The 65,565-nt window shown below is 22.7% G+C and overlaps 10 protein-coding genes and 1 non-coding gene across 11 annotated transcripts in view; 4 read left to right on the top strand and 7 right to left on the bottom strand.

Annotated features, from left to right (window-relative positions):
- Positions 1 to 4,029, bottom strand: part of LOC128963368 (uncharacterized) — a 47,268-nt gene extending 43,239 nt beyond the window's left edge. Inside the window, exon 1 of the mRNA XM_054309871.1 lies at positions 4,010 to 4,029. Coding sequence (XP_054165846.1) covers positions 4,010 to 4,029 — 20 coding nt within the window. The remainder of the gene's footprint in view (positions 1 to 4,009) is intronic.
- Positions 4,030 to 7,457: 3,428 nt separating this feature from the next.
- Trnai-uau (transfer RNA isoleucine (anticodon UAU)) lies at positions 7,458 to 7,566 on the bottom strand. Its single transcript has 2 exons — positions 7,529 to 7,566; positions 7,458 to 7,493 (listed from the first exon to the last, which is right to left on the bottom strand). It is a non-coding gene; the product is annotated as a tRNA-Ile (tRNA).
- Positions 7,567 to 8,704: 1,138 nt separating this feature from the next.
- Positions 8,705 to 10,584, bottom strand: LOC128963482 (uncharacterized). The gene is made up of 4 exons (XM_054309993.1): positions 10,054 to 10,584; positions 9,466 to 9,994; positions 8,975 to 9,392; positions 8,705 to 8,887 (listed from the first exon to the last, which is right to left on the bottom strand). Exons 1-3 carry the CDS (start codon positions 10,411 to 10,413, stop codon positions 9,064 to 9,066), a joined length of 1,218 nt encoding a protein of 405 aa, XP_054165968.1. The 5' UTR covers positions 10,414 to 10,584; the 3' UTR covers positions 8,705 to 8,887; positions 8,975 to 9,063.
- A 1,021-nt stretch (positions 10,585 to 11,605) lies between these two features.
- Positions 11,606 to 12,907, bottom strand: LOC128963366 (alpha-(1,6)-fucosyltransferase-like). The gene has a single exon (XM_054309870.1). The coding sequence runs from the start codon at positions 12,905 to 12,907 to the stop codon at positions 11,606 to 11,608; it is 1,302 nt and encodes a 433-aa protein (XP_054165845.1).
- Positions 12,908 to 15,174: 2,267 nt separating this feature from the next.
- On the top strand, positions 15,175 to 16,115 carry LOC128963365 (uncharacterized). Its single transcript, XM_054309869.1, has 4 exons — positions 15,175 to 15,427; positions 15,504 to 15,563; positions 15,634 to 15,828; positions 15,934 to 16,115. The coding sequence occupies exons 1-4, from the start codon at positions 15,250 to 15,252 to the stop codon at positions 16,113 to 16,115; spliced, it is 615 nt and encodes a 204-aa protein (XP_054165844.1). The 5' UTR covers positions 15,175 to 15,249.
- A 286-nt stretch (positions 16,116 to 16,401) lies between these two features.
- LOC128963364 (alpha-(1,6)-fucosyltransferase-like) lies at positions 16,402 to 18,545 on the bottom strand. The gene is made up of 3 exons (XM_054309868.1): positions 18,408 to 18,545; positions 16,466 to 17,551; positions 16,402 to 16,407 (listed from the first exon to the last, which is right to left on the bottom strand). Exons 1-3 carry the CDS (start codon positions 18,543 to 18,545, stop codon positions 16,402 to 16,404), a joined length of 1,230 nt encoding a protein of 409 aa, XP_054165843.1.
- Positions 18,546 to 29,104: 10,559 nt separating this feature from the next.
- LOC128963363 (uncharacterized) lies at positions 29,105 to 30,057 on the bottom strand. Its single transcript, XM_054309867.1, has 2 exons — positions 29,870 to 30,057; positions 29,105 to 29,242 (listed from the first exon to the last, which is right to left on the bottom strand). The coding sequence occupies exons 1-2, from the start codon at positions 30,032 to 30,034 to the stop codon at positions 29,105 to 29,107; spliced, it is 303 nt and encodes a 100-aa protein (XP_054165842.1). The 5' UTR covers positions 30,035 to 30,057.
- Positions 30,058 to 32,197: 2,140 nt separating this feature from the next.
- Positions 32,198 to 33,574, top strand: LOC128963492 (uncharacterized). Its single transcript, XM_054310005.1, has 2 exons — positions 32,198 to 32,546; positions 33,375 to 33,574. The coding sequence occupies exons 1-2, from the start codon at positions 32,382 to 32,384 to the stop codon at positions 33,504 to 33,506; spliced, it is 297 nt and encodes a 98-aa protein (XP_054165980.1). The 5' UTR covers positions 32,198 to 32,381; the 3' UTR covers positions 33,507 to 33,574.
- Positions 33,575 to 50,718: 17,144 nt separating this feature from the next.
- LOC128963362 (reversion-inducing cysteine-rich protein with Kazal motifs-like) lies at positions 50,719 to 54,860 on the top strand. The gene is made up of 9 exons (XM_054309865.1): positions 50,719 to 50,831; positions 51,506 to 51,829; positions 52,092 to 52,462; positions 52,526 to 52,830; positions 52,905 to 53,151; positions 53,220 to 53,411; positions 53,477 to 53,663; positions 53,737 to 54,321; positions 54,855 to 54,860. The coding sequence occupies exons 1-9, from the start codon at positions 50,751 to 50,753 to the stop codon at positions 54,858 to 54,860; spliced, it is 2,298 nt and encodes a 765-aa protein (XP_054165840.1). The 5' UTR covers positions 50,719 to 50,750.
- A 1,073-nt stretch (positions 54,861 to 55,933) lies between these two features.
- LOC128963477 (RCC1 and BTB domain-containing protein 2-like) lies at positions 55,934 to 58,526 on the top strand. The gene is made up of 2 exons (XM_054309986.1): positions 55,934 to 56,051; positions 56,632 to 58,526. The coding sequence occupies exons 1-2, from the start codon at positions 56,031 to 56,033 to the stop codon at positions 58,390 to 58,392; spliced, it is 1,782 nt and encodes a 593-aa protein (XP_054165961.1). The 5' UTR covers positions 55,934 to 56,030; the 3' UTR covers positions 58,393 to 58,526.
- Positions 58,527 to 58,632: 106 nt separating this feature from the next.
- LOC128963361 (procathepsin L-like) lies at positions 58,633 to 59,571 on the bottom strand. Its single transcript, XM_054309864.1, has 3 exons — positions 59,545 to 59,571; positions 59,124 to 59,471; positions 58,633 to 59,067 (listed from the first exon to the last, which is right to left on the bottom strand). The coding sequence occupies exons 1-3, from the start codon at positions 59,569 to 59,571 to the stop codon at positions 58,633 to 58,635; spliced, it is 810 nt and encodes a 269-aa protein (XP_054165839.1).
- Between the last annotated feature and the right edge of the window lie 5,994 nt (positions 59,572 to 65,565).

Here is a 65,565-nt window from a genome sequence, read left to right as displayed (position 1 = left end):
ATGTATTAAAAGAATGTATTTCTAGTAAATATTTATAGCACTTTACTTTTATTAAATTTATTAATGATAATTTAATGCCAAAATAAATTAATAAATGTATACACTGTATACTGTACAGTAATCATTGAATAAATAAATTTTACATAAAATAAATAAATTATAAGATATTGCTACCAAAAAATGTATTAATAAAAAATTTTTGATTCATAATATAATATAATAGTGACACATAATTTCTTAGAATAGTATAGTAATAATATACTGAACCTTAAACTATTAATATTATACTAAAACTTAAAGAAATACTTTTTGTATTTTTAATTTAAGTAAGAGTTAGCAAACATTATATTTACGTTTACATTACTATTACATTACTATACATTAATGGGCACAACAATAACAACTTTATTACAAAATAAAATGTATTTTAATTTTTTCTGTTTTTTAAAAATGCTATTAGGATTATAGCATACAATTGCATTAAGTGAGTGTTGTTTTAAGACATACTATATATACATTTATATTTATAGCTATTTTAAATACATAGGTTCTCTGTGTATACAGTAAACAACAATATATATACTAAACAAATATATATATAAGATATAGACTATAGTATACTAAATGTATGCAATAATAATTCAATGAGTTTTGAAATGCCCGCAGAAATATGACTGAAGGGAGAGATATAATAAAAATTCACTGAATATATATATATGTATTTATAGTATATGATGTGTATATATATAATAGTATATACTGTATATAAAATTTGATATATAACCTATAATAATATAAAAAGATGTCGAGAAAAATAAAAAACTTTATATAATAGTAGTAATATAGGAAACATGATATAAATTGATATATAAATAAAAGTCTAGTATTTATACTACTGTACAACACTATATCAACACACACAAAGAGAGAGAGAGAGAGAGAGAGAGAGAGAGAGAGAGAGAGAGAGAGAGAGAGAGAGAGAGAGAGCATTAAATGTAAGACAAAAAATGATGAAAAATGACTAAAATTTTGTTTTGTTGGACTACTATTAGACTCAACATTGAATTGAGTGTTGCTTTAAAAAAAATTAAATTTCCCGAAAGAGTGTTTCCCTGCATGACGTGTGTGTCTATGTTTTATAATATTGATTAATGCAACCAACGCACAGACAATTTAATGGACAGTCGTCTCAAAATACACAACACATTCACTATATATATACGACAACTCAGTGGTGGGTCAAACAAAAACTGGTTGGACAATCATAATTGATTACCAAATAGAGATAAATGTAATTATTAATAAATATACCGTATATAGTATATATACTATAGGTATTGACAAAATAATAATATTTGTTTCATTTGTTTACTTTAGTTTAGTTATATTATTGACGATTGGGTCACAAAACATATGATGGACTTGTAATTTCTTAATGCAAAAAAATTAGTAAAAAATATTAATGTATTACAATACATAAAAATCCGCTAAAATAAAACATGTTTTCTGTATTTTTTAAAATGTAATATTTGACTGAAAAACAGGAAATTAAGAAAACGACTGTATTTGTAGTTTAGACTCTTATATACACACAATATATTTTGTGTTTACATTTTAGTCTAACTTTAAAATTGCAATATATTTTGTTGTACAGTATATCATAGCAAATGCAAACTTGTATTATATTATAAATATATATATAGATATAACAAAGTTATTTTGTTTTTATAATTAAAATAATATGTTTTAATATAATATATTATATTACTGAAAGAAATATAACTAAATTATTTAATAAATCAATGTTATTTCTAAAAAACATATACTGTATATTACTTTTTTAAAAACATTTTTTAATATATTTCTAAAAAGTAAATATTTTTCTTTTAAAAAGACAAACATATTTAAAATTATATAATAATAAAAATATGAGATATAACTGATATTATTTATAGCAATATTTATATAATACTTTTGTAAATTTAATATAATTTCTAAGAGGTATAACGTTGAATATGTTTTTTATATTTTACTTATCTTTCATCTCTTATTGTTTACACGCATAAAACGCTTATATTAAATTCAATGGATTCAATCGCATAGTATTTATTATAATGTAAAAAATAAAGTAATGTTTGCTGTACTCAAACACATCAGAAATTGAAATTTATAGCACTTTCACAGTATATGTTATGTTTTGTGTTTCTATTATACCTACTGTACGTATAGTATATTTCATACTTATAAATATCCAATAGACTAGTGATAGTAGTGAGTATACAATAGCAAAATGTTTTGCGACAATATAATACTATTCAAATATAAACTAAAACTTTATTTTTAATCAACGATTCATTGTTTTGATAAATATTAAATTAACACACTATCATATATTAATAAATATATTTTATTCAATTATTATTATTGATATTATTATTACTAGAATAAAGTACAAAAGTAAATATTATTGATAAATTTTATTCAATATAATTTTATTAATATATTTATATTTATAATATCGTTAAAAACATATATATATATTATTAAAAATTTAATATTATAACATAATTATTGATAATTGATTGCAGTATACAAATCCTATTATTTTATAAATTATTTTTAACATAAATTATAATATTTTTGATAACAAAATACTTAAAATATTACGTGATTTAATGTAAATTTATGTGATTATATTAAATTTATTCAATACTATGTGCGAACGTAAAGTGGTTAACAAATGTTTATAAAGCTCATCAATTATTAATTTTACTGTTATTATTATTATTACTAAATATACAAATTTTTTGTTTATTTTATTTTTAATGTAGTAATAATATAATTTTTATATAATTATTAATTCATTAATAATATGCATATAATATAATTTATTCGTGATATTCATTTTAAAATTATAAAACAAAATATAAACATTTTTAGTTATGGGAATTATGGTAAAACTAAATAATTTTTAAAATAATTTATTTATACTTTAATTTTTAAAGTGCTGAATACAAAATACTGTACAATTGAAATGATAGATAGGATGGGAAATATTATTATAATATACTTAAATTGTTAAGGACTATGATATGGAAAGTAATCGTCAAATGTAAAAGACTTAACACAATAAAAACATTAATAATAGAAAACAAAAACCAATTTATTATGATTTCTAAGTAATGTTATTCCAGTTTTTTGGGTAATAATATCATTTTTGTGAGTCTGAGATCGGATTATGGGTCAATAAAATATTATATTACAATAAAAACAATAATAATTTAGTAAAATATATTTTTGCATTTTATTATTATTATTATATTTATGTACTTTATATATAAATTTATATATCAATAGATATAAAAACACAGTATAGATTTTATAAACTGTGAGTCCAGTATATATATAAAAATGTATTGAAAAGATTATTTTTAAACAACATAGTATTAGTGATGTAAATATTTTTATAATATATAAATTGAATGAAACTACAGTACAATACAGAATCATACAATAACTTATGTAACATAAGTCTTATGATAAAACATAGAGTTGAACACCAGTAGTGCTATAGTTATAAGATTGTCATAAAATCATTCACAAAATAATTTAAACAATTTTTAAAGAATTGTCTGTCTATTAAAATATCGTTAAAATTATTTTTGTTAATTTTTATAAATCTTATAATCAAAAAATTACAATAAATTAATAAATTGTTTTTTAAAATATAAAAAATATACATATATTTATCATATAAAATCATGTTAATACTATATATTTCTAATTTATTTTTTTACTGAATAATTATTTTATATACTTAATTACAAAACTTAATTAATTTTCTTTAATCTTTATTGTAAGAAAAAATGCAATAAATAAAAAAATTATTATTTAAAAAGTAACAGTCATTAAATGGGGTAATCATTAAATGCATAAAATTGTTATTTTTCTAAATCCGTTGTAAATTATAAGACTTTACATTATAAGAGAATTTTTTTAGTACACAAACTGTTTCGACAATTCTTTCATTTTTTTCTGTGCTTTGCTTTAGTTTTCTAATTTTATAAGCAATTCCTTATGGATTTGGAATATTCAGCGCACCGTTAGGTTTGAAAGTAATAGACAGTTAGGGCTATAAATTGAGAAATAAAAATAAAAATAGAGAGCAATAGAAAAAAGAAAGAAAGAGAGAGAGAGAGAGTCAATAAAGATAATTTAATTTACCTTAATTGTATGCTATTTGCAGTCTATCTATATATTATTATTATGTAATTTATATTATTTCCACAGTTTACTATTGAAAATTGAATATATTATAAATATATTCTAAAAATTATAATATTTCTAAAATCACAAATGAATTTAATAAAAATATTTTAAACACATTAAATTTACAAATAAATTATTTAATTAATTAGTTTATTACAAGTTAACATCGAATAAATTTATAACAAACATTTTATACTAAAAATAGTCAATTTATATAATTTATTAGATATATTACTTAAACTCAATAAAATTTCTATATATATAAACCGGAATATATTTTTAAACTATATATAAGAAAAAATTTTAGTTTAAAATATTCAATCAGTTTAAGTGCATTTCTCTGCTTTTTATATTTTTTGTGTTGTAATGCATTTTGTATGTAATTTTATTAGTTTCATTGTGAGATTTTTACTCAATCCCATTGACAATCATTATAATTTATTTATAAAAATATGGTTATTTTAAAATTTTTATTTTTTTAAAAAAGAAATTAACTTTTCTATCTCTCTAAATGTTTATTGATTATATGACAATTTGAATAATTACCAATAATTTATTATAGGATTAAATTAAACTAAATAATAATTTAGTTGTTGCTACAAAATAATTTCTATTATTATTATTATTTTATTTTAATGTCATACATTACAATGAAATATACAATTTATTATACTAAACATATTAGAGGCAATATTATTATTATGAAAATATTGTATAATAATTTCAAATACACTGAATATATAACTAATTTGTGCCAAAAATATTAATGTTTTGTTTGTTATGTTTCCGAAACTAATTTTCGTATTTAATGAGTTTACTATAAAGTATATATCACACTGTTTTTCCTCAATCATTACATAACTACACATTTTTCTATACATTTTAATATAACAATAAATATTCTCTGTCTTATAAATAACATTAATATTTGAGTTTCAATCATAAATTATGACAATAATTGCTTTTACAACAAAATTAATAGTAAATGTTGCAAATATATGTACTGTATGTTATGTAATATTTAAATTATATCTAATAATAATTATTATTATCATTGTCATTATCGTTTTTCCATATGAATATTAAAATAGTCTTGATAAATACTGTATCATAGAGTTATTATAACTAATTATAGATATTTGTAATATTTTTTTAAAATATGAATTAATTATTGCTTTATTATTAAAAATAAAATAATTACAATAATATACATACTGTACTATAAATATACAATATATTAATACAGTATGATGTTTGAAATCTGGACAAAAACCACAAATTATTTTAAAGACCAAAAATAAAGGCAATAATAATATTTTTAAAGTTGAAGTTCAAATTCAATATATTATATGTACAGCAAATGTGATGTTTGCATGCAATCAGTGGTGAACTACTGGTTTTGCAAACAACAACCAAACAAAACATATTTTAGAAAATGAGTTCAAATCTACAGTAAATTCTTAAGAGAACTCTTACATTATGTTTAGTTTTTTTGTGGAGAAAATCTTATATATTTTTGTTGTTTTATTATTTGATTTCAAAATTTAATGCTTGTGTTAAAGTTTTGAACCATTTATCGATCGATTGGTACACAAAACACACACATTGTTAGACAAACAACAGTACACTTAACGGCAAATGATATAATACGGTCTCTAAAACATCATCGATCTCTTGATTGCTTTAAATTATATTTTACTTTTTGAAAAAATAGTTTGAAAGAGAGAGAGAGAGAGAGAGAGAGAGAGAGAGAGAGAGAGAGAGAGAGCATTTGTGGTAATGTATGTAATCAAATAAGACATTAATTCAATAGACAAGACATATGATTTTATTTAATTTCTACATTCACTTGCCTTACAATATATCGTGTCATCTAAATTTAGGGTTTGATTTCAATTTGAAAACTCAATCATTAATAAAATATTTTTTTGAAAAAGTGTTGGTTAAGAAAAAAGGTGTGTTTCAAACGCAACAAATTTATTCCGTATTTTGTATCAAATATCAATACCTATTATTATTATTATTATATTATTTTTAATTATTTTATAACAAATTTAATAATTTAATTCTTATAAATTATCATACCGGTATATTATCCATTTTATATAATTGAAATAATATAATTTACATTAAATTAATTGTAAGTTAATTGAATTTAATATTACTGTATTAAAAAATTATTATCGAAAGTCACAAAAAAATTAATTAATAATAATATTATTATAATGAAACCATTGCACCGATTTTTGCAGCTATTCTAAGACATGATTGAAGAAATTCATCCAAATTGTCGTGAAGTGTACGCGAATTAAACAAAACAGAAATATTAAGATTATTGTCGACTCTGTTCTTCAATTGATTGATCCCATCGATCAACTCTTTAGACATTGAAGAACTGAGACAATCTTTTTTATCTTGAATTGTCATCAAAGTAGTGGATATTTTGTCCAAATGTTTGCGTAATTCTGCTTTGGTTAACAATAGGGTGTGTTTTTTGATATCCCGGGTATAATCAATGGCCCAGATCAATTTGTAATTCAATAAATTCCAGTCTATATTCACGGCTGGTATGCATTTCACTGTTAATAGTTTTTCAGATTTATTTAAATCTACAATAATTATAGTAAATATATATTGATTTAATAATTATAGAGATAAATAAGTTTTATAATTTAAATATACTAACTAGACACATTATTGGTCATGGGTGTACTACTGGGCTCAGTTAGTTGTTCATTGCAATCAATTATATCAATTATGATAACAATAATTAAGACAATACACATCAATTTATTAATAAATAATTTAAATATCATTTTTTTCTATATTTTAATTTCAGGTATATTTCAGATTAATTTTCCACTAAATATAATCAAAATGTCGAACACAAGTGTTTTGTAATTTAAATAATTCTGTAAAAACTAATTACATTTAAAAAAAATTAATTACATTATTAGATGAGTCGATAACCTCATATTACCGGCAATTAAAAAAACTAATGCATTATACAGTAAACACTAAACAGTATATGAATAGATTTGCACTTAAATATTCCAATAGTGTTAGTTTGTTTTGCAAATAATATACCAACTTTTTAATCATGCAATATGTCATATAAATGTATTTTTGCATATTTTTTTAAAAATTTGATTAATTATTGTATAAATATAAGTTGAGCATAAATGTAGTTCCCCAGGTGAGGCTCGAACTCACAACCCCGGCATTACTCAGCTATTAATGCACACATAAAGCACTGTCTTATAAGTACCGTGCGCTAACCAATTGCGCCACTGGGGAATTTTATAAATAGACATTCTTATAATGCAACTGTCCTAATTGCTGAATCAGCCAAATAGCAAAAAAATAGATAGTGGGTGTTATCGCAGTTTTATAATGTATAGACTATTATTTAAAAAAAACATTCAATAAATATGTAGTTACTGTATATAATTTATTATTATTATTATCTATAAGTAAACAATAATATATTTTTAATAATCGATTTATGAGTAAACCTAAATCAATATCTAAATTTTTTTAAACAAAAAATATTATAGACAAACAACCAATAGTTTTATATTTATTGAAATCAATAAATTGTATCAATAATTATTAAAATTGTTGTTCATTAATAAGTCTAGAACTTCTCCCCTCTCGATATCATTTCTCACAACTACTTTGTTAATCACTATTTAATAAATTTACTTTTTTTCAATTAGCCATTGATTTTTACAATACATTACGATTATTGTGTTTGTAAATTACTTCGACAGCTATTATTTATTACCGGTAAATAAAAAACTATATACTTTAGATACTTATGCATATTTTACTAATAATCAAGAAAACTTTGTATACAAAATTAACCCATAAGTCAATAACCCATATTTTAAATTTAAAATACAATAATATATATAAAAATGAGATTCATTAAAAAAAATTACAAAATTATGTGTAAAATACAGTAAAATATAATATAAAATCATACAATAAACCAATGTTGTATACTAAGAAAGATACAATTATTTGTATGTAATATGTTTAAATGTTTACAAATATTATGAATTATCTAGATATTAAACAATATAATATATAAATAATTATTGAATTTAATCAAAATATAAGATAAAATTAATTTGTTTGTCATATATTATGACAATAAATACAAAAAATTGTCAAAACTTTTCTAAAATCAACGTTTCAATCAATTAATTCATTCAATTAATAAATATCTAACGCCTACCACTTAATAGAATATAATTTTATATACTTAAGTAAAACAAAATTATCTAAACATAATTAAATTATAAGAATATAATAAAAACAAATATAAATTTGATAAAAATAAATCGTATTATATTAATGTGTAACAAATCAATAAAATGGGATAAAATATGCTATTTTGGTCATTTTGAACCCTATATATTGTTTTTATATCATGATTTGTCGTCCAATAAATGATAGACTAGTTATAAATTGTATGTTTGAGTATTGATTTGAGATTTCGAGTAAAAATATTGTGTAAAATAATAATAATATTGAAAACAATAATTGTTAAATTGCTTTCAAAAAATAAACACTTATTGTGGTCATGTATAGTGTGCTTCACAGCTAAACCCTATTTTTAAAATGAGATTATATTAATTAATAAATCATAAAATTAAATTAAAAATATTGTGATCCAAATAATTATAAAAAATAATACCTAAACCTAATGATAATATAATGGATGACAATAAAACTCAAATAATATTAAACTAAACAAATCTTTGAACTCTAAAACTTTACAATTACTTAACGTCCGGACATCAACACAACTGAGTAGTAGAGAGCCATCATAGCGGACACACCGGCAGCTAAATAATATGACTGCCGGAGTACACGATTGGTTACACGTCTTGTAAGTGTACGGTCATTGACTCCCGATTTATTGTGAGTCGAGTCGGGATCAATCTTTTGTCGCTTTGGCGCCGGTTCTGATGCCGGTGTCGACTGTATATTATTAACAGATGACAGATCGTCTTCTGACAATAACATGTCTTCTTCATCACTTTCGGTCCAAATGTCGAACTCATAGGTATCGACTACACCATTGGTGGTAATATCCGAATCGCTGAAAGATTCTGTAATTATTATTATTTAACAAAATTAGTTGCAATGCTATTAATAGGAATTTAATGTTAAAAATTATCAAACCATCAAACGATCGCTTTTTTGTAGCTTTTATTTTAACCTTAGCTTCGCTCAACTCGTGGTCCTCTTTCTCCCCGTTAACTGATCGGCGAGTATTGATACCGATGTAAACCATTATGGGATAATCGGGATGTGCGGCCACACTATGTGCGTACAGTTCCTCTTTGTTGGTATCCATATATGGACAGTATAGGCATTGATGGGCGTTCAGTTCGCTATTCAATCTCTTATACCGATACTTATGATAGAAGTAGTCAACATCGGGAACCTCTGTTTCGGCCAATTGAGTGCATTCAAGTATTTTGCATTCTTTGATGACACTCTTGTCGTCGCCATTAACGCTAACCTTGTGTTCATCTCCATTAAGCTGTGGCTGCTCTTCATTGTTAATATTAGTAGCAATGGTTTCCTCAAAATTGCGTGAATGAACTGATTGCTGATGAATGACAATATGGTCCGCAGTTATCGATCGGTAAAGACATAAATTGCACTGAAATAGACGGTAACAGTGCTCCGATCGGATGTGCTCTACCTGTGTGTCAATATTTAAGTCATTAATTTAGTTAATTAAAATGTGGTTGTGTTTAGTACCAGATCTTCGTGCAGGAAGTAGTTCTTGGAGTCGGATCCCGAAATAGGACTACAGTATAGACAGAAAAGCTTGTGGTCGTTGTGTTTGTCGACCAAATGTTGGATAAACTGTTGCGACCCGTTTCGGGTGGCAAAACACTTGTCCTCAAAACGGGTACATTTGAACCAACGCCGCAATCGGAGTTCCGTTGACGTCATCTTACTGTTGGTCACGTCATCGATGGTCGACTGAACCGAAATCAATGGTATCCGCTGTTTGACATCCGCGTAGTCGTCGGTAAAATTCGGGTCAAACACTTCCAGATATTGCGGAAGACTTGCCGCCCGTTTGACGGTCTCTTTAATCGCTTTGTCCGACATTTTGCGGGTTCGACTGTCAACACGTGTACTGTGTGTCCGCACGTGTGTTGTTGTTGTTGTTGTTGTGTCCGCACAAGTGATGACTTTTGTTATGAGTATTAATTAAATGCTTTTTTATGTATTGTTTTGTCGATTACTTTCAATACAATACACTCACACTTGCCGTTCATATATTACGTCAATATTTTTCACAAAAAAAATAAAATATTTTTAATTTATATTTAATTTATTTGTATATAAATTGAAACTATTAAGTAATGTCGAGTCTAATTAATATTAATATTATTGAATTAATTAATTTATTTTTAAATATTTATTAGAAATGTGTGCAAATAAATAGATTTTAAAAATTTTGTTGTCTTTGTTAAATGTTATGTAAGTCATCAAAAATTTTTCAAATTTAAAGGTTCATTGAACGGACAGTTAGGTTAGCAAACAGGACTTACCTCATGATTATTTGATTATACATTTACTTTATTACATTATATAATATCGATATACTCTACGGTTTATGACATTTAAATGTTACGATAATTTTCTTCATCTATTTTCATGTTTGACTTTATTTTATAATTTAAAACATTTTTATAACTCATAAAAATATTTTCTTTTTCTTTATTTGTTTTATGTTTTAAAATTATAAACTTTTAATACTTTATAAGTTTTGCTGTAAATTAAAACATGTACTAATTTTTATTAAATTGTTATATTAATAGTAAATATTATTAATTGTATAGTCACTTACAGTATATTTGTTAATTAATAACATGTGTTTAATTAAATAAAATATACATCAATAATAATATTAATTAAATATAGTTTAGTTGACATTAACCCACGTTATATACACGTTATATGTATAATACTATGTAATTTTGTTGCATTTGTCTAAATAATAAAAAAATAATATTTTTTAATATACTGTACATTATTTAAAACATTATAAAAGAATCTTAATTTCGTTTTTTAATCAATAGTAGTGTTTTTATGATTAGGTATTTAATAATTAAATATTTATTTATTTATTTTATCTAAATTACTAAGACTTTTAATAATAATTGTTAATACAGTAATTAAGTTAAGTTGTATAGTATTTAAAATTCAATTTGTCCACAACTTAGATAATTGTTTAGTATCTTAAAGTTTTTAAAAATATAAATTTCTTTAATAAAATTTAATTTATGTTTTAAATTTAATAGTTTAATGAGAAATTGTTGTATTCAATGAATTTTTCACATTTAAAAATAGGAAAATATCCACTTTTATTAGTTCTCATATTTGTTGCATTAATATAACCGCTATTTAAATGATAATCACTTGTTATGTCAAACGATAGGATATCTCCTACATTAGCGTCCAATTGTTGATAATAAATAGCATTGTTATTAATAATGACAATGAGTTTCTCTACTAATTTGAATGGTGCGAAATAATAGTAAGTATCCAATGATTGATATGTCTTGTATTGTTCAGAAATAGTTCCCATTTGTTTGTCACCAAATAATTCAATAACAAGTCGACACACGTTTGAACTTAAAGTGCAGACAATGTAATCACATTTACTAAGTGTGTTGATCTCAATCAGTAAATCACGGGTTGAGTCAAACTCTTGACGAGTTTTCCGAGATTTTGCTTTTTTCGCTATCGTTTTGTTTCCGATAAAAATATAACCCATTTTAATATACGGCTCGATCTCATTGTTCCACACTCTGGGCTCATCAGTGGCCAAATAGACAACTCGTTGAACAGTTGTGTTACCATATGAACGGTAAAAATCTTCAACATATACCATATATTCATCCAATGTGTGGTACAATGCTTCGGCTAACTTGTCTGTACGCCTCACATGTATGCCAACCACTGGATTATTATAATTAATTTGATTTTCATATTTCAATATTAGTTGTTTTAAACTATTCTTAGGTCTCATTATATATTTGACTAAACATGAGATATATGTTAACATCGGGTCATCACTTAATAGTTGCAATTCATCGCTCAATTCTTTGGGAACAATTGGTGTCAATCGTCTATTTGGTTGATATATAGGAAAGTCTATCACTTGATAGTCATCTCTATTCTTCTTAATGTTCAACCATTTGGTTCTGTTATTACCTTTTGAATGATGACATGTATTGCTAAGTGATTTGAAAAACTTGTTAATCAATAGATTTTGTGGTATCAGTTTGTTTGGCTCATAGATGAGTGTCCTATTAAGTGTCAATGCAATGGCCAGACATTTGGTCAGCTGATGGAGTCGACAACCAAAACCACAATTAAGAAAATACAGATCACAGACCAGCTTTTTAGCTGAATTACAATCCAATGGATTTTGCAATTTATGTATCTTTTTGTTAATTATATCATTTAGTTTTTGATATCTTTTTTGTCTCCATCGGTGATCCCGTTTGACTATAATATTCAAATTTATTAGTAAATTACTTCTAAATTCTTCCAAATAATTTTGTTGATTTAAAATTTTATTGTCATTCATAAAAGTCCACAAAATTGTAATATCTTTTTGTACTTTTCTCACACTTTTTTCATAATTCAAATATGGGTTACAAAAATCAGATAAATACTTTTTTGTTTTATTAAATTTTATTATAATATTTTTCAATTTATAATTTTCATCATTCAATTCTACTAATATATTACTTAAATAATTATGATAATTATATTGATATCTATTAATATGTAAAACATAATGTAACTTTATAATAAAAAATAAAGTAAAAAATATTTGAATTAAGAATACTATAATAAGTAAATATAACAATTTTTTAAAAATATAATTTAATGATCTCATCATTTAGTCTCATAAATATCAAATAAATTTTTTATTTTATAGTTTATATCAGTTATATTTCTTATATATAATTTTATATGATGTGATAAAACATATTTTTAACATATTTTTTTAATGGCATTTTTAAAAGTAACACAATTGAGTGTTTGTAATTTGTAATAGTTAATAATAAATAAAAATATAAATAAAACTAGATTATTATAAATAATTGATGCAAAAAACAACATTAACATCATCTTTTTAAGTATCATTTTTTTTGTATTTGAAGTTTTTATTTTTTAATGCTTAATATATGGTTTAAGTTTTGGCTAAAATCAGAGACAATAAAAAATAGTTGACTGAAATTCTTTCATAGAATTATATGGAGTTTACTGTTATTACTACAGTATAATAATGTATTATAAGATTCTATATAAATATCAATAATTTGTTATCATTTATCCTCAGCAGTGGTCACTATAAGTAATAATATTTGTTAGAAAATTTAGTTACCCTTTGAATTATAGAGTATAATAAATAAAATTTATTTTATTGAAACAAGAATTTGTTTAAAATGATGACTAATCAATGATTAGTAATCATAAAAATAATGTATAAAACTGTATATTATATATTTATTTAATAAAATTTCATTTAAACATATTAATAAATAATAGCTTTTTATAACAACACTTATTTTTCAAAAAAATTAATAAAGATTAAAATCAATTTGCCTACTTTTTTTAATTGATACTCTACTTCATTAATGTTTATTATGCAATAAAATTATTGTTTTATGGTTCAGGGTTTTATGTTTTATCTATATATGACTTTATTTCAAATATAGTATTTAAAAATATTGTTTTAGAGTTTAATTTACTAAATAAGTCTTTTATTTTTAATTTATTTTTAATATACTTTTATTATTAACTTATGACAACTGATTTGTCTTCAAAAGACTCAGATTGTTGTTATAAGAGTTGTTTTTGTGAAATCTCTCTATAAATATGTTTATAAATTAAAATAAAATAATTATAAAATATTTTTAAATTAAATAATTTAAAAAATTAAAAATGTAATAAATTAAGTAATTATTTGTTATTAATTAAAAATTGTTTATTACTTATTTTACTAAATAAATATAAAAAATTAAAACAATAAAATTTAAAAAACAAATATTTTAATTGATTTAAAGTTGTTTTTGAATTAAAATCAATAACTATAATAATTTTTTTTGTTTTTATCTGTTTACTTTGTATTTAAAATACAAAATATATAATTTGTTATTTATTATTTTTGAAAATATGGGAGATAATTAAAATATTTTAGTTATTATTGCAAATTGTATGTATCAAATGTTATTAAATTAAATCAAAATGTATCAAAAAAATTAATATATTATTATATATTATTAGAATTAATAAAGATTTTTAATATTCTCAATTTGTTTTTGCATTAATGATAATAACATTTGAATTATTTAATTATTAATAACTTAATCAATTAGTTTAAATAAACTTTATATATTTGTAAAATGACTAATTTAAAATTTATTATATAATAAATATATTATTTGAGGTCAAGATTTGTCAAGATTTTTAGTGATCAAAAGTTTTACTTATTTTGCAAAGCTATTGGTCTGACACAACATTTTATTACATATAATTTATATGACATAATTTTATTAATTACAGATAGATATTATTTTTATTATTAATTTTATTATCATTTTAGTTTATGATTAACAAAATAAATTATTATTACTGAATATTATAAAAATGTATTTTTGTACTAATATTTTCATTATAATAAATTAGTAGCTATAGCTACATATCAATAAGATTAAAAATTTATTAATCTATTACATTTTGTACCTAATATTGCTATTGCTCAATATTATAAATATTATAGTTTTTTTTTAAATTGTACATATCTTTTAGTAAAATTATTTTGTTTTATAAATTTAATGTTCAATTTTAGATACTTAAAAAATATTATACATTATATCACATTGTATCAACAATTAATTTAAATTTAAATTTAAACAAATGAGTGAACAAATTGAAAATGCAAACAACGATTTAGAAAAAGCTATAATTAATGATAACAGTGTCGATGGAGTTACTACTGAAGACAGTCTCATATTACGTAGCCCTGAGCCGAGTAGACCAGCAAAACATCGGCAATCAATTACACAACAATTACCTTCATTTGTTACTAACAAAAGTATTGTTAATTAATTATATTTAAAAAATTATATATTCTGTATTTGCAAATTAAAATTATGAATATATATCAATAGTTAGTTTGTTGGTATCATTTTTGCTTAGTAATATTTTAAGCATATGCTGTATTGTAATTGGTAAGTTAAACAATAATAACTTAATTAAAAAACTATAATTAATTTATTGTTATTTGATTGTAACTATTAGGTTCAGTCTACATTAACCAATGTCCACATTCACCAAAATTGCCCAGGATACTTATCATTAATGGCACACTAAATATTGTTTTGCTTATTGTACAGAAATTTCGGATCTTTTTTCAAAGCAAATCAGTGCAAAACAAAGTTTTATATATCACAGAAACTATTTTATTGATTGCCTCAATATTTACATTTATAATTTGTAAGTCATGTTTTGTGTTTGTATTATTATTTTTTTAAAAATATAAATCAATAAGTATTTAATATTTTTTTATAAACATTAATTAACTGTTTATTTTTTATTCAGGGATTATATTTGTTTATAACATTAACCCGGAATACGATGAGACAATTGGACCGATTTATTGCAATCAAACACTATATTTGTTTGCATTTTGGTTGCCGACAATCATCATTACATTTGCCATATTTTTGTTAGCATTAACGTGTTGTTTCGTTTATCGTGGCTTTAAAATTGTCAGCAATTGACAAATTTTTTCTAATTATTAATTTTACAGTAAATATTTACTATAATATATAATTTATAGTTTAAAGAAATAAATAAAATTTATTTAATAAAAAAAATAGTAATAACAAATAGCAATGTTAAATAAATATTATATATCAATAAATTTGTGTTAAACTTGAGAATAATAATCAGTTTTAAAACTTGGATAATACCCGTTAAGTTGGGTTCGGGTATTGAAAGCAAAATCATATCCCGGTTTATATTTATTAGGATTATATTTTTTCATTTCAATAATATCTCCAACATTTAAATCTAATTCATTATTGTTTTCTGACTTATGATTCACAATTGCTATCATAGCATTCAAAACTTTATATCTATTGAAGTAGTAATTGGTGTCAAGTGATTGATAATCACTATTAATGTCATGAGATTTCATTAACTCGACTGCCAGTCGACATACATTTGAACTCATTGTACACACAATGTAATCGCATTCACTTAATATAAAGACATCTAATAATAAGTCGAGTGTTGGCATAATATCGGTCCGTTTTGTTATATTATTAGCTATTATAGTGTGATTGAAACTTCCTTTAAAAACGTAACCCTTTTGAATATATGACTTAATCTCATTGATCCATACATTGGGATCATCGGTAGTCAAATAGACAACCCGTTGAACAGCAGTTGTATTCACTGAATTTCTGGCATTCATTAAGTCAATGGTATCATAAAAAGCATCGACATATGACATATACTGATCCAATGAATGATAAATTGCATCATTTATTAGTTTATCAGTTCGCCGCACATGTATTCCTACCATTGGTTTATTGAATAAAATTTTCTTTTTAAACTCATCTAATAGTTGCCATAATTTACTGTTAGGTCGTGTTATATATTTAACTATTTGACCCACATATAAAAGTAACGGGGTTTCAGATAAAATCTCTAAAATCGGTAATATATTTGTTGGTATAGCTGATGGCCAAATGGTCTTCTCATTGATACCAATATGTATGACTTGATATGAGTGTATATCTGGCTTATCATTAGACCAAACGGTACTGTTATAACCATCAGCTGTCAAACATGTTTTACTTAACGGTTCAAAAAACTTTTGAAAAATATAGTGATTCTCTCGGATGTGTGGTTTGTTTGAAAAAATTAATGTCCGGTTGAGTGCAATGGCCAACACTAGACTGTGGGCTATAAGATGTAACCGATACCCGAATCCACCTTTTTTTAGATGTAAATGGAGAACAAGTTTTTTAGTTGTCTTACAATTAATAGGATTCTGTAAATTATCAATCATTTGGTCAATTGTTTGCTTAAATGTATCAAATTTTTGTTGTCGCCATTTTGTATCTCTTTTGGTAATGATTTTCAGATCTACCCATAAATTATTCAATAAATCTCTGACATATCGACTTTGATTTAACTTAAGTTTTGGCTTCAAATATGACCACAAAATATTTACATATCTATTGAGTCGATGTCTGCTTTTTTCGTACTCCAAACTAGGATAACATGACTGTGCACTTACATTACTGTCCCATAGTTTTGATGATTGATCACTTATTTGTATATTTTTATTATTAATGTCAATTAGAGAAATTTTCTCTTTTAAAAGTTTATTATCATTGGTTAGTCTCTCAATTTCACTAATAAAATAGTTGTCTTTTTGATGAAAATTATATTTATTAATGATATCAATAGAAACATAAGTAATCAATGAAATCAATGAAAACGTTATGACAGCTATTAATATGTGTTTGTTTGATAAATTGTCCACAATAGTTAAACTCATATTAATAATAATAATAATTAATAAGTTAATAATTTAATTATATTTAATAGAAAATGTTACATGTTAAAATACCAAATTAAATTTATAATTATATAAAGTTTTTTTAGAAAGTTTTTAACACAACTGTTTTATATTTGTTGCAATATTTAATTATTTTTTTCTAAAATTTATCAAAAATATATCAAAATATTGTTTTTATATAGTTTTACTGAACTTATACAACATAATATTTTACTATTATATTAATACTACTAACAATAATTTATAAACTTTTAGTCTACAAACTAATTATTAAAAATAATTATTAAAGATTTCTAAAATGACAAAACCTGTAAAATAATTAGATTTAATTAAACAAAGGTATATCATTGGTTACAACAAGTTGTTTGACTTTAAATGTCGGATAAAATCCAGACTTATTTGTTTTAATATTAATACCATTACTGAATCCATTCATTGAATAGTTATTATAATTTAGTCTATTATTTATTATAATAACATCGGATTTATTAAACTCTAATTCTCTGTCATTGTTTGCCATATGTTTGTCAATAGTCAACCATTTGTTAAATATCTGTTTGGGAGTAAAGAAATAATTTCTGTCTAATGAATGAAATGCTTTCGAGAGATCAGTCATAGGATTGTCTCGACTTTGCATTAATTCAATGACAAGTCGACACACATTTGAACTTAAAGTACAAACAACGTAATCACATTCACTAAGTATTAAAATATCAATTATTAAATCATGTATTGAATTAATTTGATTGCGAGTCTCTAAACGATTGGCCCGTATGGATGACATGACATTCCCTTTAAATACATATCCTTTTCTATTATAAGGTTTGATATCTTTACGCCATATGTTTGGTTCATCAGTAGCTAAATATACTGACCGCTGGACTGATATGTTTACCAAATTTCTGGTATTTTTCAAATCAATTATATTGTAGTAATCATCAACATATGACATATATTCTGCAAATGTGTGATACTTGGCCTCCCGGTTCACTTTATCTGTGCGGCGCACATGTATACCAACAATAGGTCTTTTAAAACTTATATTAAACTTGATTTGATTGAAATCACTGATCAAATTATTGTTTGTTGTCATTACATATTTTACTATATTTCCGATATACAAAAGCAAAGGGTTGTCACTTAACAACAATAGGTCACCAATTAATTGCTTGGGTATGACGGGTGGATAATCTAGTTTAGTAGCGACTGGAAAGTTAATGATGTCATCCCTCTCCATAGCTTTTAAATGACGCCACGGCTTAGGATTGCTATAATTTTCTTTCAAACACTTATTATTGAAAATTTTTAAAAATAGTTTAAAATAATTGTTTTCTACAATTTTAAGATTTGGTTTAAATAGAAGAGTCCTATTCATTGCCACAGACATAGCCAATGATCGGGTCAATAGGTGTAAGCGATAACCGAAACCACAATTATTAAAATTCATATTAAAAATCAATTTTTTAGTAGATTTACAATCAATATTCTGTATTCTTGTAATTTTTGTTTCAATATTATTATTCAATGTTTTAAGTTTTAATTTTCGCCAATTACTATCTCTTTTACTAATAATATCCAAATCAATATTAAAATTATAGACAATTTCTTTTATGTATTTCATATTTGATGAATTGATTGTATATTTTAAATAATTTAGCAAAATATCGCTATTTTTTCTGAGTCGTTGTCGACTTTGTTCATAATTTATTGACGAATAACACAACTTTTCAAATATTGATAGTTTATTATTTAAATCATTGTTTATTGATTTTAATTCATTGATTTTAAATAAATAAGTTTTAGAAAATTGATTAATATTTTTTATAGTTAAAAAAATTTTAACTAAAAAAATAATTATTAATAATAAAAACAATACAAAACACAACTTAGATGATTGAACAACAATATTAAAATACATTTTAATAAATTAGTTCAAACTTATATAATCTAATTATTTAATATTGATAAATGTAAAAATATTTTATTAATTACTAGAATTATGTTAGTATTGAGTTATAACAAATGGTTTACACTTTATAAAATCTATAAACCAGTATTCAAATAAATTAACAAAATTCTCTAAATAATATTAATTTTTTTATTTTTAAAGTTTTAACTAAATTGGTAATATTATAAATAATGTGTTATTTGTTAATAATGTGTTAATGTGCTATTAATGTGTTTTTAAAACTAATAGATTTTTAAATAAATATTTGAATATATACTATAATAAATAATCGCAGAATTATTGTTTTTTTTTGTTAGTAATAAATGTTATTTGCATATCTATAAATATTTATGTTTAAATTTAATGACAAATTTGTTAAAATTTTAACTTTTAATTTGTCATATTGTTATTATATACTGTATATTAATTATACAGGTATATTAAAAATTAAGAATATCTAAAATAAATACTAATTATATCTAACATTCAATTTAAGCAAAATTCAAATATATAAAATTTGTTTTAGCTAAAATTTATAATAAATATATCAATATCTATAGATAATATTAACTTTATACTCTATGTGATTAAATGTGAAAATTATATTATTATATGTATATATTTAAACAAATCTATTTCCTATACAATCTATTTGTGTATTTTGAACGCCAAAAGTTTAATATTATATATTTGATGTTTGTTTGTATTGTGTTTAGCCCTACAGTTATTATCATTACTATCTTTATTATTGTTTGTTATTATTGCAAAAACAAATCACAAAAACTAATCAACTATTCTCTTATATAATTGAAACAGAAAGTTATGTACAGATATAGAGTATTATTAAAATTATATGACTTTGTCATCAAAAGCACACACACTATAATCATAAGAAAAATTGTAATAATAAATGTTTTTTAATATCAAAGTACTTTTTTTGCTATTTTTAGATATTGAATAAATTGACTAAAACTTTGTTATTGTTAGATAAAAAAAATATTTTCTTTCACATATAAAATTTTTAATTTTAAAATTTCAAAAAACATTATAATTACAAAGTGACGGAATCATAAAAAAAGTTAAAAATTTAAATATAAATTTTTTGTTATTAATATTTTCTAAAATAACTTTTTAATTAAACAAAAACAAACAACATATTTTAATAAATATTAATATAAAATAATTAAAAAAATATGATAAAGTATAACATACAAAATATAATTTTACATAAAAAATTATATTTATGATTAATGAATTCATGCTTAAAGTTATTGAATAAAAAACAATATTTATTATTATTATTATTGTAATAATTTTAATCAATAATTTTTAGAAAAATCCAAATTAAAATTTAGATGACTATTCTTATGATAATTTTGATATAAAATATGTATACGCCACTTTAAAAAATTTTATCTCTTATTTTTTATATAAAATATAATATTAAATAAAAAAATATATTAAACTATTGTAAAGGTTCGTCATATAATCACTATATATATATATATATATTTCTATAAGTATATAAATGAAACGTCAACTTTGTTTTCCAGGTCTTTATATCGGAAAAGTTTTAACAAAAAGATGTCTAAAATTTGAAATCTGTATTATAATTGATATACAGTTTAGTAAAGTTTACAGCAATTATTGTTTTATTGTATACATCTGTAGCACCAAATGTTGACCACAATGTCGTGTCGGATAACTTTATTAAGACATACATTACTTTCAATGATTGTATTTATATTACTTGTTGACAGTATGTCCTCAGCGGCTGAAAACTTAAGACCTCCGCCAAGATTTGGAAAAAGATTTGCTTCGCATTTATGTAATGTTAAGTCAGGTAATGACATATTAAGGTATTTAATAATATTAATTGATATCTATTTTTCATTTTATTATTTTAATCATCACAAAGGTATACAGTATATCTACAGTATCAATAATTATAAATATATATAAATTATAGTACTACTGTATAAGTAATCCTATTATTGATATATAGATTATATTACTGTACTATAATCTTCAAATTATTTTTATATGATTTTTTTACGATTAATTGCTAAAAATCTTATTTATTTACAGGTATTACCATTTTTGGAAACAGTTGGCTAAACGCAATGAGGTGTTCACTAATTAAGAAATACTTACTAAATCATAGTAATCAACAAAAAAATATTGGCTATATATGAGAACTATATATATTTAACATTTAGTTTTTATTTTCATTATTAATAAGTTTTCAAAGTCTCATTTTGTTGTAGATTCAATTATAAATTAATCAGTAAATATATAAATAAAATAATATATTTAATTAAAAATAATAATATCTGTATAAAAGATAACTAAAAATATAAATGTTGTAAAAAAACTAAATTTACATTTATAAGTGACAAATAAAATGAAATTATAATATAACATTTTTTTTAATTTAAATGATGCTATTATACTAAATATTACCTAACATACATAAGTAATGTCGTTATTATTATACATAAAGTAACGTTATTTTTGGATGACACAAAGCATTGAAAAAAATTATTTTCATTTAAAAGTTTAAAAATAGATAGTTAAATTTTAATTATGTTTTTTTAAATTATTATTTTTCTTTATCAATAATAAATTATAAACAATTGTTTACGAGATATCAGATCAATATTTGAAAATGAAACTTTTTTATTCAATAAAATCATTGATATCACCCGATGAAAATTGCAATGATGCTTATCATGAAGCTATTGTATAGTAAAATTTTTAAAAATTGATTAAAATTTTCAAGAGTGCTAATTATTACTTAGAATACAAGTTATATTCAAAGGTCTTAAAACAAAATTCAGACATATTTAGTTTTTAAAATCCAAAACTACTTAGTCAACCTAATATTGATAATTTTATGTTATTTTAATACACTAAAATAAATGTCATTCTATTTGCCGTTTAAAAATAATACTAGTTTTTGTACTTTTGAAACGACATTACTTATGTATGTTAGGTAATATATTGTATTCATGTTTTTTTGTAACATTCTTTATTATTTATGTAATTTGACTATTATTAATAATTTAATTATTTATTGCTAAAATTGTAAATATTTTATAAATCAATTTTTTTTATTTTATTTTAATCTAACTATACTAATTATTTTTGCTGATTTTTTCCGATATATATATTTATATACAAGTTATATACAGTAAATGCATTTTATGTGTAATCCTATTGTCAAATGCTAAATGTTTTCAGTTTCCCAATGTTTTCTCAAATAACAATCAAATGATAAGACTTTATAGTCTTTAATACATTTGTTTAATCACTGATTGATTTTTGTTTGCAAATTAAACACTACTTTCATCACAATCTAACAAACATTGACTTAAAGCCTATCGTAACAAATATTTTCGCTAAAATTGTTTTTATTAATTTTGTTTTTTACTGTATATCTATTAAATGAATTAAATATATTTATACATTACAGTAGTTGTCTCATACAAACAACAAATATTTCTAATTATAAAAAAACAATTGAGTGTTAGATAGCATTTCCAAAACACATTTGAAAAACTATATCTAATTGTTGTGTATGAACTGTTTATTTTACTTATTAAATCATTCACATTAATATTAATTAGTATATAATATATTCAATAGTAAAATATAATATTTAGCTAACTTTTCTTAAAATGTAAAAAATTCTAAAAATTAAATACTTGTTTTAGTGATGAATATAACATTTATAATAATCTTTGTAATACTTAATACTAAATTCTATATATGAATAATGTTAATTTAATTAGTAATTTTCATATAAATTATTAATAAATATTAATAAGACAAAATCTACATTTTAATCAAAATGTATAAATATATTTGAAGATTAAATAAATATCTAATTAATTAATTATTTATTAAAATTATTTTTCCATATTATCGCTAATCGCAAATAATTAATTTTATATTCAATGTTACATTTTAAGAGTTTTTAAAATTAAATTTCTTTTAATCTTTTTTTTATTAGATTTGTATTAATTATTAAATAATAAAACAAATCAGTAATATAATATAAAACTGTTTGTTTATATTTATATTTTTGTTAATATTTATTTATATATATTTATGAATATTTGGAAAGTTCTGTATTGAAAATCAGTTTAAATTAAATAAAAATTGTTATTTAAAAACCATCAAATAAATTAATATTTAAATATTTAAAATTATCAATTCTTACAAAAATGTATGAAATAATTTTTTAATTATAAAAGTAATTTTAAATATCAATAATACAATATTTTTATATAATATGCCCATTGAATGGCGTACACAATGTATGATATAATACTATATGAGTATACTGTATAAGAATTGTCATATTTTTTCAATAACAACAATATATCCGAATCTAAAAAAAATAAAATACAGTATTTTAAAAGTTGAATATTATTATGTAAATTATCATATTTTTAAAATTACTGTATTTAATAATAATTTTTTATAGATATGATGACATCTAATGAGTATTAGATAAAATTTTTAATTTTTACATAAAATGATATTTATGTTTTATTTGTAAATACAGTTAAAATTTTTAATTTGTATTTTATAAAAATATAATAAAATTTTGTTTATATTATACTGGTCAATCTTTAATCTAATAATTTTATAATCCATTACAATATTTTTATTAAATATTTACAGTTATATCCATAATTATTATAGTATACTAATGTATTAATAGTATTGATTAAATAGTCTATAAATAATTTATTTTTAAAATTATTTGTTTAATAAGTTTATATTATATTTATTTACAATAAAATTTGTTGACAACATAATCATTATTAAAATAATAAAAATTACGTAATTTAATGTACAAATATATGTAGTTAATAATACATACTTTTATATAGCAGGATCTTCATTAATTATAAAAAATAATCCAAAAGTTATATTTTTATATATACAGTATATAGATATTGATAGTTAATAAATAAATCACAAGTTTTTTACTACATTTTATACTCTCTATGACAGATCCACAATATTATTACAATAAAAAAGTCTTATTTGTGACAGTGATTAATGATTTTATGTTATGAATACTTTTGTGAATTACAAAAACCCATTGAGTAGTTAACTAAACATTTTTTAGACATAATTTTGTTTTTACGACAAAAATCAAAAACGTTTATCATTTCAACAAAAGTTTTTTTTTAGTTTCATGGATAGTGTTTTCTAAATAATAACATAAAAATAATAATATCAAGTTTTTTATGTAAAACTATGTTTTAATGTCAACTCTTTGATTGATATAAATACTTAAGTTGATAATATAATCTATTTTATTTTCAATGTTATTTAAAGATACAATTTATCACTTTATTGAAGTCGTACTCTTTAAACATATGATATACTGTTTTGTATACAACTAACTGTCTAATGTCCAGTTCTAACATAGTATACCACTAATGTATATAAAAAACAATAAAATATTATATATTTTCATAATAAATAATATACTTTATTATAACACAATTAAAGGGAATAAAAATGTTGTTTTATTGAATAAAATGTTAGTTAAAGTATTTATTATTTTTTAATAATTATAATGATAATCATTATAAAACTATGTTTAAACTTATTAACCAAAAAATTCTATTATTTGTATTTGTTGAAATTTATATTGAAAATACCTATATTTGCCATATTGATTATATTATTTTATATAAAATAAAAGTATTATTAAATTATTATTATAATTAATTATATTTATTGATTTTTATAATATTATATATAAATTATATAAAAAATATAACGTCATCATTGATATCCGCAACAACATAACTATTAGAAACAGATTCATAATATCAATAGTTAAGGTTATGGATAATTTTTTTAATAATATAAAAACTTCTAACGTAAATAGGAAATGTGTAATAAAAAACACTTAATATATATTTGATAAATTGCAATTAATATATTTAATCAATAAAATTGCTATACTATTACTATAATTTATTTTCGATAAATTTTATTTTTAATAAACTGGAGATTATTTAATAATAATAATTTATTCTTGACATAAATACTGTATATCACATACCTGTATAACAATTTAATCTTTTAAAATATTTATTTTATAAAGATTGTAATCTTGTAAGTTTATAATTATTATCAAAATTAAATACAATAAAAAAATTATTATATCAATTATTAAGTTTTGCAAAATATGATTATTATTATTATTGATATTATTATTGATATTATTATTGATATTATTATTGATATTATTATTATTATAATAATATTGATATTTTATGTATTATTCAAAATATACTATAAAATACTATCATTAAGAATCAATATTTAAGTTTAATCTAAAAGCTAGTCATTGATTCATAAATTCATTCATTTATTTATACATTTATACTATAAATTCAAAGCAGAAAACTGGTAATTGTTTGGATGACTACTATTCTCTACTCATTTGATGTCATTCCCTAACAATGGGATAATAATATCGATATTTTTATACAATAATAATAAGTTATTTCATAAGTATTTCATTTTAGTAAAGCGTAATAATTATTATTATTATAGTGTACACATACAGTACATACAGTATAATACTGTTAATATGATATAAAACCACTGCATTTAAACACATCATTTTCAACGTTGTCACAGTTTAGTGAATATTAGGGTTGTAAAGATAAATAAAAATTTTGAAAATGTACTAGCTAATATTTAGAAATTATAATTAAATATTTAATCTATTCTAAAAAATAATTTATTAACATGTAAAATATATAATTTATTAATATTAGTAAAGAAAAAATTAATATTTATTATTATTAATATTTTAATATATTTAATTTTTAAAAAATAAATGTAACAAATTTTAACATCACTACTCAATATAAATTAAATATCAAAAAGTTATGTTAATGTTTAAGTTACGCATTATTTAAGATAACAAAAAATAAACTTTTAATAAAAATTTAAAAGAGTTTTGTCAAAAGAAATACAATACAATATATAATATTATTTTAAAGTTAAAATATTAAATAAAAGCATAAAATAAATAACAATTTATTTGCAGATCTCTTGTATTATATTATTTCACATAAAATGTCAAAAATGAAATTGTTTTGTAATTTGATTATTACTTGGGATAACCCTTCAAAATGTTGGCGTAATATAAGTCTAAAAATAAAAATAAAATTTTATTTGAAAATTGTAATTTTCTCTATATTTTGTTGCGTAACCGGAAAACATTTATCACATTTTGTTACAAATTGCGGTACAATTAATACATTAATAGCGCTATTTTGTCCTCTATTTCTATTCTGTAGTATTTATCAGAATGTATTACGAAATAGAGATAATAAAGTGAATAAACTTACAAATAACTTATCTATTGTTGTGACAACTAATCTCTTATGTATTTCAATAATATAAGTTATAAGCATTTTTGAGAGAAAGAAAGAAAGAAAGAAAGAAAGAAAGAAAGAAAGAGAGAGAGAGAGAGAGAGAGAGAGAGAGAGAGAGAGATGTATTAGTTTGTGGCCAAATGTTGTAAAAATTTGCCGCTTAGGCAACAAATATACTGTATTAAATAAAATAACAATATTTAATAAAGTTTATAATTAATTTTGATTTAACTTTAACTAAATTAAAATATAATATAAATGAAAGTTTTGTCAACCAACTGACCTCAAAAAGTTGTAATAATTAAATTTCATAAAAATGTTTAAACTATGAAACACTAAATTTATTAAAGTTTTATCAAAAGATTAATCATTTTCAATATTTTTAGACTTAATTTTATTGTTTAGTTATTTGAAGAGATAAGCAAATTATATTTCTAGTAAATTTCTTAGAAATATACTTTTATAGAAATTTTACATTATTAGTATACTATGGGATCTATATATTTATAGTTATTGTAATACTATATTACAAAGTCATGATTAGTGACTTTAGATATATGTGACTAAAATTTGTGTTTTATTGAATGAAATATTTGCTTATAAACATGAAAATATGTGATTATATTTTGTTAAAATAGTCAAAATATGTGGTTATAATTACTTTAAAATCAAAATATGTGATTATATTTAATAAGAATTTAAAAATTGTGTTACAATTAATGAAAAATTAATATTTTAGTTTTTTTTAATTAATACTTAAATACATAAATTAAAATTATACAACTTTTAAACTCTTAGTATAAATTAAAATCTTATTGTCTTTTAGTAGACATTAGAAATTAGTAGAATTTAGAAAACATATAAATATTATGTTACAGTATTTGTCTAAAATTAACAAATAGTAATAATGTATAATACATTGCATAAACATAAAATGCTTATTTATTTTAAAATATTGCAAACAATAATAAATATACTAGAAAAACATAAGAAAAAATATATTTTAACTAATATTTTCTAATATTTTAGAGTAATATGCGAAATATGTGCTTATATTTGATAATATGTGACTACCTTTTAAAATATGTTGTTATATGTGTTTATGTGACTAAAACTTTTGCTATAATTATTAGTTTTCAATCAATTGTTTATATATCTAATTATTTTATTAATATCTTTAATCACTAAAAATATAAGTTATATGTGAAATAAATGCTCTAGTCATGATACACTGTACTATACGAATTGAATCTCTAAATATAAACTTAATATATGATTATAATCATAGTTTTTGTAAATTATTTTTATCATTCAATTATATTTTTAGTTTAATGTAAATTTTTTTTTATGTTGAATATTAATTAAAATACTAATACAAATATTTAGTTATTATTTGTGATTATAATGTATTGTTACAAAAAAGACAAATGTTAAGATAACAGATTTAACATGCGCATCCCATAGACAGAAATTTCTTTTAGAAACTTTCTAGAAATTTCTTTAATATTTTCTATTTTTTGCCAACACTAGTTATATAACAATTAAATTTATAAAAAACTTTAAGAGTTTAAAGAAATACAATTTTATAAGTTACTGTATGTTTATTTAAAAAACACAAACATTTTATATTATATTTTATCATATTTATCCAAATAGTATTATTTTATTAAATAAATTATAAAATTCTATAATATATATAAAATATATTATTTTTCAATAAATATTAGTCAAATATACAATTTATTAAATGTATTAATAAATTTTAGTTTAGATGATTATTATTGACTTAGAATATATGATCTATAATTTGATTAACTGTTTTCTATCAGAGCTGTATTTTTGTGTATTAATTTGAGAAACTGGTTGACTGTCAGCGCTTTGATAGTCATATTCAGTCATTCCATAGTCGACACCGTCATCATCGGGTAAATCCAATAGCTATTTAAAAATATTCATTTAATTAATACAAATTGTAATTAACAACATATATTTGGAGATAATAAATTAGTCAGACAACATTAACTAAATTATTATAATAATAATTACATGAACTATTCAACTAAAATATTTACATTAATTAAATTACTATAATAATAGATTCTTTACAAATTTATTTCAGAAATTATATTAAACAAAAATAAATAATAAACAAATGCATGAGTATATTCTAAAAATTTATTAAAAATTTTTAAGTATTATATATTTCTGTATTTATTTGTTTATCTAGAATATTTGAATATTAAAGTATAAAATTTTTTACAAGCACTTATTACTAAAAATATTAATTACAATAATAATAATTATTATTTTTTGTTATAAATTATATCAACTAATGTTATAATTGAAATTTTTATACTTTTTATAGTACTTATAAACATAATAAGACTAATTATTTATTTATATTAATTTAAAATTACTATGTAATTAGTCAAAATTTAAAAACTTGAATTAATTAAAATATTAAAATTATTGTTTAAAATTTGTTTAATAAAATTTGTTTTATCAATAAATATAATAATTTATATAAAAATAAATAACATATAAATCTATAACTATAAGACATACCATACGAAGGACTTCCTTAATGCGTTCCCGTCTCGACTCATCACTTCTTGTGGGTAAATATCTTGCGGACGACATAGAGATTGTGGCCAAAACACAGACACCCATTAATGTCAATGCAATCACCGCTCTCTGAGTCGTCTGATTTGTTGAACCAAGTCTTGCCATTTCTGTTGTATTTAAATTTGTTTTAATGTATAAAATCACTTAAAATTATAACTATTAATATATATTTATACGATTCAACTAACAATTATCAACTTATATATTGACTATCATTTACTAAATAACAAAATGTTTATATATATATACTCTATATAATTCAATTGAATGTATATATATCTATGCAATCACAAAGTGAAAGCTTTAAGCAAACTTTTTTTTAAACATGGTAATATAAACCAATTTATTTTTAAAAATTATATATGCATATACTGTATATGATATACAATACCGGTTTAATTTTAATTATCATATTTAAAAATACACATGTTTTTATTTTTAAAAATAAATAAAAACCTAAAACAGTAATCATAATTATAATTAAAAGCATTAAATATCATTAACATCTAAATACTAAAGTGAAGTTAAATAAAATAAGATAAATATAATATACTATATATTAAGGAATTGGTACTTAACCCTAATGTCAACTGTAAATGTTAGTCAAACAAATATATTTATGAAAGTTGAATACTATTTATGAGATAACTATCGTATTTCTGATCAAATATAACTAACTTGATTATATAATAAATCAATGTTATCATAAAATCATGATAAACATGACATCATAACATTTATAAATATGTGCTAAACTATTTATAGGATTAATGAAAGTAAATAAAAAATATTATAAATTATTGATCCATATATTTTGTATATATTTGTAACATTTTTAGTATTAATCTAATTATAATTAAAGTCTTATATATTTTAAAATATATATTTATATTATCTAAAGTATACGGTATATCATCATTATTATTATCACTATAAGCTTACACTTAATGATTTGTTTAATTTAAAACAAATGATGTCAATTGCTTTTTTAGTGTTTACAGTAATGAAACACATATTTATTTTCACTGTAAATAGTTTGTACAAAATTAATTAGCTAATTATTCATAATAAATTAACAGTAAGTTCAAGTGTTGTTAAATATTTGTGTGACATTAAACTAAATACAGTCTAAATCCTAAAAGTAAATGATTGCCACTAACTATACACATGAATTGAATTTTTAGTGTATATATTGTATAATACAGTATTTTATTGCCTATTACTACACTAAAATAAATAAAACTATAAATGTTTTGTAATTATTGTTACAATTATTTTATTAGTAGTTGAAATTCAGTATTATTATTATTATTATTATTACTCATTATTGATACTTACTATTATAAATTATTTATATTTAAAATTATTACACTGGTACAGTATTTTAGTCAGTAGTACAGTAAATATACCAAAAAAAAAATATTTTATTGATTTAATTTTTTTGTTCAAAATAAAAACTAAATGATCTATATAAAAATGCATTATAGTACAGTACATTCTACATACACATAGTCCAATATTTTCGTAATTCAAAATAGACTAAAGTTTAGCATTACATCAATTTTGTAAAACCCAAACCGATTTATAACATTTATAATTGTACTATCAGTTAAAACTAAAAATTAATTTTATAAAACTAAAAACCCATTTTCACTGTAAAATCTATGACACTTTATGATATAGTATTGGCAATTGTAAAATTCATTTCAGTTTAAGTTTCATACGATAAATAGTTATTTGATTGATTTTTTAAAAAATGATTTTGTATATGTCTGTTAAAGTTTTATAAAAATATATATATATACTGTATTTATAAATTATTAAATTTTATATTATATTAGATTTTTTTTTAATTTTAAACTAATGTAACATGTTATATCACATTTTAAATACCTGGTATTTATCATATTTAAATAAGTTGTAATATTACAGATAAGTTAATATTTAGAAATATAAATAATATAATTGAAACAATGCATGTTCATGTATACAATATATTTATATAAATTTTAATAATAGAAATGTGAAAAAATAAAAAATTGTAATCGGATTTAGTTTATTATCGATTTAATCGATTTGACCGAACCGTATAATATTTTTACATTTGTAAATCTATTATGTTTTGTTTCGGAGTGTGTGTATTACTGTCCAAAATATATTTGCCTATAATGTGGGTTCACTGGTATGACGCAAATGCGCGGTCAACGGGAGTATGAGTGCCGTAAAGAGTTGGCTTATATAACCCCTTATTTATAAAGTTAAGATAAGTTTGCCAAAAGCTTTCATACTGTGATCCGATTCAAACATAGTGTTTGTGTATCCCATAAAATATATATCAAAATTGAATATCAAATATAATTTAACATTAGTTTGTCGATTAAATATATAGAACTATAAGAAAATTTTATTTATCTATTCATAACAATCAATACAACAATTAATAGCACCAGAAATGGCAAGACTTGGTTCAACAAATCAGACGACTCAGAGAGCGGTGATTGCATTGACATTAATGGGTGTCTGTGTTTTGGCCACAATCTCTATGTCGTCCGCAAGATATTTACCCACAAGAAGTGATGAGTCGAGACGGGAACGCATTAAGGAAGTCCTTCGTATGGTATGTCTTATAGTTATAGATTTATATGTTATTTATTTTTATATAAATTATTATATTTATTGATAAAACAAATTTTATTAAACAAATAATAAACAATAATTATAATGTTTAACATTAATTAAATTACTAGTTTTTAATAATTATGGTATTTTATTTTAAATTAGTAAAAGTGTATAATTAATTTTATAATTATTTGAAATTAGTATTGTAACAAAACAAATAAATGGTTTATTATAGTATATTATATATGACAAATGTAATACACATTGTTTTATTATTTTTATTTCAATATATTTACCGGTACTTTATAAAAACTTTTTTTTACTTATGTTTATTTCTACTTTAAATTTTAAATAATTTTATTAGTTATTTTGCGCACTAGTACTTAAACTTTATACTGATACTTAAGTAGTTAAAAATAATAAAATATTGTTATAAATTAAAAAATAAAAGTTTATAAATGCTTTTTAGTATATTTACTAAACTTTCTAATTTCACTAAGTAAGTACAGTATAGTATAGTATATCTTTACTATTTACTTATATATAATATAATATAATTTCTAAAAATACTATACAAATAATTGATTTTAAGAGTAGAAGATTTAGTATAGAATTTAATAAAATAGCAAATTGTTGTGCAATTTAATTAAATGTAAACAATTTAGTTGTCGAACATAATGTATAAACATTATTATTGTAGTCATTTAGTCAATGTTTAAATATTTTTCTTTAGCTATAGATATATACATTATTACATGTATTTATGTAATCCATTATAATTTTAGTTATAAATTTTTCAATTAATAAGTAAATATTTTTATAATAGCTTTTGGATTTGCCTGAAGACGGTGTTGACTTTGGACGGACTAAATTTGACTATCAGAGCGCTTTGAATGAACCCGTTTCACAAATTAATACACAGAAATACAGCTCTGGTAGACAACAGTTGACCAAATGATTTGCACATAATAAGCACATAATCTAAGACAATGATAAACATTGCTTAAAATATATAATTTATTTTTATTTTTGCCTAATATTTGTTTAAAAATAATATATTCTATAGTTATATATAATTTATTTCATAAATTAATATAATAATAACAATAATAATAATAATAATAACTTTATTCATGTAATTGTCATGAAATTAAATATTTCAATATACATGTATGTCATTTAGTTACAATAAAAAATTTAAGTTTTAAATACATTAATTATGAAACAGTCATTTTATTTTAATATTTATTAAAATTTTGTTTATTTCTTATATGTTTTGGTAATCTGTTAAAAAATTTTACATTAAAATAAAAAAGTTTTTTCAAATTAATTAAGTCTATAAACTATTTTTCTAATTTTCATCACATTTTTAAATATTTGCTTAAACTCAATACAATTTAACCAATTATTTGAAATATATATTTAGAAATTTTTTATAAACTAATTTTTTTCTAATGATTTGGATTTAGTTTTCGATTACCTAATTATTCTATTACTAAATAATTTATGTGATAATAATATTAATAATATTTTTTACTAAAAACAACTATATTTTTAATATTTTATTTTAGATATTTTTTATTGTTTTCAGCTTGTGTTGAGTTATGCATTAAACATGTATTACAATTTGTAATATTTAATAATATATATTTGAATATTATATATTTGATATAATTTTAATAATCTATGGTCATGAACTCGTTTACAGAAAATTTTGAAAATTTAGATTTTTTATTAATTTTTTTTACAAATCAATAACTTAAAAATTAAAATTATATCGAAAAATTATGTCTTTTTAATTAAAAACGAAAAATAATTTTTATATTATTTGATGTTTAATTAATAAATTCTGTATTTTTGTTTTTATTTTCATATTTTATTGAATAAATTATAATAAATTATTATTATAAAATGCATTAATAATATTAAAATCATTTTGAAATAATTGACAATTCCTATCATTTTTTAACAAATATATCAGAGATATAATTAGAGTATTGATAAATATAATTATTTAAATCTTTTAATAATATTTGAAATATTTATGTTAAATAACACATGATATCACACCTCCTTTTATTACACCTTATTTAAAATAAATTTATTACATTTAATATTATTATTACAATACTCTACAACTTAAGATCTAATTTTAATCATATAAATTAATACAACTAATTTACTTAATATAATTATTAATAATATAGTACTAATTTATTAAATTTAGATAATATGATGTAAAATATATGTTTTTAAAATAAATAAAATTCAAAAAATATATTAATTACAATTATTACATATTTTAAATAATAACAAATTTAAAAATATCCTTCAAATTACTAGTTCTTTGATAAAATTATTAAAATTAGCGTTTCATAGTACAGGCATTTATATGAAACTTAATTATCAAAACATTTTGATATCTGGTGTCTTACAAAACGTTTTTATTTTATATTTAGACTAATATTACGCCAATATTTGAAAGGATATCCCAAATCATAATCAAATTACAAAACAATTTTGAACTAAAAAGTAAAACAATTTTATTTTTTACATTAAATGTGAAATACTATGAATCATAGACTATACAAAAGATTTGGAAATAAATTTTTATTTATTTTAAGCTTTTGTTTGATATTTTTACTTTAAAATAATATTATGCTTTGAATTATGTTTCTATAAAAAACTTGTTTAATTTGAATAAGTTTTTAAGTTTATTTAAATTATTTTTTCATACGTTTTTTTTTGGTTATCTTAGACTATTAAATCCATAAACTTCAAGATAGATGTTTAATATTCAATTTATATTGACTAGTAAGGGGTGGTACACATATTACGTTGCACTTTAGAGGAGGGGTAGAGATTGTAAGAACGTTCACATTTAGGGATTCTACTTCTTAGTGGTGGGGAGGGGGGGTTAGCGCTTAGGGATATGCCAACTTTGTTTAAGTGACTACATGCGAACAATTGTAAACATAGGGGAGGGAAGGGGTCTAGATTTCTTAAAAAGTGCGAACGTAATATGTGAATTGCCTTTAATGTTAAATTATGTTTTTAAGTTAAATATTTATTTAAAGATTATTAAAATTAAAATTTAATTAATATAAACAAAGAGTCCAAATCAAAATTTTAATTTATAATTAAAATTAAAAAAGTTAAAGTTAGGTGAAATTAATTATAATTATATCCAAATCAGAAATTATATGGATTATAGACATAAAACATTTGGTCCCATGATTTGCATTTTTATTTTATTTTTAAAAAATTGAATATTCAGTTAGATTTTTAAATAGGTAATTAACTAGTACAATTCTATTATTAGTCACTTACAACATTAATATTTTCTATAACATAACAAAATCAAAATATTATATATGTCTAATTGTTTTATACAGCAATAGTTTTAATAAAGTAATATATTAACAGTATGTATGTATTGCGTACAGTATAATACAGTAAATATTACAATTTATTTTAATGTTACTTATGAACCAACTTATTATTATTATATAAAATGTTGACATTATCTTATTGTAATGGAATGGCATTAAATGGAAAGAGAGAGAGAGAGAGAGAGAGAGAGAGAGAGAGAGAGAATAGTTGTGATCATTGAATTAATTCTATATTTTTCTTTTGTGTTGATTTTGTCTTATTATGTAATAATTGAAAGTTTTTTCAACAGTTTTTTACGTCCAATAGATTGACTATCACTTTCAGATAACTTAACTACTGTTTAAAAAACTAAATTTACTTTAAATGATGACATAAATAGAAAGCACGTGTAAGTACTTTATTTACTCTTTTAAGAGAGAGAGAGAGAGAAAGAGAGAGAGAGAGAGAGAGAGAGAGAGAGAGAGAGAGAGAGAGAGAGAGAGAGAGAGAGTCTCTACATATCATTGATTTGTGAAAGTTGTAGTAAAACCGGTTTCGACTCATTTGTTTGTCAGTTAAAAGTTTTAACAGACTTTAGTAGCCTATAGTTAGTGATCATAACTACAGTATTTGCAGTACTATTACTATGTTATTGGATTCATAGTATGCATTCAATGTATGAATCAATGACTATGACTAATGAAACTTAAATATTGATTCTTAACGATACTATTTTATTGTTTATTTTGAATAATACATGAAATATTTATATAATAATATATAATATTATTTATTTCGGGTTTTACTACAAAATCTTTAATAATTTTTTGATTTTAATTAATTTTGTTAATAAGTACAAACTGACAAAATTATAGTATTTATAAAATAAATAGTTTATAAGTTTATATGTCAATGTTAATAATTAATTATTAAATAAACAATGTTAAAAGTAACATATAAAATAAAGTATACTTGTTCAACAAAATAAATAAAAAAGTAAATAATAATAATAATATAACGGACTTATTGATTATCTCCAAATAAATATATAAATTGCAATTATATTATATATATAGTGTTTATTTCTAATTTATACTGGTAAGTTTTTATTTTATAATATTATATTATTAAAATTTTTGAATTGTATTGAAGTACAAGTATAATGTATTATATAGTAGAGTACTGTGTTTTCATTAAGTTTATACTTATTAACAATAAGTATTTATTATCTTTTATAAATAAATAAAGCATTTTATTGCTTTATTATAGGTATTGACCCTATAATATGTGTTATAACTGATCATTAGACAGTTAGCTGTAAAAAGTATAGTATATAAAGATTACGACTTCAATAAAGTGATAAACTGAAGCTTTAAATAGCATTGAATACAAAATAGATTATTTGTATCAATCAAAGGATTGATATAAAAACATAGTTTTACAAACAAAAACATTGAAATTATTTTTATGTTTCTATTAAGAAAACTACGTAAAAATTAGTTGAAATGATATATTTTGATTGTCGAAAAAATCAAAACTGTGTCTAAAAAATGTTTAGTTCACTTTTCAATGAGTTTTTTGTAGTTCAAGTACTATTCATACTATATAATCATTAATCTCTGTTAAAAATAAACTTTTTTGCTGTAATAATATTGTGAATCTATCACAGATAGTATAAAACATAATAAAAACTTGTGATTTATTTATTAACTATCAATATATGCTGTATATATTTTTGGATTATATTTTATAAATAATGATCAGCTTATAATATATTACACTAAAATAATGCAATTATAGAATATACCGTATAATTAAGCATATATGTCATATACATTATTTAAAAATGATTATGGATTCATATAACAATATTTATATTTACAATTACTGTATATATATAATTAAATATTTAAAAATTGCAGAGGGTATTAAATAATTAGATATAAATTTTAACCAATATATAAAAATTATAATCATTACAATAATTTTATTTTAATTTAGATGAAAATATACAATTTTATAATTATTTATTATACTACTTACTGTAATATTTAAAATACTATGAATAATGACTTTTAAATTTCTTTTTTAAAAAAACCTTCAAAAATCGTTTTAAATCCCATTGAATTTATTTAGCGATTTGTCTTAATACTAAAATCACTAACTATTGAATTATTATTATTGAAAAATATTGGCCTAAACTTCTATATTAAAAAAGTTTATATTTATACTGTATATACGTTTAGAAATAGAAATATTTACTGTATATTCAATTATGATGTGTCGGTTGTGTCATATTTTATTATTTGTTAAGCAAATAGATATAAAACAAAATTGTTAATGACATCAAAAATCTAATATTATTTTCATTCGTAAAATTACTTCCTCTTGTCTTCTACTTTAGTATTCAAGATATTAGTGTTGCCATACATTTCATCTGAAAGTATAATATTTTTACAAAAAATAAAATATAGTATTCATAATATTACATAATATGCAATTTCAGCATTTTATCTATAGATAAATAAAGCTTATTTAAACTATTGTGTAATATCAAAAAACCAATTATAGCAATATATATCTATACTTTATTATTTAAATAATATGAATATAACATTCTGGTTTCTATATTATATACATGTATATATATATATATACACGATTAAGTATATTATGTATATATTAGTACCTATTTTAATATAAAAATTATAATTTTGAATTAGGTTTTAATAATTATTATTAATTGATTAAAATAATAAAATATATTGCATTAGTTTTTTGAAAATAGTTTAAGTTCTCAATTTCTAAGAAATCATAAATATATATAAATTCATAATATTATTGTGAATTTCTTTTTTTCAAAAATAGTATTTCTAATAAATGATAATAATCTGAGTCTTAAAATATCAAAATAAAAGACGAGAAGTTTGTATTTTCAGTAGTCTTTGCTGTCTGTGATCACAACAATAGATACAATTATTTTAGACCAAAATACTGGAAAATGTTTGTCACTTATCAACCCATTCAATGAATACAGACATTCCTATAGTGTTTATGTACAATGACTGGACATTCCTGCAGGTGTTCCCATATAACAGGTATGTATGTGTGTGTGTTTGTGTGACCTTTTAAAAGTACATTATCTTCTTAAGTGATTTACTCACTCAAATAGTCTGTCATACAATAGACTGTCTCCTCGACTAACAGTTAGAAAAGTGACCTTAAAATTGATGAATTACTGACCACACAGTTAGGCTACTGTAGGGTACAGTGAATAGATGCACAAATCAATTGATTAATTGTCAAATTATTTTTACATATTTATATAATTGTATTGACATTTAATGAATAGACAGATAAGGTATTGTTAAAGTTCTACTGTATTTATATAAAGAGAAAAATTTATGAATTTATAATGGTTTTCACTTACATTTAAATATATCTGTATCAGTACTCACTATACTGTATAGTATACTATACCAGTGTATACCCTCATAATGTGTTTTTACAGTACACGTATAAAGCTTTAAATACATAAAGTTTATCCTTTATAAAGTTGTATAAATTAATAGTATTTTTTATTTGATTTAGTTTAGAAATTTTTCAAACTACACTACAGTATAGTATATGTTGTAAAATTTTGTTTTTAGCATTGTTTTTAATTAATATTAAATATAAATATTAATTTAAGCATTATAAAAATATATACCAACCATAAAATAATTGGTAAAACTCAAATGAATTCACATATTATATAACCATAAATAATATACATGTCGTTTGCATATAAATTGTTTTGTTTTAATAATAAATTAACAAATTTTGTCTATTATTTCTATAATATTTATATTAATGTCAATTTCATTCTAAAAATAATTTTAGACTTTTAAATAATGAATGATTATAACAACAAACTATTTATATATTACAACAAACACTCATAGATTTGGATTATATAAATATAATTATCTTTTGTTCATTTTTCACTTTTTTATATTTTTCATACTTTAATTGAATTCATGTTAACCTTCTCTGACTATCACTCTCTTTCTCTTTAAAAAATAAAACAAATTTTCAAAAAAAGATATGAAAACTAATGATAAATCAATAAACTTTTATAATGTTGATTCTGTTTTTATTATAGTTTTTATTACATGAACTTAAGGAAAGCCATAATTTTGATTACATTGAATATAGAGTATCTTTTTTTTAATATACTGGTATGGATTCATGAATTTTATTTTGAATAAAAATAAAACTAAAATGAAAATATTTAGAAATTTATGTGAGACCGAGAAAAGTAAACTGAATTTAGATTTTTATGAATTTTTAATTTATTAAATCTGGTAATAATAAATTAGATAATAATATCTGAGTATTAGATTTAAGGTCAATAAAAATTGTTTTATAAATTCACGATATTTTTTGTGAAACACACGTTAAGAGATAGTGATCATTAAAAAACAGGATACAAATGATATAAAAGTTTTATTTTTTAAACACAACTACAAGATATATGAGTTCAAAATATCAGTGAATATCATTATAAAGTCAAGTGTGGTATTGGTTTACCAGTCAGTCATCGTTGAGAAACTGTATACTTTTTTTTGGGGAACGGTGTGTGTGTGTGTCGACTATACTATGTTTGTTTGTATATGTAATGCAAGTGAAGTCCCTGCCTTTCCCCACATACTGTACTTATTCACTCTATATGACAGCGCCTGTAGGAATGGTTGGCGTCCAACAGTGCATAGGACTGCCAACCGAGAGATAAACTGCATCTGTTATATCTATTTCAATGTTATTTCATAGACATACCAATGTTGTGCACTGTTTGTTATACTGTTATGAATTTTATCATAATATCTGTTTGTTTTTCGTTGTCTATATTGTCTTAGATATTTCAGTCAGTTTTAGATGCATTCAATATGTATATGTATTTTGAAAGTTAAATATTATTGAAGAAACTACTGTATTATTTTTTCAGTGATTCACACGAAAACAAAACAAATCATAAATAATAGTAGTATTTAAACATTTGAGTTGAGATGAGTTGTTGTTAGTTTGAGAAACTGTATGCTCTTTACCAATGGTTAGACACGAGATTATTGTAGATTTGAGATGACGAGAGACGTGTTAAATGTGGTGGAAATTACGCGAAATATGCGATCATTTATTCTCGAGTTATTCTGCAATTTATTCTCCCGTTTAACTCAATGGCTATATTATAGCATATGTCATAGCATTCATATTTCAATACCCATTGACTTTGTCCTAAATCACTCTTTTTTTCATTTTTTGTTGTTGTCCTATTATTTAATGTATTTTACAATAAGATATGTATTTATAAAAAAAAATGAAAGAGTAATAAATGGGTGAATGTGTATGTCTTAGTTTGTAAGTGAGAGAGTGGGTGAGTAAGAGATAGAGATGAGATCTTTAGACAATTTGATGTAACAAATATACTATACTTTTTAAGCAATTTATTGAATGTAATAAATAAAAACAACTTTTTTCAGTAAAATTAATACTCTATGTCTGAAATAAATTATTTTAAATATAATATAAAATAATAATTTCTAAAAATAAACAAAACAAAATTTTCTCCATAAACTAAGTAATATTGTCTGGAAAAATAAAAAACAGCAAAATCTTTTATTTTATTATTATATATAATTAATAACAATTTTTATGATTATTAATGTTAATGATAACCATATAATAACATAATAGCAAATAAAAAACTTGTTAAATAATTATACTAACGAAATCCCACTGAGATTTTTAAATTTAACTTAATTTTATCCAAAATTAGATTTTAAAATAATTGTTAATATTGTTTTTTAAACATAATTGAATGCTTTTATATAAGTTATTTTAGGGTAAATTAAACATGTGATTTATTATTTCAAATATATCTATATATATTTTTTGATAGACTGCTACTTATAAACAGACTCTGCCCTTAATTTAAGTTAAATCGTAATTTGATTCAAAAAGTTATATTGAAATATATTGTATCAAATAATATATTTAGATTATAGAGATTATTGCTAAATAATATATCAATGATTTATTTTAGTTTTGTTAAGAAATCAAATTAGAATAAAAATTATTAGGAATAATAATTGTAATTATCTAACAGATACTATAGAAGATTATAATTTATTATTATTATTATTATTATATAATTTATTTGATTGAAATATTATTAAGCATAATATGATTGAAAACATATTTTTGACTCATTTATATAATTGATCAGATAATCAATATTGAGTTTCCTGAGTCGGTAAAGTATGTCATTAAGTCACAGCCATATACTTGTAAACTATTATTGTGTAATACATTATTTACTAAATAGACTTAAAATATATGGAAGTTTACAATTTATTAACAATATATACAGTCTTTTATATTTTTGTTTATATAAAAATTTTTCAAATGTTAATTTGTCATATTATTTTGTTTTTACATACAAACAAATTTAATATAACAATAAAATTATGTGACTATTGTTTATATTTATTTTTGTGATATAACCTAATTTTATTTAAAATTAATGATATAAATTTTTAAGAAACTTTTCATCATACAGTATAATAAAATGTATATTTCTAATAATATATAAAAATTCAAGTTAAACAAAATAATTATAATTATAAATAACTAATAATAAAATTATTGATACAATAATACATTATTAACAATAATTTATTTAAACGTGTTATATAATGAAACATTTTACATATATTAATAATTATAATAATTTTTTAAATCAAAATTGCATTGTTTATTTTAAATATACTCTTTATCCAACATGTATACAAGTAATACATCTAATGTATATTAATATATACAATAATTTACATTGTGTTAATTTTATTAATTTAAATTTTGTTTTATTTTTATTGCAAACTTATGTATTAATATAAAGTAACGAACATATTTGACGCAAACCTAATAACCAATAAATTAATATTTATTTTGTATTTATAATTATATTATTAATAATATTATGATTAAATAAAATACCGTATAAAATAGCGGAACAGTTAGGACAGCAATTGTTCCCATTTTAATACCAATTTTTTTCTTACTTTGAAGTCTTTCAAAATATGTCATTAGTTTTAGTTTAAATCTTATACCAAAAGGCCAGCCATTGATAAGCCACTGAAGTTGTGATAATTGTTTTGCTGTTTTATGAAGATTTGTCGAAAGAGTTGCAAATTTTAATTGAAAGTAAAATAATATTATATAGAGTACGGCTAAAAAAAATCCTAAAATAATATAAACACCAAAATGTAGTCTTTCAAAGAAAAACTGGTGTAAACTTAATAAAGTCATCGGAACTACGGTTAACATTGAAGAGAGATAGAGATTAGACAGGAATTGGTTGTAATTATTAAGTGCCTTAACAAACATGTTGTGCTCTTTAAGATATATTCTCAATGTTTGATATGTTTGTAATGTTTGATATATTTTTATGCTTTCATTTGTTTTCATTATACAGAATATTCTTGCATTCATTGTTGACACAAATGTATTCGTAAATATATTAGACAACGGTATAATTGATATTAAAAAATATGACTCAGATATATAGGTAAATATTGACACTAAACTGACTATTTTGAATATCCAATGAATTACTGTTTGATGATTGCCTGGGTAATATTTGAATTCAATGTATAATTGATGAAACATAAATATGATAACTACAAAATAGAAATTACTATTAATACTGTATTTATAAAAACATGTTATAATAATTATAACAATTATTGCTATAATTAATAAAATTATAAATAATGTATTAGATATTATAATATTTACATTTATGCTCATTAATATATTATAATTTTATAAGAAATAAATAATAAGATTACCGGTTACTATAAAAGTCAAAAAGCTAACTGTATTTGATATCCTTGTCCTCAAACGTAATTGAGCAATGTCAATCAATTGATGCATATTTGTCATATAGTCGATATGATGAATGTCATATTTACACAATAATACGTCAATTATTTCCAACCATCGATACATTTTAACATCATTGCCATAATGTATCTTTCTATACATAATGATACCAAATATATTGGACAATGTAATAAAGATAACATTGTATGCATGAATTCCACCCACAAATATTGGCATATCATACAATAAAAGTCTCAAATTGTAGTCCCATTGTAAACATAATAAATATTTTATCAGATTTATAAAATAAATATAATAAACTATGTTTTCAATTATTGAATTTTTGGATCCTAATGTAATTCTTACCTTAATTTTATTAATATAATATTCTAATAAATAGTTTTTAACAAATAATTTATTAATACAATTATTTATTCTAAACATTTTTTTTAAATGTAATCCTAAATATATATATAATTTCTTATATAATATCAATAAGATTAGAAATGAAATATTTTTCTGTTAAATTCATCTCAATTTTAATAAAATTCTCACAATTTATTGATTATTTTTTATAAGTGTATTTAATGTGTATTATAATTTATATAATAATAATAAATTCAAGGTTAATTTTTAAATAAATTATTTATTTAGTATAATTAATTACAATATACTATTGTATTGTACATAATATAATAATAATATTTTTTGTAATAGCATAATAATTACATTTATTTTATTTATTATAACTTTAGTTAAATCGTATGGAGAAAATTATGTTGGATTATAATAAAAATGTTTAAATCTTACATTTATTTGCTTATTTTGGTGAGTATTAGTAAATCTGTTTGTTTATAAAAATATAAGTTTTAATAATAATAATATTATAAATTCTAATAATCTTTAGTTTATAGTAAAATATTTTTTATAGCAAATACAAAAAATATATAATTTTAAAAAAATAAAACAGGAATTACATAAAACTTAGCACATTTGAATTACCTTAATATTAAAAAAAATATCTCAAAAGTTTTTTAATTAAATTTATTTAATTAGTGATAGAAATGGTAAATAATATAAATGAAAGAAACAGATTTTGACATCAAATTAGAAATAAAGAAAACGATAATATCAACAGTGAAAGCAAAAAATAATTTAATTAATAATAATTTAATATATAATCTAATTACTAATGAAATATATATATATATACTGTATATATATTAAAATATACGGAATATATATATATTAAATGATTTATAGTTTTTTGTTGTAAATGTTTTTATGCTTTTGATATTAAGTCAAGAATTGTTTTACGTTATTATCACTATTATATAAATATATATATTTTCTTTATTTGCCTCTAATTGAAATCAATTTAATTAAAATCCCTAAAAAACATTGTATGTTTTGAAGAAAAAAATCAAACTAAAAGCCAAATCACATTTAATTTGGTTATTTCACTATAAAAAAAGATTGTTTTTAAATTTTTTTACTTTCAAATAATAAATAGCAAAATAAAAGATTAAGAAAAATAAATAAATAATAGAAAATTTAATACTAATTCTGAATGTGATTTTGCCATTCACTACAAATTGAAAGTTAAAATCTATCCCAAACTAAATGCACAAAAATATATAAAATTTTATTGTTCCTTAAATTTGAAGTACTTATTACTATAAAATATTTTTTTTATAAAGAAATAGTTTATTTTTTCTTTGTTGTTAAATTTGTTGAGTTTTTTTAATCAATTTAAAATTAAATATATTTTATTTTATCCCAAACGCAACTTTCGAATTCACTACTATTTAATAATAAATATCATTACAATAGATATTTCCTTAAAGGCAAAAATAAATTTTCAAAAGTTTTTCGACATTTACTTAATATTATTACAAACTGTTTACGTTTTTGATAGAAATAGATTTTATTTGTTAATCGCATCCATTGATTAATGTAAATACCAAATATATATTTATAACGGATTCTGATTTTTACGGTTATAGGTTTATTCATAATAGTTATGTACTCTAATATATAAACACAATATAAATAATTTAAAATAAAACTAACATAATTTTTTAATACAGTATATTTATAGTACATTGATATCATTAGGAATATTATTTTGTAAAGTTTTTTTTAGGAATTATAAAAAGAGTATTAGAAAAATAAGAGAGTAAAACATAATAGACGTCCATTTAACTTAAATTATTCAACATATGGGTCCTTTAAGTGTGTCACTACATTAAAAAAATACTATAGTAATATATTATTTGTATTATCTAAATATTTAATTAAATTGATAGCAAATCTTTTCAAAAGCTAATTAAATATTTAAAATATTAGATATATAATAATCAGTCTAAAATGTTTTGTGGTTTGAAACCTTTAACATTAAAAAGATCATTATTAGATCATATATTTAATATTTGTAATAATTTAAAATTATTCTCAAAAACCACTGTCGATATTATTAAAGCTTTTATTTTTATTACTTTTAGATTATATATTATCGTTATACTAAAGGGACAACAATTGGTAAGTGAATTAAATTTATTTTGTGTTGTTTTTAATGAGAATTTTCAATCAACAAATTGCTATAGATTTTATTAATTACCTTGTTAACTTATTCTAGTTATATATATATATATATATATATATATATATATATATTATTTTTATTTATCGCATGTCAATAAAGTGAAAACATTTAAACAAAAAATATAGCATAATTACAATAGTTATTACTATACTTTATACGTAGTATTTGTAGATAACATGAATAACATTTTATTGACACAAACAAAAATGTTGTCTTATTTAAACTATCAATATTATGATATATAATAAATATAATTAATTAAATAGTTATTGAAATTATTATAACAGATGCAGTGATACAGTATTGATAGACTAATATAATGTATTAAATGTAAGATGTTTTAAAAAATGTTTTGTTTGTCGTATAAAGTTTTCGACATAAAACAATGTTTGAAAATGTGTAAACATAAATTACTTATATTATTTATAATAGTTTTAAAACATTAATTTTAATAAAAATATTAAATAATATAGTAAATACTTTACAATGGCAAACAAAATTTAAGTTTACATTAAATATTTTAAATTTTAAATACGATTTAAGTTTTTTTTTAACAGAGATGAAAAATTTATTCACACAATTATATTTATTTTAAAATTAATTACCATTTGTTCATATAAACAAAAATGTTGTATTAAATTTTAAATAGACAAACATGTGTTTATCTATAAATTTTGTAAATACAAATTTAATGTTATAATATTACAAAAACAAAATAAAATTAATTACACGAATACTTCAGTAGATTAATAATATGAAAGTCTATTATAATTATAAATAATTTATTTATATGTCGTATAAATTGAGACACAGTTTTATGGATAGTATAGTGTTATATATATACCGTCTATAGACTCTATACAGAAAATACAGTAATAAACTATTACTAAATATTAGTAATTCAATTTGAAATCTAATTATTTATTTATGACTACTGATCAATACATAATAAACAAATACTGTAATATTGAGAAAACTATTGATAATGTGATTGTTTTTAGCTAATCATTATCTCTGTCTTAATGATAATTATAATTAAATTTATATAATAAGAACTTTCTCTTTCAATAAAATTACAAAATTATTTATATTTAACTCTTTATAAAGACTTAACAAATAATTTAGTTGAAAATTTCGTTGAGTTTGATTGGGTTTGTAATTAAATATTAATTATATTAAGAATTGTGTAATACTGTACTGTATTTACAAAATTTGATGAAAAATTATTTAACAAATTTACGATAAAATGCTTAAATTTATTTAACTAATATAAATATTTTTTATGTTTAAAAACAAAAAATTATAGTTTTCATTAAAAATTCAAATAGTTATTCATATATTAACATATCATTATACAAATTTTATTTTCACTACTAAAAAATACTAATTTTTTTGTTACTTGAAATAAAATTTCAAATACCGTAGAAATAATAAATCATTAATTAAATTTAATAAATTTTTTAGTATTTTATGTAATATAACTTAACATTGATAACAAATTTATGAATACCGTAAAATGGTAAAAATAAAGTTATCAATAAAAAATGATATATTATTTACACAGTAATGGACTCTAATAAACACTTTATCAATCACTCAAACTGTTCATATATTTTAATCTTAAACTTGTTTATTACATAACAAATAATTGTAGTGTTTTATCGCATTAATGCTATTATAATAAACAAATTATTACAGATTTATCCCAAAATAATGGATGGTTTGGTCATAAGTGCTGTCATTTAGCACAAACATCGACTTGTTATCAGTTATGTCTAAAAGTAATGCCAAAAAATCTGATTAATAATCAAAAATTATTTTATTAATACATAAAATTTTGTTTTAATATATATATTCATAGAATTTATATATATATATATATATATATATTGTTTATTATTTACAGTTTCAATCAATGTCACAATTGGTGAACTGTAGTGTTGATAATGAGAGACTATATCACTGTCTGATGACTAGCCATCACATCCCTGTCATTCATAGCTGTTGTACAACATATCTGTCGTCACCAGACTGTCAGCGCTCTTGTTATCGATTATTACGATCCTATTGGGACAGTAAAGCTAATAATCAAACCATTAATACTTATAATAATAATCATAATAATAATAACAACAAAAAACAAAGAAATAAGTTTATGAAACATTGCAAACAATATGATTCTGTGATTCATTGTGTTAACAATGACATCAAAATATTAAATATAAATAATGAAAATGTTGTTAACGACAATCAAACAAGTAATTAAGTTTTTTTATTGACCGAAAGTACTATTTATAATATTACTAATAAAATAATGTACAGTTTAGTATTGTATCTAAAAAATATTATGTGATATTTAACAAAATATATATTGAATATATAATTTGTTATTTTATTAAATTTACATTATTTTTAATAACTATAATATCTATTACAGTAAACATAATATTGTTGTTATACGTTGTGGTAAAACATTTATTATGAGATTTGACTGCTTGAAGGCAATTCTCAGTATGAGTTTAATGACAAAATCAAAATTCACATAATTTTCCAATACATAAATACATACACAATATACAGTATACCGTATGATATATCGATATACAGTATACCGTATGATATATCGATATACAGTATATCATAAGGTATATATATATATATATAGTATATATATATATATAGTATATATATATATATAGTATATATATATATATATATCAGGATTAAGCAAGGTTTTGGATCTTATGGGGTATAGGGTAAGGGAAATCTCGAAAAGTTTTGGGGAGTATAGGGTGGGGTTTACCTTTTTTCATTTTTTTTTAATTAAAGAGGCGGGGTCAAGTGAAAATCCCTACAAATTTTTTAAATTCCAGAATATTCCCTATAAATTATCTTATTTTTAAAACAATTTCTTAAATTACTAAAAAAACTTAAATTTTATCCAAAATTTTATAAAAACAAATTCTTCATTTTAAATGAAAAATTTAAAAATAATTATAAAAATATTAATGTTTAATTATAATTTATAATAATTATTTTAAATAATTTTCTACATGTAACAATAACTTTATTGAACAAATAGTTCATGTTTTAGTTTTTTAGTACATTTTTAAAATAAAATAATGTTATATTTAGAGAATACTTATTATTTTCCTTATTTTCTTAACAATTACAACAACAAATTACAATTGATTTATTTTGAATATAATTTTGATAATAGTTAATAATTATGCATTTAAAACATAACACATATAATTAATTTTAGAAAACATAATATGATGCATATTCTATTAATATTATCTTAAAAACACTTGTTAAATAATTAGTTTTTTAAATAGTCAATTTTTAAGTTTTATATTTTAATATTATTTTTAACTATTTTACTTATTTTTGTTTAACTATTTAATTTAATTAATCTGTTGAAAGATAATAAAATTTAATTAATAATTATAACTTATTTAATTTTTAAAACATCGTCGACTTCGGGTTTTATCCTCATTTTTAACAATTTTTTCTTTTGATCAAAAAGTCTGGAGTGGGGGTAAAATCCCAAAATCTCCATCTTAGGAGGGGGTAAACAATTGTAATATCCTATCATATACCCTTGCTTAACCCTGATATACTTATAAATTATAAGTTATAATATATAGTTATGAATACTGTAATAGTTTTTAGTTATTTGTTTTTGTTTTGCAAAGTTTTCTAATATTTTTAATTTGTTTTAGTATTCAATTATTGTTGTCATATCATCCATAAAACTCATACGAGTAGTGAGAGAGAGAGAGTGAGAGACATATATATAATCTGATATCAAATTTTTGATTGAAATTAATTTTATTAATCAAGTTTATAGTTAACTGAATTTAAAAACATAATTCTAAACAATCGTTTTCTGGGAATAATATATTTACCATTTAAACTGTCATTTCCATAAAGTTTACTTATCACTCAATTTCACGTATCATTTAAATACTACTATTCATATGACAGTAAACAATAGTAAATTTGTACTAATGCTGTATATCATAAAGTTTTATTATAAATAAATAAAAATGTTTTTTTTTATTTATTTTCATACTTCACCTTTATCTTTTAGCTTAAATTAAATAGTTATATTGATTATACATAATATTATACATAATAAATAAAATATTTATATTTAGATTGTAAAATTGATTTAAATACATTAATATCATTTAGTTTTATGCAATTTAAATAATTATTTTTTACGTTAATTTAAAAGGAGTTAAATGTTGTAATAAGTTATCGGACACTAATTGTCAAGAATTTTGTCATCAAATAATGCCGACAATAAAAAATGATTACCAATTGGTTGAAGCATTGGTTGTATTTTGTGGCCAATCTTTTAGTAATAAAAGTAATGTGAGTTAAAAAAAATTATTTAATAATTTTCTTGTTTAACACTATTTATTAATTTAAAAAGTAAAGCATATTATTGTATTAATATTATTTTTTTTAATTTTCAATTGTCTTATAGAAATATAAGATAATTATACATTTATGTAATATAGTGTCAGTAATATTGATTAAAAACATATGGCATTAAAATAATGTTTTATATTTCTCATTTAAATATATGATTGTACTGAAAAAACAAATGACTATAATTTGTTTGAATAAACAAACTATAATTTTTAAATAACAAAACAACACATTAAAATCATAAATTGTTGATTAGCTTTTTATTTAAATTTTATTGCATAAAAATTTATAACAAAATCTTTAAAAATATATTATTTAATTTAAATATCTTTTTTCTGTTCAGTTAAACAATTGTTAGTAATCAAAACATCCGTCTCTTAATTATTTTTCATATATTCAAATCAGCAAAAAAATAATAAATATTATTTTGTTTTTGAATACAACTCTATAATTTTAAATTGAGATTTTGTATTTTTTCTATTTGTGTTTTAAAAAGAAAAAAATAGTTTTAAAACTTTAAAACGTCAAATATTAAATTTGAGATAAATAAATTTCTAGTAAAAATATAATTTTAAATTTATATGACAACAATTGTTATATTTACTTAACAATAGGATGACCTGTGGCAGTGTTTACTATCACAATCAGATCCAGTGTCGGACATCAGTCCGACTCACAAATTAAATAAAAATCGTAATATAAATGCAAATAAAAAGAAAGTTAAAGGCAGTCGACGAAAGACAAGACCAGAGAGGAGACGTCCTTCAAGTGATCCAATGATGAGACTGTGGTCATCGGCACTCATGAGTTCTCATCAATCAATGACTGTCTCCCCGTCCTCTCGAAGCAAATCGCACTATAGATTGACTAAAGATTTTTCAAAATTAATGTGTTGTGCAAAAGCCTCAACTAATACATGTCGTCAGTTATGCCAAAAGGTATACAGTTTTTATTATAACTTAATTTTATTTTTCATATAATATATTATAAATAAATTTAAATATATGGTAACAAAATTGATTGCCTTACGGTATTATCAAAACATCACACATAAAAATACATTTATTTATTATGAATATTTTAAATTATCCATTGCTAATAAAAATATTTAGAATAGTATAGAATATAGTATAAAGTTTAGTAACAATATTATTATAACTATTTGATAACAAAATTTATTATTATTATATTATTTCAAAGACATGGGGCTATCATTATATGCTAAACTGGGAACAGTTTGATCGTATCTGTCGTCACTCGAGTACAGAACCACATATGAATCAGTGTTTAGATGACACAGAAGGTGTGTGTCAACCGGGATGTCAGGCACTGGAGTTTTGCCAAACATTCAACAATAGACCGGAACAGTTATATCGCAAATGTAGCGCCGAAGCGGACAGTGAGGCAAAAGATGATTACGAGACGTGGATGAGAGGTGCCGTCAAATACAATATCATTAATATTTCGGTCAAAAATGTGGCCATTTGTCAAACGGACATCTGGAAACTCATTGCTTGTACTATACATATAAAGCCGTGTCTCGATGACAGTCATTATAATAATATATGCCGGTATGTCCTCTCATTTGATAAGTATGTTGACATTTACGGTAATCATATCCTTTAAATGCTCAGATCTTCGTGTGTCGACATCATTAGTGAATGCATTGACTCAAATCATAGACCATCAACTCATCTGTCGGCTCAATCCATCTGCAACTTGATCTCAACAAATAGTTCCGACAATTGTATTGATATCCAAACTTTCCTCAAAATAAATCAAATGTCCACTAATGTAGACAATCAACAGCAGCCTAGAGATACACTTATTAATCCCTGTAATCCCAATACTTGTCTATCAAATCAGATATGTTTAGTTAATAATAATTGTCGTTTTCGTAATTGTTTGCCATTTAAATGTGTCAGCGCTTGTCATTTGGGTCTGTATTTAAAATCAACTAAAAAGTTTGTCTATTTTTTGTTATCTATAAATTACTTCTAAATTACATTAAAGGCGATTCCTCTAAATTTCGTGTGATTTCGGGAACAGCAGTAAAACTATTGAGTCCTAAGGATGACTGTCACCATCTGTGCAAATGTGGAACCAGAGGTCAACTAATCGATTGTTACAAAATATGTGATCATAAATATAGAGATAATTGTGAAATAAATACAAATAAAAATGTAACACATTTGACACAAATTGCTGTCAATGAGAGGCAATGTATTTGTTTTAATTCTCGCATTCAATGCAATAATAGGTACATTATATAAAAATAGATTTATCATTATTATTATTATTATTATTTTAAAACACCATTAACTTCAGTGCATATCATTTTTATCAACGAAGGCAATGTCTACTTAGCTGTCGTCAAGATTATTGGCCGGTTTGTGCCATTAATGGCCAGACATTTCCCAACCGGTGTTACGCCCAATGCAGTGGTTTTACAGAAGAAGAGTACGTTGAGGGTCGATGTGATACTACTATGGATTGGGTTAATCGTAGTTCAAAACAAAGGTTAACATTAAAAATTGATGAAAATTGTCATTATTTTAATAATTTATATGTCTTTTAATTTAAAGGTGTGTCAAGAAAAGTCATATATGTCTGACAGCAGATCACTGTCCACAATATGAATGTGTATCGGAACCCATTGATTGTGCTATTTTAGGCTCAAACCCTGTTTGTGATACCAATGGTGACACTCATCCTAATCTTTGTTGGCTTCTAAAGAAAAAACAAAAATTTGCTTATTATGGCCGATGTCTGGTCTGTTCATTACAATTATAGTCATTAATTACATTTAATATTTTATTTATTTATTTTATAATTATTTAAACAGTATTTTTGTTCACATTCCGGACCTGTTTGTGCTTTCAATGGACAGACCTATCAATCTGAATGTACAGCACTTTCCCATTCAGTTCCGGTCGACTATTACTCGCACTGTAATCATACCTCTGCTTGTGATGGCATTCAATGTTCGCAACAGCCAATGTGTGTGCATCCATATTATGATCACTATTTAGATTATAATTGTTGTCCATATTGTGGATCAGTTGCTAAACTGATTTACGATAAATACGCCATCCATAGGATTGACGGCAGATTCAAAGCCAACTACGCGATGACTGTCGAAGAAGTGGCAAAGCATTTGTCTTATTTGATACGTCTGTTTGGATGTCAATCATATGTCTATCTAAGTATTGATGACTATATTGTATTTATGGTAAAACCAGTGGCAATAGAGCAGTCATTGACTCAACTGGAACAATGTCATCGAGAACTGGTACGTGTAGTCACTCTTATCAATAATCAGTCACCAATTATCACTACTCAACTACCACTATCACTACTGGTTAGAGGAAAGGTATTACAATCATCACAGTATATTCAAGTAGATCTGCCATCAAATGTCACACCAATTGTTTTAAATCAAATATTTTTATTACTAGTTGTTATACAATTTTTATTTTAAAAATTAAAGTTTTCTTATAATATTGTACATAATATTCAATTAAAAAAATAAATATAACATTTTGTTAATTTTATATATCCCAGATTTTGTTAACAATTATTTTTTATTATTATTATTTTTTTAATACATCTAAATTTTAAATTATCAATACAATTAAAAACTTTTAAAAAAGTTTTTCTATTGAAAATCAATTAATCAAATTTAATTGAATAAATACTTCTAGTTTATGATTATTTTATTAAAATTACCGGTAATTTTTAAATGTCAGTCAAACTAGAAGACTATTTCTATTTAAATGCTTAACAATTAAATTTTAAAAGTTAAATCAATTGTATCTTAAGCAGGGTTTTAAGGAAATAAATGCCTTCCCTGGCAATGCCCAAATAGATGCCATAAATGCCTGGCATTTTAAATTGCTAAAAATCAAATTTATTTATAAAAATAATGTAATTTAGTGTTTTTAACATGTTAATTATATTTAGAATTAATATACTTATTTCCAAGGATATTATCTTTTAATTAAAGGTATACAAAACAACAATAAAAACAATGTTTTATAAATAAATTAGTATTATAAAATCAAAATAATGTCAATACCTAAAAATAGATGCCCAGGACATGGCAGAGGCAGGACAGGCATTTGACAAAATTGGCATCTATTGTTTGTGCCTGCCATTTTTAAAACCCTAATATTAAGTATAGTTTTAGTGACACCTATAATATTTGAATTAAACTATATTTTTGTATAATTCAATTATATAGTATTATCAACTTTTATTACAACTTTATTTCAACATAATTACATTTAATGACTAATTAGTACATTATTTACAGTTATTTATTTATTCACAAAATTTATATTTAAGACTTATCTATTATATTATAATTTAAAATGTTTTATTAGTAATTAATTTTTTAATCATTTAAACTAACTTTCAAATATCTCAGTTATAAATAAATTATATTTTTGAGTTTATATTTATTAAATTTTAATATCGTTACAAATATTAATTATATTATTAGATAAAATTTTGATTTGACATTGAAAATATATAATATGCTATTTATTTTTTAAAAAAATAATTACTACATTTAGTTTACTAAATTATCAATTTTAAAAAATAGTTTAACTAATAGTTTAAGATATTATAATAACAATAAAAAAGGATATTATGACAATTAGTATTGAATATCTATAAATTTCCATATAATTATTAGTTGTTATACATATTAAAAATTGTTATAAATTGTAGTATATATATATCATATAAGGTATGTTATACATAATATGTATTACATATATTAATAAATATATTTCAATAAATATAAACATAGTGATATTGATTTTTATTTAGAATATTCATACAAACAAATACAAAAATTTAGTATAATGTAAAAATGGTGATCACAAAAATGTACTAGTACAAAATATTTTCCAATCATTTTACAGAGCAATTAAAATTTTTTTGTTTGTTTAGTTTAATCTTTAATATAAAATAATTATTGTTTCAATTTTCAGAAACTTATTTTCAAAAGTGAGAATTTGATAACAAATAATGTGTACAAAAAAAATTATTTGCCAAACATTTTAAGCAAAACTAATGAATTTGTATTTTGTTTTTAACTATTGATTTTTTTTGCCGAAAAAATCATTTTCAATGTCCACACTCTCAGCACTGGTATGTGGTTTATATTATTTGTCATTCATTGATTTTATAATTAATAGCATAATCAATAAAACAATAAATATAAATAGCATATAACACTATTATCTACATTAGGGTTGCAAAACGTCCAGTATTTTTTAGACAATACATTATATACAAACAAATTTTTATTAGAAACTTGAATATAACAAAGTTAACTGAGTGTCCAATATATTTCAGGTATTATTTTAGATATATATATATTTATTTATTTAATGTATAGTTTTGTTAAAAAATAAATAATTTATTTAAAATAGTATGAAATGTATGTCAAGTATTTGTATTAAAACAATTTGAAAACTCTATTCATAATTGAATTAATGTATTAAAACGTAATACTATTCCGACTGTAAATCAATGCATTGCACAGTACTATCAGTCAGTATTGAAAGCACTGGTAGTTTTGACTACAGGTGTCAGTCATTCAAACTTTAACTTTAGTTTCAACTTTAGTGAAGACTTTTATTTGATTATTTGGTCAACACTTTGTCTGTTAATAACTTTGTAAGCGATGGACGATATCATTGATGTCAATAATTTTCCCGCTTTGAAGCCATTGAAGTCTAACCCGACGTTATGGTCATCCATACGATTGGTCAGTATTTTTGGATTCAACGGCACAGAAGTGATTTACGTGACCACTGACGACAAAGTGTACGGTTACGGTCCTAATCGGTTCGGGTGTCTGGGAATCGGCGTCAATGACGAAGACATCAAAATACCACAACTGAATGCTGTGTTGACCGACAAAGAAGTGACAAATTTGTTCACTGGTTTTGGTCACGTGTTAGCGTTGACGGCCAGTGGACAGTGCTATTCATGGGGCGAGAACACGATGGGACAGTTGGGTATTGGCACTTACGATTCACCCGTATGTACGCCCACTCCTGTGGTATTGTCGAGAACAGATGACTTGCAAATTGTGGCCATCAGTTGCGGTAATCGACACACACTGGCGTTGACTACCGACGGATGCGTTTATGGTTGGGGACGCAATACGTTTGGCGCCATCGGTGACCAAACATGGTGTTGGAGGCCATATCCCGTAAGAACGGCCATTGAAGAGCCGATCGCTTCGATATCGTGCGGTAAATGTCATTCTTTGGCGCTCTCAAGGACCGGACGCGTATATCTGTGGGGTTTACATGATTTCGGACAATTGGGTCGACCCATTGAGGAACGGGATTACAAGATATGCGACGACGGTCTCAAAAAAGAAAGGGCATTCAACTCGTGTCCCGAACTTATTCCCGGATTCGAGGATATAGTGATTCAAAAGGCTTGTTGTGGACCAAATCATACCATTTTATTGTCATCGAAAGGAGATGTCTATACGTTTGGTCTCAACGATTTTGGTCAAATCGGCGACGGAACGTATGAGAGTCGGGACACACCCTTTAAAATTGAAATGAACTGCAAATTCAAGGATATTGTCGCCCATTTCGATAATAACCTGACCATTGCTCTCTCCGACGATGACATACCCTATGTTTTTGGCTATAGTTTCCATAAGAAAGGAATTTGTGTTTTGACTGATCCGACCAAATGGATGACTCGTTCCTCTTTGATTGATGTCTACGCCCGGCATTCAGGCGGTTATAAATCCTATAAGACTATTATTATCGGACAAAAAGTGATGAAATCTTTGGAACAAATTAATAATAAGACCAGCGATAAAACGGAACAAATGATAACAAATACTTTATTAACAAATAAACCGTCATTTGTTGTAAAGGATTATAATATGAATCCAATGAACTATTCAAATGAAGACATTCTTCCGTCTAATGTTTTTCGCAATTATTTAATCAAATCATTTGACAATCACATGAACTTTGATTTTGAGTTTGTCTTCAATGAAAAATCAATCTATTGTCACAAAACAATACTTCAGATTAGAAACAAACAATTTTGGGACTCAATTAAAGATTCATTGGTTTATAACAATGAGGTTTATATTGAAGACAGATATAGTTATCAATCGATGCTTGCATTTATAAAGTATTTGTATTCAATTACACCTGAAGTTAATGTCGATAACTGCTATGATTTATTACGATTGGCCACACAATATCGGGAACAGGAGCTCAGACAACTGTGCTCGCAGTTTATGGAATCTGTAGTCAATTTAAAGACAGTCTCTAAGATTTACGATATGGCTGTTAATTATCAATTGCAATCTCTGGAGAGTTATTGTGAAAAGTTTGCAACAAAACACTGGAAATCTATATTTAAAAGTAAAGGCTTTGAATCAATGAGCGATACATCGGCCAGAAAACTAATTGCAGCCATTTGTAGAGTAACTGCTATATAATCAACAAATTAATTAATTATAGTTACGATAATATATTTCAATTCAATTTGTACTAAACATGTTTATAAATTATGGCATTTTTGTGATTAGATATACAGAACAATATAATGCTTTTTAGCAATTTTTTGAATATTAAAATTATATAATAAACTGTTGATTTTGTATGACTAAGATATTAAAATTTATAAAATTGTTATCAAATATTATTTCTCTAATATTTAAAAATATTTTTTAAAAACATTAAACACGAGTTATAACAGGATATGAGGCCAAAGTAGCGATAGCGCACTGGTTATGCTTATTGCGAGCCATACGTACGTAACCGTCTTCACCCCAATTCTCACCCGATGAGCTCTTAACCAACCAATAGTCTTGTTTGGTTTTTGTGTCTGTCCCGTAACCAACAACCAACACACATTGGTCTACTGTAATCAAATCCGATTTACAGTTTGGATCATCAGTTATGCCTCCCTTATAAAACCAGAAACCTTTAGGACATTGTATGCACACAGAAATTGGACCAATTGTGGCGACGGCTTCTTGTAATGCCTGTTCATCGCCTGGTTTTAATATACCGAATGCATATGCTTTACCATAAACTGTTTTGACATAATAATCGCAGTGACCTTTTGTATAATTAACACGAGGTTTATATAAAGCTTCTGTAGTTAAACCCTTTGAAAAAAATTATAATTACGGTAATTATATAATGAACGAAATAAAATGTTTACCGAAAATATAATATATTCGTATGCTTTATACGGTGTATTAGACCCGAATTCACTCGTGCAGTCAACCACTTGCTGTACCGATAGCGGCACTGTTTTACCACTATGTATAGCCAGTTGACTTTCAAATGCACCGACAGCCGAGTGTGCATAACACGTACCGTTCTCTCCCTGATCCTTGACTGGGGTCACAATACCAGCCGTACGCCAGTCAACGAAATCAGGTATTTTAGCACCACTTGGAGTGTGAGGAATAGTATGACTTGCAGATCGGGAAATACGATTTCGACCATATATTGGACTTTTTGTCGGATCAATCTTTTGAAACATTGATTTAATCTCATTTTCTCTCTAATATTTTATTCACACAATATTATAGTTTTCAATAAACAATGAATTATTATCATATTCTGAATAGACATACCATATCTGCAAACTTATTGATTGCCATATAATAAGATTCCAGACCTTTACTGTAGCGTTCATTATGTTCATTGATAACTGATTTTTGTTGATTATATATCTTAAAGTGGATCAGCTCGTCATTAACATTGTTATAATGTTTGTTATATTTTTGCTATACATATCAAATAAATTAAATATATTAATTGTTTAACAAATTATTTTATTCATATTTACTTAACAATTATTTTTATAATTACCTTAAATTCAATCCATTCTTTATTATATAAATGTGATTTACCATAGATTATAATACAAATATTTAGTAAAATAATTGCTGTTTTATAGAAAAACATTTTAAATATAACAACAAAAATAAATTTTAAAATTATTATTGAAATAATTTGTTTAATTGATTTACAGTATTTATACTGTATATTGTAACGTTTATTTATTAAGGGGTTAGTAGTAGTTTAGGTTAGATTGAAAAAATTACACAAATTTAGGGAAATAACTTTATTTTATTATATAACACTATATAAATTATACAGTACAGTTTAAAAGGTAAAAGTAGACTACCCTAAGTGTGTGTGTGTGTATGTATTATATAAGTGTTGGGTTTATATAGATTATCCAATAATATCATAGGTGGGGAGGGGCATAAAGTATATTACAATTCTTCTCAGGTACAGATAAATGTTTGTCCCTAAACATTATACATTATTTATGGACAGCATGCATAGTACTGTATATGTATATATTATTTGAATTTTGATGCCTGTATGTAAAACACGTGTTTTTTTTGAAATTGTATTTGTTTTTTTTTTATAATTATAATATATTAATTTTTTAATAATGGTTACTATTACGGTCGAAAATAATTGTAATAATAGCATACGTTATGATAGTAGTAATGGTGGTGTCGGTGGTGGTAGTAGTAGTAGTGGTATCGGTGGTGGTAGTAGTAGTATCGGTGGTGGTAGTAGTAGTGGTGGTGATGGTGTCGGTGGTAGCGGTAGTGGTGGTCGAATAACCCGAAGTGGTAACAGTGGTGGTAGTATTGGTAGTAGTAGTAGCGTCGGTGGTGGTAGTGGTAGTAGTGTCGGTGGTGGTAGTACTGGTCGACTAACCCGGAGTAGTATCGGTGGCGGTAGTAGTAGTGTAGGCGGTGGTAGTAGTAGCGTCGGTGGTGGTGTCGTTTGTAATAATACTAATTTGGTCTGTGGTCCGTCTACTAGTTCGCTGGCTACCGATTACTCGGTAAGTTCGTTGTTATTATTATTATTATTATTATTAGTATTAGTATTAGTATTAGTATTAGTATTATTATTATTATTAGTATTAGTATTATTATTATTATTATTATTATTACTTTTTTTTTACTATTATTATTATTAGCGTTATAGTTCACAATCTAGTGGTGTGTTTTTGACCGATCGCGAAAGTTTAAGACCCTATGTCCCGAGAAGGATGCGGTTGCATCTTTTTTCCGATATTAGGTATCGGATGACTAAGCGGGCGACGACAAAATATTCGCGACCCCGTCGAAATGCGGAAGGCAAATATGAAATTGATATTATTTTTGCCACAGCGGTCTACGGTAAACAGGGGCCAAAAGTGTTTGTATTTTGGTATGGTTGGCCGAATGCTACTGTTGAGGATTATGCTGAATTCTCAACTTCACCAGTATTGAAGCGATTTTACCATCCGGGTAGATACGGTAATACTGGTTCATCGGTTGGGTTACCATCTATAGATGTAGATACGGCTATCGTTTGTTCCGACGGCCATTATGGGAAGACTATGTCAATGTTTTTTCAATGGTTCATTGATATGGGGTTATTGTCACTCACACAAGGGTTTGTGAGGTAATAATTTAACAACACTTCCATTTAAAGCTATACTGTAATTATTATTTATTTATTTTTTTTTGAAGTTCCTCACCTCTGTTGGTTCAAGAATTAGAACTACAGGCATTCCGTGACATGTATAATTTGTTGGCACCTTTGCCATCAGATTATTATCTTCATGATAAAGTACTCGGATGGTCGCAGGGTTCCATACAAGTAGATCGTAGATTTAAGAAATTAGCGCCTGAATTTCGGGCGTTATTGTGTAGATCGCCCAGTACTTCCCGATATAAGGTATCGCAGGTCGTTAATCGTTATCGGCTGTGCTTTTTTGTGGTATTTAGAGTATCTGAGATAGTTGGTGGGTGCCGATCTGTTCATTCCGGTCTTCTGATTTCTGAGAAATTGCCAACGGATTTAGTAACATGTATAGTAGTTATTGATTGTTTGTTTTTTTTTGCTTTTGTTTTTATTTGATTTGTTTTTTTTTTTAGTCACGTATTATGACCCGCTACCCAAGGTTTCGGCTACGATTAGGTTACCAGAAGTTGTACGCATTGCTATCATTAGTTGTGGTCGTAATAGTTTGGGTAAAGGGATTGTCCGTCGTATTTATGGATGCCAGTCAACGGCAGATGATTGTCTACTGCGTACATTTTCGTTGTTAGCTTTTTTGTGTGACAATTTTGATTTTATAAATACTTTTGATACTTATTTTAGCAATTGTATAACAAATAAATACGTATAAAATGTGTTTTTTTTTGTTTTATAAATAAAATAATTTAACTAGAATATTAATGGTTTGATACTTAAAACTAAAAATTTATTATACCGAAACTTATATGCATTAATATCTAATTATTTTTATATTTTGTAAAAATAAAATATTATATATATATATATTATAATTAAATGATAATTGTTTTTGTTATCGGATCCGGACACCAACTGCACGGTCTCCGATTATTTTTATATTTTGTATAAATAAAATATTATGTATATATATTATAATTAAATGATAATTGTTTTTGTTATCGGATCCGGACACCAACTGCACGGTCTCCGATTATTTTTATATTTTGTATAAATAAAATATTATGTATATATATTATAATTAAATGATAATTGTTTTTGTTATCGGATCCGGACACCAACTGCACGGTCTCCGATTATTTTTATATTTTGTATAAATAAAATATTATGTATATATATTATAATTAAATGATAATTGTTTTTGTTATCGGATCCGGACACCAACTGCACGGTCTCCGATTATTTTTATATATATTGTATAAATAAAATATTATGTATATATATTATAATTAAATGATAATTGTTTTTGTTATCGGATCCGGACACCAACTGCACGGTCTCCGATTATTTTTATATTTTGTATAAATAAAATATTATGTATATATATTATAATTAAATGATAATTGTTTTTGTTATCGGATCCGGACACCAACTGCACGGTCTCCGATTATTTTTATATTTTGTAAAAATAAAATATTATGTATATATATTATAATTAAATGATAATTGTTTTTGTTATCGGATCCGGACACCAACTGCACGGTCTCCGATTATTTTTATATTTTGTATAAATAAAATATGTATATATATTATAATTAAATGATAATTGTTTTTGTTATCGGATCCGGACACCAACTGCACGGTCTCCGATTATTTTTATATTTTGTATAAATAAAATATTATGTATATATATTATAATTAAATGATAATTGTTTTTGTTATCGGATCCGGACACCAACTGCACGGTCTCCGATTATTTTTATATTTTGTATAAATAAAATATTATGTATATATATTATAATTAAATGATAATTGGTTATTCTGTATTAGTGGTTTCGTTCTCGATGTAAGGAGGAGGAATTAGTGAATTTAATTCATTAAATGGATTCCTATGCTGTGAATCGAATACCATATTTTTCAGTGCCCAGTCCCGTTCCTGTTTCATCTTATTAAACTTTTGTAACATTATAGCTAACATTATTAATAATACAATAATTAAAATACTAAATATGTCCTCTATATATGTTATACGAAATATCTTATTTATATTTAACCATGATTTTTTATTAATGAGTTCTAGTCTGATTAGTTTGCATTGCTTATCATGATAACAATTCATAGGTGTGTAGTCGGAAATGCTTTCCTCATTTGGTAATTTAATAGTCATACCGGGATTACTTAGTAATTGTTCAGATACTAATCCTCTTTTCCAATTGTTGCCTATTTGCGTTATGACATTTTTAATCATTATTAATTTGGTTGCAACCGTTGACAGACTTAATCCTATTAAGTTCCGAGTGTTGTTAGTATTATAAGCGTAGTTCATCTCTTGTCTATCGATCGTATTTTGAAATAGTTCTATATCAAATGATTTAGCTAATTTAGGAGCTATGCAAAATTGCTGTATCGGATCAATAAATGCATCACTAAATCTACGTTCACACCATGATTTTTCAAAACTTGAATAATTAGTTAAGCTATTACTATCGCATGGATTTTGATATTTTATATTCAAAGATATAATGTTACTATCGTAGGAAACGCTCACATTTATTAAACAAAATAATGTAGTTAAAAGTAACGTTTTTTGTCCTCTGATTTTTGTACGTTTAGTAGTAATTGGTTTAATACTATCTATTTCTATAACTTTATCATCGTTATCTTCTTCTGTTTCTAATTTGCTCATTTGTATTGTATCATTGATGTCACTTGTGTTAGATAATTTGTAAGAATTTTTATTTTTGAAATATTTGTATATAAAAATACTACACAATGTTAAGATTATTAGATATAGAAACAATTCATAGTAATTAATTGTATCTTTATTGTAATTATAATATCTTCGAGTGTTTAATGATAACATTTCTCTATTAACTTCTGTAGTTAATTTTTCAAAATCAAAGTTATGTAAGTCAGGCATAATGTGAAAATTTATTCTCTGAGAAACTGATGGTTTTAAATCAATTTCGCTTTGTACTACTATTTGTTTTGCTTGATAGTTATATTTATCGATTTTGAATGAAGCAGTGTTAGGTAATGCGAAGACAAAATTTGGACATTTTATTGTTTTATTATAGATAGTGATATTAAGAGTATTACAGTAAATGAGATTTTGATCTCTTTGGGATTTTATTTGAACTATGTTTTCTACGCTTATTTCTCCTATATTTTCGCATTTGTCTAATTTCCACAGGCTTTGAGTTATGTTATCTATACCATGTATAGTACAAGTATCTGTTGAAGGAACTACAAATAAGTTTTGCATATTGTCTGATGTTTTTGGCATTAGTAAGACACAGTCATTGCTCTGATCGTATATTATATCTGAAGGACCGTCATATCTAATACTACATAACAATTTAGAATCATTAGATTTTTCATACAAAATAAATGGATCAGAGTATAACATTGTAGTATTAGATTCCAAGACTTTCATATCAAAAACTAATGACACTATTCTTGACTGTTCATCAATCAGACATTCTTTGGGTTCGGCTAATGAGAAATCGCACCGATCTGTGCATGGCAATGTAAAATTAAACACATCCAATATTTTGGGATTTACTTTATTCTGTCCCCAATGCCTACTTATTTCTATCAATTTTTCCTGTGTTACGGCAAATTTAGAAGCAAGGTTAGAAACTAATATCATAAATGATGGCAGTTTTTCGTGAAAAAATATTTTAACTGTTTCTTTAAAATTTCTTATATCGTATCCCATTGTCTCTATCTCTTTTTGTAGTAAACCTATTATTCTATTTAGTTTTTCTGTATTTTGTTCTAAATTAGCCATATTTTCTACTAGTTTCTGATTAATTTCTTTAAGATCGTTTATTGCAACTTTATTATTTCTATTTTGTACTATTGAATAAGCTGAGATACCTACAGTTGTCGATACGGATACTAAAAATACTGCTAATAATGCTACTGCTGTTATCGCTATGCGTTTGTTTCGATTTTTAATTAATTCGTTCAATGGTATTTCATACGGGCTTTTACAAAACTTTTTTAAAGGGGATACAAAATCTGTATACATTTGTTTTTGACACCATTCATACAACTCTTTGTTACCTTCTGGAATGAAAGTTTTAACATTAAATATCTCGCACGGGCTCTCATAGTGGGCCGTTAATAATACACGGTTAACTCCAGTAACAATA

This window comes from Oppia nitens, unplaced genomic scaffold, assembly GCF_028296485.1.
Source record: "Oppia nitens isolate AA-2021 unplaced genomic scaffold, nextdenovo-longstitch-racon4-pilon3 scaffold7_pilon_pilon_pilon, whole genome shotgun sequence".
In the NCBI taxonomy this organism is placed as follows: Eukaryota; Metazoa; Arthropoda; class Arachnida; order Sarcoptiformes; family Oppiidae; genus Oppia; species Oppia nitens.
The sequence above is the reverse complement of the archived record's forward strand: the minus strand, read 5'-3'. Positions and strand labels throughout refer to the sequence as shown.

Excerpts from the sequence above, each read along its gene's own strand:
- LOC128963482 (XM_054309993.1), bottom strand. The coding sequence starts at position 10,413 with ATGTCGGACAAAGCGATTAAAGAGACCGTCAAACGGGCGGCAAGTCTT. Across the intron at positions 9,995-10,053 it reads ACTTCCTGCACGAAGATCTG|GTAGAGCACATCCGATCGGA; the intron begins GTACTAAACACA and ends ATTGACACACAG. Across the intron at positions 9,393-9,465 it reads AAAAAAGCGATCGTTTGATG|AATCTTTCAGCGATTCGGAT; the intron begins GTTTGATAATTT and ends TAATAATTACAG.
- LOC128963366 (XM_054309870.1), bottom strand. The coding sequence starts at position 12,907 with ATGAATGACAATAAAATTTTAAATCAACAAAATTATTTGGAAGAATTT.
- LOC128963365 (XM_054309869.1), top strand. The coding sequence starts at position 15,250 with ATGAGTGAACAAATTGAAAATGCAAACAACGATTTAGAAAAAGCTATA. Across the intron at positions 15,428-15,503 it reads TTCATTTGTTACTAACAAAA|TTAGTTTGTTGGTATCATTT; the intron begins GTATTGTTAATT and ends ATATATCAATAG. Across the intron at positions 15,829-15,933 it reads AATATTTACATTTATAATTT|GGATTATATTTGTTTATAAC; the intron begins GTAAGTCATGTT and ends TTTTTTATTCAG.
- LOC128963364 (XM_054309868.1), bottom strand. The coding sequence starts at position 18,545 with ATGACTGATCTCTCGAAAGCATTTCATTCATTAGACAGAAATTATTTC. Across the intron at positions 17,552-18,407 it reads TAGAGTTTAATAAATCCGAT|CCAAAACTTAAGTTAAATCA; the intron begins GTTATTATAATA and ends TCATATTTGAAG.
- LOC128963363 (XM_054309867.1), bottom strand. The coding sequence starts at position 30,034 with ATGGCAAGACTTGGTTCAACAAATCAGACGACTCAGAGAGCGGTGATT. Across the intron at positions 29,243-29,869 it reads TTAAGGAAGTCCTTCGTATG|CTATTGGATTTACCCGATGA; the intron begins GTATGTCTTATA and ends ATTTTTAAATAG.
- LOC128963492 (XM_054310005.1), top strand. The coding sequence starts at position 32,382 with ATGGCAAGACTTGGTTCAACAAATCAGACGACTCAGAGAGCGGTGATT. Across the intron at positions 32,547-33,374 it reads TTAAGGAAGTCCTTCGTATG|CTTTTGGATTTGCCTGAAGA; the intron begins GTATGTCTTATA and ends TTTTTATAATAG.
- LOC128963362 (XM_054309865.1), top strand. The coding sequence starts at position 50,751 with ATGCCGACAATAAAAAATGATTACCAATTGGTTGAAGCATTGGTTGTA. Across the intron at positions 52,831-52,904 it reads TGTCAGCGCTTGTCATTTGG|GCGATTCCTCTAAATTTCGT; the intron begins GTCTGTATTTAA and ends ATTACATTAAAG. Across the intron at positions 53,664-53,736 it reads CTTATTATGGCCGATGTCTG|TATTTTTGTTCACATTCCGG; the intron begins GTCTGTTCATTA and ends TTATTTAAACAG.
- LOC128963477 (XM_054309986.1), top strand. The coding sequence starts at position 56,031 with ATGTCCACACTCTCAGCACTG. Across the intron at positions 56,052-56,631 it reads TGTCCACACTCTCAGCACTG|CCATTGAAGTCTAACCCGAC; the intron begins GTATGTGGTTTA and ends CCCGCTTTGAAG.
- LOC128963361 (XM_054309864.1), bottom strand. The coding sequence starts at position 59,571 with ATGGCAATCAATAAGTTTGCAGATATG. Across the intron at positions 59,472-59,544 it reads TCAATAAGTTTGCAGATATG|AGAGAAAATGAGATTAAATC; the intron begins GTATGTCTATTC and ends ATAAAATATTAG. Across the intron at positions 59,068-59,123 it reads ACGAATATATTATATTTTCG|GGTTTAACTACAGAAGCTTT; the intron begins GTAAACATTTTA and ends TTTTTTTCAAAG.